Source organism: Microcaecilia unicolor, chromosome 4 (genome assembly GCF_901765095.1).
Source record: "Microcaecilia unicolor chromosome 4, aMicUni1.1, whole genome shotgun sequence".
In the NCBI taxonomy this organism is placed as follows: domain Eukaryota; kingdom Metazoa; phylum Chordata; class Amphibia; order Gymnophiona; family Siphonopidae; genus Microcaecilia; species Microcaecilia unicolor.
Genome location: NC_044034.1, coordinates 92,955,610 through 93,016,557, shown reverse-complemented (window position 1 = coordinate 93,016,557; position 60,948 = coordinate 92,955,610). Strand labels below are relative to the sequence as shown.

General features: G+C 41.3%; 1 protein-coding gene across 1 annotated transcript; it reads left to right on the top strand.

Moving 5' to 3' along the window:
- Positions 1–577: 577 nt before the first annotated feature.
- Positions 578–52,250, top strand: LOC115468631 (cytidine and dCMP deaminase domain-containing protein 1-like). Its single transcript, XM_030200474.1, has 9 exons — positions 578–766; positions 7,899–8,002; positions 17,333–17,510; positions 26,360–26,938; positions 28,246–28,295; positions 36,869–37,044; positions 38,473–38,662; positions 45,248–45,308; positions 51,598–52,250. Exons 1-9 carry the CDS (start codon positions 682–684, stop codon positions 51,672–51,674), a joined length of 1,500 nt encoding a protein of 499 aa, XP_030056334.1. The 5' UTR covers positions 578–681; the 3' UTR covers positions 51,675–52,250.
- The last annotated feature ends 8,698 nt before the right edge of the window (positions 52,251–60,948 follow it).

The window sequence follows — 60,948 nt, the reverse complement described above, 5'->3', positions numbered from 1 at the left end:
CCATAGGTTTCTATGGAACTTTGGAAGGCTAAGTGCTTTGAAAATATGCCTCCTTGTCTACTAAAATAACTGTATCTTGCTAATAACTGAACTCATCCAGATACACACCCTTCTGAACGAGAGTGGAATCCAATTTATGAATATAAAAGCTCTGCCAACAAACAATACAGTAAAAGAAGCCATGACCATTTTCCCATCGTTTCCTCCCTACACCGCAACATTTTCCCTGACCTTGACTCGTTTATATTGCACCGCAAATAAATTGCATAGCTGACCAATAACCAGTTCCTCCCATCTTCTTCCGTCCTTGGATTCTCTGCACCCAAGAAGGTTCTTAATCAAACCTCCTTGTCTGCAACTCTGCACACTGAGCCCGCAAATAGGTGGGAAAATGTGGGATACAAATGTAATAAATAAATAGCCACAGCCACGCACGTCGCACATATCCTTCCGCTCCCTGCTTCCCAAGCAGGTTTAACAACAGACTCCTTGCTCCTCCTTGCCCAGCAGCACGTACTCCCCATTCCCCTCCTCCCAGTCCCAGCCCCCCTCCTTTGTTGCGTCACAGCGCACGGCGCGACGATTGGTCCGGTGGCTACGCGGGTACACACGGTGCCCGGTTGGAAGCGGAAGGTGCGCTGTCGCGCTACAGGTGGACTGGGTCGGGGTGAGGGGGTATTAATGCATGCCGTGCGGGATGCAGCGCTCCACGCTCATCAAGCGGCGATCAGTAAGGAGGCCAGCACTCAGACTAACAGCATGCAGGGTAAGTGGCAAGGAGGCTGATAGATTGGCAGCTTGAGAGGAGACTGACAGATCGACAGCATGTAGAGTGAGTGACAGATGAAATGTTGAATGAATGCTAGCTGTCAGCGGGAGGCTTGAATAACAGCATTTAAAGTCTGCCAGAGGTTTTTATTTTACTTTTTATTTTTTTTTTTTAACAGGGGAGGGGTTGAGATGGTTTAATCCTCAGGTCAGTCAGGATTTAACAGGGTATTAAAGTCCTGTCACACCGCCATTAGGACCATGAACAACCAACCCTCTTATATATAAACAGGTCTTCTGTCAACCAGAAAGCCAAGATGGGACTATTTCAGCTCATGACTCAAACCCAGTGCTTGGAGCTTATTCATAAATAAACTGAGAAGCACTCATAAGAGATGTGGTTTTAATTTTGACTTCCTCTGTTGGGAATAATATTGATGTAAATATTGCCTTTAGAAAGTATCAATTTAAATCACTGAAATTTAAACAGTTAATGGGTTGTATAAGTACATAAATATTGCCATACTGGGACAGACCAAAGGTTCATCAAGCCCAGCATCCTGTTTCCAACAGTGGCCAATCCAGGTCATAAGTACCTGGCAAGATCCCAAAACTGTACATTTTTTGCTGCTTATTCTAGAAATAAGCTGTGGATTTTCCCCAAGTCCATTTTAATAATGGTCAATGGACTTTTCCTTTAGGAAGCAATCCAAACCTTTTTTAAGCCCCGCTAATGGTATTCATGTATCAAGCTGCCTGTAGCTGCTAGGATACCTTACCATATGTGTCAACGTTTTTCCTTTCCCTCCCTGTAGTTCCTGCTTGCTCATTGCCCTTTCTCTGACTTGCCAGCATGCTCCCTGAGCTGGCCAATAGCTACCCTGCCTGTGAAACTGCAGCTTGCTGGGAAAGGAAAGTCTGGAGTCAGCCGCAGGCTAACTGCAGCATGACCCTAGCTCCTAGGAATAAATATTTAGTTAACTAAGCACAAAGACTGTGCTTACCATTTAATCTTTTTTAAATAGTTAATATTTAACATCCGTGACTGGGACCTTGGTCTCGCTGATCGAATAAGAAGAATTATAGCATCATAACATCACTCTCTGAGAAATGAATGACAAGGAATAAAATGGTAAAACTGTACTGGACAATACTAAAATCAAGTTACTGTTTACAAATGATAAAATAAATAATGCTATCGGTATGAATTTGAGCTGTGGCTGAAGTTCTCAAGTCAGAAAATACAAATACTGAATCTAGTAGTCATTTGTTAAGGTGTGTATCATTGTTATAAAAATTCTAATTATTATTCATTAATACTGACTGAATTAAAACATGTTATAGATTTTAGTACTTCAGAAACAGCATCCAGTCACTTGTGAAATGCATGGCCTAGGAGTGCCTGAATGTTACATAAAACTCCAAACTGGAAAAGGAAGAATATGGACATAAGAATTGCCATACTGGGTCAGATGAAGCCCACTATCCTGTTTCCAAAGGTGGCCAATCCATGTTGCATGTATCTGGCAAGATCCCAAAAAGTGCATGGTTTCCATGTTACTTACCCCCAGGAATAAGCAGTAACTTTCCCCAGGACTGTACCTTAATAATGGCTTATGTACGTTTCCTTTAGGAATTTGGCCAAACCTTTTTTTTTTAAACCTAACTATAACTGCTTTTACCACATTATCTGGCAACAAGTTCCAGAGCCCAACTATGAGTTGAGTGAAAAAATATTTTCTAGTATTTGTTTTAAATGTTCCCAATTCATTGTAAGGAGGTTGGCTACAGAAGTGGAGGAACACCAACCCCGATGAATATCGCAGGAGCAGCGGGCCCTTAAGATTCTTTCTCCATATTCTTTGTACTTTTTGAAAGAGTAAAACGTTTATCACATTTACTTGTTTTACTCCTCTTAGGATTTTATAGACTTCTATCATCTTCCCTCGGCTATCTCCTCTTCAGTGTGAAGAGCCATAACTTCTTTTGCCTTATTATTTTTGTTTCTCTTCTTTGCACCTTTTCTTAATCTGTCATTTTTAGATAAGCAGTGACCAGAATTGCACATATGGAGTGAAATAGAGGCATTATGATATCCTTTCTTTCATTAAAAATGTAACTCACGCTTAAGTTCTATCATTGGGCAGAAAAACTCCACTGAGCAATAGAATATAATTTTATTCTTAAGTGCTAAATTGAATCACTTCTGTGATACACCCTGTTAACAACATCAAGGTATTTAAATTGCACTTATTTTAATGTTGTCATAGAGAGAACTCCTGTCTTACATAGTATTAGGTTACAATTTTCAACTCTAGTAGATACTGCAATTTTTTGTGTCACTAACCCCCTCCCATCCTCAAAAAACATCTTTAAAAATTTGTCGTGCCAGCCTCAGATGCCATACTCAGGTCCATCACAGCAGTATGCAGGTCCCTGGAGCAGTTTTAGTGGGTGCAGTGCACTTCAGACAGGCGGACCCAGCCCCATCCCCTTCCCACCTGTTACGTTTGTGGAGGAAACAGCGAGCCCTCCAAAACCCACCACAAACCCACTGTACCCACATGTAGGTGCCCCCCTTCACCCGTAAGGGCTATGGTAGTGGTGTACAGTTGTGGGTAGTGGGTTTTGGGGGCTCAGCACACAAGGTAAGGGAGCTATGTTCTTGGGAGCAATTTATGAAGTCCACTGCAGTGCCCCCTAGGGTTCCCGGTTAGTGTCCTGGCATGTCAGGGGGACCAGTGCACTAGAAATGCTGGCTCCTCCCATGACCAAATGGCTTGCATTTGGTCGTTTCTGACATGGACGTCTTTGGTTTCGAAAATCGCTGAAAATCAGAAATGTTCATTGTCTAGGGACATCCAAATCTAGGGACGGCAAAATTTAAGGATTTGGACGTCCCTGACGGTATTTTCGAAACGAAAGATGGACGTCCATATTGTTTCGAAAATACGGATTTCCCCGCCCCTAGATTTCGCCATTTTGCAAGGACGTCCAAACCGAAACTTGGACGTCCTTTTCGAAAATGCCCCATCTTTGTGTGTAAGTGCTTTGAAAGTGAGCCCCAAAGTAAAACCTAGATAGCCAAAAACAATACTTTTATATATGAATTTATATATAAAATGAGTATAAATGCATCAAGAAAAAAATAATTAGATTATAAGTTCACATACATTGCCTGTGTGAAAAAGCTGATTTATGCAATATTCACAGTACTCGGGTATCAGTACATCAAAAAATATATGAATGGTGAAAAATTAATGAAATATGGATTGAGCTAGGAACAAAAACTATTAATACCGACAGTGGGAGCTTAGTTTTCCTAAGTTCCTGCTTTATTATTATTATTATGTTTTTTTCAGAAACTGGTATTAGAATAGAAACAGAGAAAAATGTAGGCAGATAAAGACCATATGGCCTATCCAGTCTTCCCATTCATGCCGTCTACTCTCCCTATCACTCCTTTACAAATCCTATGTACTTGTCCCAAGCTCTCTTGAATTCAGATACTGTTTTTGTCTCCATCACTTCCACTGGGAAGCCGTTCCACAAATTCACCACCCTTTCCTTGAAGACATATTTCCTCAGGTTACTTCTGAGTTAATCCTCTTTCATCTTCTTCCTGTGCCCCTTCGTTCCAGAGCTTCCTTTCAATTGAAAGAGACTTGTCTCCTGTGGATTTATGCCGCATAGAAACGTTTAAATACCTGTCGTATCTTCCCTCTCCTGCCTTTCTTCCAAAGTATACATGTTGATATCTTTAATTCTCTCCCCCTATGCTTTGACGAAGACCACTGACATTTTAGTAGCTGCTCTCTGGACCTGCTCCATCCTGTTTATCCTTTTGAAGGTGCAATCTCCAGAATTCTAAATGAGGTCTCACCAGAGTCTTATACAGGGGCATCATCACCCAATTTATTATTTATTTTATTTGTATCCTGCCTTTATTCAAGGCGGGTAACAAAGAATAAAACATACATAATCAATAAAACTTAAAAGAAACATAAGCAACAATAAAAACAATAACTAATAGATTCCCATAATTAGCTAAAAGAGCAATTATTACAATACACTTCATTCTTTCAGAAAGGCTTTCAAAAAGAAATGTCTTCAAAAGATGTTTAAACTGCTGAACATTGTCATGAAATCTTAAATGTCCAGGCAAAGCATTCCATAGTGATGGATCCTCAATTGAAAAAGCCTGCATATTTGTCTCCACATAATGATATGTTGGAGAGTGCAAACAAAGTTGTTGAGATATCTCAGATCTTAACGCTCTTCCCAGTTTATACATTCTCAAAACATTGCAAACGTATACAGGAACAATTCTATGTATACGTTGATGATCAATACAAGAATCTTGAATAAAACTGTATATTACAGGAAGCCAATGTAATTTTGTTAACATTGAAGTAATATGTTCTGATTTTGAAACTCCAGTAATCAACTGTTCATCTGCATTTTGGATGATCTGTAGAACCTGGAACTGGGAAGATGACATACCCAACAACAAAGAATTGCAAAAATCAATTTTTGTTTGTTAGTTCCAGGCTGTGCACAATCATTCGAAAATCATAAGGTGTCACTATAACTTTCAATTTACTCAAAACCCGAAGTTGGAAAAAGATGTAGAAATTACATGGTCTACTTGTTTTGTATTGTCAAATTACTATCCAAAAAGAAACTCCAAGACTGCAAACAAATAGTTTCCCAATAACCTTTTCTCCCCAATAATCAAATGTCAACAAAGATGAGTCCAAAGTTCTTCCATTGCCCCTGGTACAAAATAAGTACCTGAATATATATGTAAACCGCTTTGAATGTAGTTGCAAAAACCTCAGAAAGGCTATATATCAAGTCCCATTTCCCTTTCCCACAAAAATTATTTCTGTCTTTGTCACATTCAAGGACATTTTGGGCCCTGTTAACTAAGCTGCCCTAGAGATGTGCTAGCAGTTTTAGTATGCACTAAATGCTAGAGACACCCATATGGGTGTCTCTGGCATTTAGCGCATGTGTAATTTTAAGCAAGCGCTAAAAACGCTAGTGCACCTTTAGTAAACAGGGCTCTTTATGTTGTACCATCCAATTCACAAATCTCATCTAAAATTTTTTTTTACCTCAATGTTAAATCACAACCATGCTGCTCAAAAAGAAAAAGAAAAATTGCACATCTGTATACATTTTGTAAGAAACTTGCAAGTTCTGGAACACTTTTCCAAGAGAGACCATAAATAAATTAAACAAAATTGCTGAAAAAGCAGACTCCTCTGGTACACCTCGTGTAATTGGAAAACTTGTAGAGACCAATCTACCTTGCAATTGGGAATGAAACCAAGACAACACCTGTCCACGAATTCCAAAGTCAGACAATGTGTTAAGCAAAAGCTGGTGATCAATAGTATCAAAAGCAGATGCAACATCAAGTGTAACAACACAAAAACATATATTCTAATCCATACCAATTCTTAACTTGTCCAACATTGACAAAAGCAAGAATTCTACACTATGATCAGACCTAAAGCCATGTTGAAAATCATCCAACAAATGTTTTTCTTCTATAGATTCCATTAATTGACATAACCTAGCTTTTTCAGTAACCTTTGCTAAAATGGCAAAACAGATGTTGGTCTGAAATTTTTCTGTACCTCTGCATCAAGTGATGACTTTTTTAGCCATGGCTTGCCTCTTTAAGAGAGTTTACCAAGAGTCCTTCCTGCAAAGATTTATTCACCAAGTTCTTAAAAAATGCCACAATCACGTCAAGCATCGATCTGACTGAGCCTTAGAAGGTGATAAACCTTTCACAAAACCCTCTAGCATTTTTTCATCCACCACATGCAAAGAATTCCAAATCTGATCAGCTTGCTTCTCTACTGGTGCCGCTAGCACAGGACCCTTTTTCCCGCAGTTTGATAAAAGGTCCCTTAAGTGACTTACCCAGAGTCCCAAGGAGCTGCAGTGTGAATTGAACCCAGTTCCCCAGGTTTTCATTCCACTGCACTAACCATTAGGCTACTCTTCCACTCTTCCCTTTTTAATAAAAATGAATTAATAGAGAGTACCATAGTAGAGTTTTATGGATATTAATTTGTCCTCTCCTTATCTAATCCCAGTTGTTGAACTGCACCTGATTAGCATACCAGATTCTAGCAGGCATTATTGTTGATTTCATGTGCTTTGACAGATCATTCTATATAATGATTTGCACCTCCGTCTGGCTGTCTGCGTTCATAACACAGTTCCGATTGGTCCGCCCTGGGGATGGCGTCACAGGGCGGACCAAAGGGAAGTGAGAGGGAAGGGAACCCAGCAGCAGGCACCAGAGGTGAGTAAACAAATGCCCCCCCCAAGTTCCATGACCCCCTACCTCCCTCCCTCCTTTCACTCCCGTCCGTCCGAGTTCCGGGCCCACTGCAGTCCGACGGCCCCACTCCCGTATGAGTACCACGCCCATTGTGAAGCGGCATCCGTGCGTGCTCGCTCCCCTTCACTCTTGCCGGCGCTGGAGGAGGTAAAAAGTTTTTAACAACATCCGGCACTAACGAAGGCGAGGGGCAGCAGCACACGTCCTGCTTGCAGTCGGAGGCCATAGAAAGAGAGAGAGGGTGCTGTGGGGTGGGTGTCCTGAGATGACAGGGGAGGGGGTTCTGAGACGAGAGAGGAGGGGAGCCCTGAAACCAGAGAGGAGGGAAGCCTGAGACCAGAGAGGAGGGGGGCCTGAGACTGGGGGGAGGGGGGTCCTGAGACCAGAGAGGAGGGGGGGTCATGAGACCAGAGAGGAGGGGGGGTCATGAGAGAGGGGGTCCTTGGAGGAGGGGGGAGGGGGTCCTGAAACCTGAGAGGAGTGGGGGGGTCCTGAGAGCAGAGGAGGGGGGAGGGGGGTTCTGAGAGGAGGAGGAGGGGGTAAGGGAGGGGGAGGAGGAGGAGGAGGAGGAGGAGGAGGAGGGGGCCCTAGAACCTTACTAGCGCCCGTTTCCTTTCTGTTGGAAACGGGCCTCAGTAAGCAATGTTGCCTTTAGTTCTGAACTAGATAAAGACTGATATTTTGTTTTAGTTTATATGTATTTTCCCACCTTTTTTTTCCTAGATATAAACTCTTTTTTTTTTTTAATATTTTGCTGATACAGGTCAGACTCCAAGACTTTCTAAAGTCAACCTTTTCACCTTACTGAGTCTCTGGATGGAACTTTTCCCACCAAATGAACACCAACCACAAGAAAAGAAATCCCAGGTGAACTAAAATGTGATTTCATGCTGTTCTAATTTGAAACTACCTTTGAACTTATATTGTTAAATATCTTTCTGACAAAAGAGTTCATTTTATATTATGTTTCATTATCAACCATGACCATAGAATTGTTAATTCCGTGATTCTGGGGCAGATGAAGATGAATTTGACCACAGCTGAAATTCTGCCCATTGTCCGAGTACCATTGGTCACACCTTGATCATGATAGGAAAAAAACATCACTGTGAGTGTTGCAGTAATTTTATAACTGTGCTAAATATAAATTGCGCCTGCTTACTTTTCCCTGTGCTGATACCAGCAAATGTCAGAATGAATATATGGGTATAATATCTGCATACATTTATATTTTCTCTTTGTTTTCTAAGGTTTATATGCTTACATGCATATTTTATTCAGTATGGGCCAGATTCTGTAAATGACGTTCCAAATTAGGTGCTGTAAAAAATCAGCACACCCATGTAGCGCATAAGTGCGGATCTCGTGCCTAACTACGGGCACCAGACACACCTGGTGTAAATGCTGGTGTTCAAGTTAGTCACACTGACCCAGTATTCTGTAATTACACACACAAATTTTCAGATTTGCCCCTAACATGCTGATGTTCCTCCCATGGTCACACCCTCTTTTGAGATGCACACTGTGGGAGTTAGGTGCATCACCTTACAGAATAGCAAACATCCAAATGCACATGCAAATCCTAATTGGAGTTAATTAATGTGAATAATAGCACCCAATTATTGCTTCTAATTGGCTCGTTAACCAGTGAGCATCTCAGGATGACATCCAATTTTGGTGTGTAAATTTGGGTGACCTTTGTGGAATCTGGGCCTCTTTTACTAAGGCACGCTAGCATTTCTAGCCCGACCTAATATTTAGGGTGCGTGAAACGTTAGCAACGTCCGTAGGAATATATGGATGTTGCTAATGTTTAGCGCGCCCTAAATATTAGCACTCGTTATAAACGCTAGTTCTCTTTAATAAAGGACCCCCTGTTCCCCACGATCTCCTTTTTTCAATCCAGGTCAACATATGTGCATACAGTTTACATATGCATAAGTTTACCCTCATTTAAGAAGGGGGATTTTTTTAAAAGCCTATTTATGCACATGAAGAGGGTAATTCTGGAGATCCAAGATGGCCGCGACTTACTAAGCACTAGCGGGTCTCGATCTCTCTACACAAAAAAAAATGCCTAAACGGAGAGGGAGATTAGCGGTTAGAGCTTCCCCGCTAACTCCCTCCTTACCTGGTCCTTTGGATCGTTACTTGAGACCCCAGGGAGTTACTCATGATGGCGGAACGCTGCCAGTCGGAAACGCCGGCGAATTGGAGATTTCGGCGCTCCCTGGCCTTGAAGTCACTCTGAGCCCCGCCGAGCGCACCCCTCCTCCACAACCGCTTGGCGCCAGTTCATTCCTCGAGGATTCGACAGGGTCCACCCCGGAAGAGGGCAGGGGCCCAGAAGAACGCCGAATGGAAGCTGTTTTTACATCTGGAGCTGGACTGGAGGGCAGTATGCCCATGGAAACGCCGCGGATTGAGGAGAGAAACTCTGAGGAACGGAGTGCCACATCTGAGCAAACTGTAAGATTTGAAATTCCTTTAGAACTCCTGGTCAAACCCCAGGAGGTTACATTAGAAGCTTTGTGGGATTTGGTTTCTAACCTAGGACAGTTATTCCTAAAACAGTCTAATGAGGTACTACCTAAATTAAAAACCTTGGAAAAAGATCTACAAAAGAAAGAAGAGCAGATAAAAGACTTGAATGATAAAGTTGTTAAAATGGATCAAAGGATTATGAAATTTGAAACAGTACAATCTACTATGATTAAAGACTTGACGAGCCTAAGGGTTAAAATGGAAATCTTTGACAATTATACTAAAAATTGTAACCTCAGATTCGTCAATTTTCCTAAACTTCAGAATGTTGCTCCTATGGAAATGTTGAAGCGCTATATGCGCGAAATACTATTAATTCCTGAACAAAATTTACCACCAATGACTATGGCTTATTATATCCCTGGGAAAGACCTAAATCAACCCGAAGCTCCATTAGATGTCTCACTTTTGTTAGAGACTTCGGATATTGATCTAGCGACTGCAGCCACATTAGTGGCAACGGTCGCATTGTTACCAGACAAGAGTTGGATTTTTCGTCTATTTTTTCGTAACAAAGATAAACCTTTTTTAGGTTTTAAAATATTATTATTTCCGGATGTCTCTAAGGAGACAAGAAGACGGAGGAAACAATTCTTGCTCTTTAAGCCGGAGATTCTGCACTTGGGGGGTACTTTTTTTTTAAGATACCCCTGCAAGTGCATAATAAGGGTTAGAGAAAAAAAATATGTATTTACAGAACCTGCTCATGTGTCGGCACTTATAGCCTCAGTAAAAGTGGAAAAGCGCTAAATATATAAAATAACTCTGCCTAGTTGAATTAGTATGTCTTCCGATATCTATTTTCCTTGTAATGTTTTTTCTCCTTTTGTTTTCCGAAATCTTGGATCTGAATTTATGGACTTGAGTATTGTTTTCTTTTGAAAACGTGAGGAATTCACCTTTTCCTTTATTATAATGATTGAGTATGTTATTGTTAAATGGATACTATCCTGAACAAGAATTTTGCTTGTAATATATTTAATAATATGAATAAATAAATAAAATAAAAAAAAGAGGGTAATTCTATAACAGGGCATCCACTGATATTAGAGCCTATTTTAAACCTTTTTATAAAAAAAACATCTGTAAAACTCATATCATATCGTATTTGTTGGAATTTATTAACTACCTTTTATGAAGAGATTCACCCAAGGCACTGTACTTCAGGTACAGTTTAATATAAGACTTACAATTTTGTTAACAGCATAACGATAGTAAAATGACCAAATATAAGCATAAATACAGTCAATGGGTTAAACTTGGAAATGGCGAATTGAAACCTAGTAATAGAACTAACATGAAACAGTATCAGAAATATACACATTTAACAACACTGTAAACAGGCCCGTGCCAAGGGTCTGTGCCGCCCCCCCGCAGACGAACAGTTGGCGCCCCCCCCCGCAGATGAACAGTTGGCGCGCGCCCCCTCCCCCCCCCCATGAAGATGATCGCGGCGCGCCCTGGGGGCCTTTAAATCTTTTACTTGCAGTCGCAGCAGCATCTGTGAAAGCGGAGCGCTGCCGACGTCTCCCTTCCCGCTGTTGGTTCCCTCAGTGTCCTGCCTTCTTCTGACATCAGAAGAAGGCGGGACACTGAGGGAACCAACAGCGCGAAGGGAAGGGAGACGTCGGCAGCGCTCCGCTTTTACAGACGCTGCTGCGACTGCAAGTAAAAGATTTAAAGGCCTCGGCGGCGCGGGGCGAGGGTAAGCACCGCGGCGGTGCCCTCCAGAGGTGGGCGCCCTCCTGCGGTGCTTACCCCGCTTACCGCATCGGCACGGCCCTGACTGTAAAACAATCATATAACCAAAATATGGTATATGTACGGTGCCTTGAAATGATAGGGGATGACTCTGAAGATGAGGGATAGATGGTATGAGAATTTGGAAAATGTATGGATTCACACTTGGTAGAATTCAGAAATAGATGATTAACATGAAGCCAAATAGACACAGCATGCAAACAATGGTTAATAGAGGAAGAATCCATTGAGGAAGAGTGAATAGAATCTGTACATAATGGACCAAATTCTATAAATGGTGCCTAAAAATTGGCACTGAAAAACCCTCACGCTTAGTGCTATTCTATAAACCTCACCTAAAGTTAGGCGCGGTTTATAGAATACACATAGAGCCATTTATACCAACTAAAACCTGGTTTAATTCCCGTGCCTAATTCAGACGCAGATCGGGCATAATTTGTAACTGTGCGTGTCATTTTCAGGAACGCCCACAACCTGCTCATGTCCCTCCTATAGCCATGCCCCGTTTTGTGATCCACGCATTAGAATGTAGACGCACCACTTTACAGAATACACTTAGAAAGTTGTGTGTGTAAATTCTAATTAGTGCCAATAATTGCTTGTTAGTGGCCAATTATTGGTGCCGATTAGCCTGTTAAGCGATTAAGTTGCACATGCAAATCAGCTACACTCGCTGATTTGCATGCGCAACTTTGGTCGTGGCTTATAGAATCTGGGGGAAACTGCATAGCAATATGGACTACCACCAAGAGGTTGATTTAGTAGTGGGAGAAGAGACATTAAAGAGGGGCAAGGAGAGAGCCTTGAGGAACACACATAGAGAAATGAAGGATGATGAATAAGAAGAACTATGATTAACTTGAAAGGATCTATCTGTAAGATAAGACTGAAATAGGAGAGACCTGTGTCTGAAATTGTCTGAAATTCCTAAATCTTGAAGGTGCTGAAGTAAATCATGATCAACCAAATCGAATGCTGCAGAGAGACAGAGCAAAACCAGGATGATCTAAGTTGGTCTAGGGAACTCCTAAATCTCATTATGAAGAGCTGTAAGTAATGATTCTGTACTATGCCCTTTTATAAAACCTTGTCGAGGATGAAGTACTAGTGATTTATCTAAGAATGGTATAAAGAGGTCATGAATAATTTTATTTCCAAAAGTTTGGAGAGAAAAGGGAGATTGGAAATAGGCCTAAAATTAGTGGAATCGGAGAGATCTAAGTTTTGATTTCTTGAGGAATGGTGTTGCTGTTGCATATTTCCAAAGGCCTATATCTTGTAAAAGAGGCAAAAATAACAGGAGAGAGGTAAATTTGCAAAAAAGTGGGGCTTGCCAAAGGTCTAAAGGAGAGGAAGAAGGGTTTAAAATGGAGAGAGATCTAGTGGCTGGAGTGAGAGAGAGAAAAGTATTCCAGCTGGAGGAAGGAAAATGGGGAGGAGGGGACGAAGGAGAGTAGGTAGAGTGGGATGACAAAGGGACAGGAGTGATGTGTAATACGACTGAGAGGAGGACAGAAGGGCAGCCTGGAGACTTTAAACCTTATCTTGAAAATAAAGAGCTGGGAGAAAATCTGAGGCTGATATTCAGAAGTTGAAGAAGCAGAAGGAAAGAGTATCAAGAACCTCAAAATGTTTGATGCTTGTTGGAAGAGGTGGTAATGATTCTAAAACAATAAGAATATTTAGTCTTCCTAGGTTTAACATGGTATTCGGTGCTGCGAAAAGAGCAGTGACTGGGCAAAGAGTGCCTTTTCCACCATATGAATTCTGCATGTCGACATGTTTAAAGAAGTGTAATTCTGTGAGATACCAAGGAGAACACTTACGGAAACTTTTAGTAGCATGTTGGAGAATGGAAGATAATTGTTGATCCAGCAAAACCCCTGGTGAATGTAAATGTATAGAGGAGAGTCCATGTTCTAACATATTGGGGTCAGGAGAGGCTAAGGGCCTTTTATGAAAGATGACAGGCTGGGGAGGAAGAGTGTATCTAATCATGTAATGATCAACCACATACTGGCTGAAAGTAAAAAGAATGAGGCCAGATAGAACCAGACATACAGAGTTCAGCAACCAGAAAGAAGCATTGATCTAAAGAGGCAGTATGTGGTGGTGGGGTGATTGAAGTCAGAAAAAACCCCTAGAGGTATCTGAGTAATTAACCCCCCCTGTTTACAAATCTGCGCTAGTGGTAGCCGGTGTGGTAATATCGACACAGCCCATTCAGTTCGTATGGACTGTGTCATCATTGCTGCATGGCAGCTGCTAGTGTGACTTTATAAACAGGGGGGTAAGTGACTTGGCAGCCCAGGGAGAGGCCTGCAAGTGGGAGAAATAAAGTATCACCACACACCCCTTCCCCCCACATCTACTGGGCCTACAGTAGTAGGGAAAAAAAAACCCCAGGGGCTGTCTCGCCTGGCCACAGCCAGGTTTCAGTGATGCACATGACCTGTAAGTGGAACAAAGAAATAAGAGCAGATAGAAGAGGGTTTTTGTGTCGTAGTTAGCAGATCATTCCTTAGAGAGTACCAGACTGGTGTAGATGTGAAGAGAACATGGTGTAGATTGAGAAGACAACATGGGCTACAAACGGACCTACTGGCAGGTATCAAAAGCAGTCTTTATCTCCAATGTACAGCAACAGCTGCTGAATCCCAAGAGAGAGAGAGTACATCCCTGAAGCAGAGGAAGGACGAACACAAAGGAATAAGAAGAAGAGTAAGTGAAGGGAAAGGACACCTCTAAAGGTGCTCCAAGGAGCAGGATCTGTTCTTATGTCATGCTTCTTTGGCACTTGTGGTGCAAACACATTGTAGCTGCAGGTTCTTTGTACTGGAGTGGAAGTGACATCACCTTGTCTGGCATCTTGTGTAGCAGCTACACCTTGTGTAGCAGCAGGAGTTATAGGAACTGAAACAAAGAGCTAAGCGGCAGCAGAAACCTATACAGGAGATGAGGTAAAAATCATAGAGATAGCAACAACGCACATAAAGAGAACAGTGCTAGCCAAGTGCATTGGAAGTAACATCACTGTGGCTGACGCATAGCAGTGAGTGCTAAAAGGAGATAAAAGGGAAGCAGGGACAGGGAGCTAAAAGGAAGCAGTAACTTTGCCTACTGCCTAGCAAAGTTATATAACTCTTGAGCTGTGTTGGGATTTGTTTTAATAGAAGATACAAATTGGGACGTTTTCAGCAATTTGGAACACACTTTCTCCCAGATTTTATAAAGGGTGCCCAAAAAGAGGCACAGATCCCAGATTGGCACCCAAAATAGTTAATGAGTTCCAATGATTTAATTATCGAGGCTAACGAGCACTATTTATGATTTGGATGCCGATCTGGCTGCACTCTATTCTGTAACAATAGGTGCCTAAATTGGATCGCTCGTGACTCAAAAGGGGGCATAGGCATGGGTGGGGATCCGTGTTACAATATAGTGGGGATCTGCACCCAACTTATGCACCAGGATTTACACAAGGTTTCAGCTGGCATAAGTGCTTGCATCCAAAGTTGAGCACTGAATCTGACATTCAACACTATTCTATGCTCTTTATTGAATAATGTCGACTGCTGAATTTATCGGCACCTAATTTTTGGCACCATTTATAGAATGTCCCCCTTTTGAGCCATGAATTACTCTATTGATTATTGAATTGAAGGCACTGGAAGGATATGGGGCACTACAAAAACTGTCTTTCACTAAACATACATTCAAAATCATGTGATTTCCTTTCAGAAATTCAGACTACACGAAAGTCTGACATGTTTTCATATATAGACTGATGGCCCTCACTCATGATATTGTTTATTAGCGTTTATATTGGTACTCTGTGTCCAAAATTTGAATATTAAGTTTAGTATGGCAAAGGGGCCTTATGTGTAGAAATGCAACATGCTGTGTATTTAAAAGAGAAGGAAATAGAGAAGCTAGTGCATAGTGAAGAATGGAAGGTTTGGTAATGGTGAGTGTTTGGAGATATTGATATATTTGGATGGTCTTACAGACAAGTGGGCTAATCCATTTTTCATACCTGAGATGGTTGGCCTAATTGTTCTTGTGGTCAATGGAGATAGACTGTTGAATTGCACTCAAATGTCTGCCAGTTTCATTGGCTTTTAGCTTAGTCCACTTATCCATAGGTAAATATTGATTTCTTGATGCACTAGATCCAAAAAGCTACAAATTTGCAAAATTGAGGGTTAACTTATTTTGTCCATAAGACCATTCATTGATGATAATTTATAGTGAGATCTTATATGAGAAGGGAATAAATGCTGGTGCAAAGCAGGCTATGCAATTGCTCCTTCAGCCACTGAATACTGGTGGCTTTATTTAACAGTATATTTCTTATTCTCTTTTATGCCTTTTCTAGTTCATTATGAATTCATTTGATTTCTTCTCCGTTTGGTTCAAATATTTATGCAGGCCTGGAATTCCCACTAGGGACAGTAGACAGTACCTAGGGTTTCCATGGTGAAAGGGGTATCTCCTCTTACATTCATCCCCATAGCATTTTCTGAATGCATTATCCCATTGGACCTTTAAAGGTGCAGGAGCTGTTGGTCTGGACTGTAAAATTAAATTTAAATCAATTCTTATATACCGCTAATATCCCCTTTCCAGGGTTCAGTGTAGTTTACATTCTAGGTGAGACACATTAGAGACTGTTGGATTAATTCATGAGACTAAAAACATTAAGGAAAGGATAATGGATGATACTAGGAAGAAGAAGTTATGAAGTAGTCTTTGGGAAGAGAAAGGTTTTTAGCATCTTTCTGAAGTGGAGGAGTGGCCTAGTGGTTAGGGTGGTGGACTTTGGTCCTGGGGAACTGAGTTCGATTCCCACTTCAGGCACAGGCAGCTCCTTGTGACTCTGGGCAAGTCACTTAACCCTCCATTTCCCCATGTAAGCCGCATTGAGCCTGCCATGAGTGGGAAAGCGCGGAGTACAAATGTAACAAAAAAAAAAAAAGTTGAGGTAGCAGTTTTCTGTTCTAATGGGAATTGGTAGAGTTCCATATTTTGACTCCAAGAACGGGGAATGATTTTGAATTGTCTTCTGGAACGGTGATTCTAGCATCAGTTGATTTTTCAGTCTGTTAGTCTGGACCAGACATAGCGAAGCGATCTTAGTCAGCAGTTCAGAGGTGAGGCCCTGTAGGATTTGAAAAACTAAACAAGCAGCTTTGAATCCGAGACTTTCTGCTACGGGAAGCCAGTTCAGTTTGTTTAGATGAGTTGAAACATTAGTATATCTATTCAATCTGTATATTAGTCTAGCAGCTGTGTTCTGTGTGATTTGCATATTTTTGTGCTATTGACACTTTAGTACCAAGCAATAGAACATTACAGTAATCCAAGTGAGGATGGAGTAACATTTGAACTAGTAGTGTAAAGGCTTTTTGGTCGAAGAATGATCTGACTAGATGTAGCTATTTTGAATGGTGTTTTCTTCCATAGCAGGTTAATATGGGAAGCGAAGGTGAGTAGAATCATCTCCCTTGCCTGTTCTCCCCCACACACTTTTTAAGGGCAAGTATGATGGAACGTCATCACACAGGAAAGTGTCACGGGGAAGGAAGAGGCAGCACCCTTATTACACATCCTCATAGGGGAACTGCTTCATCTCCCCCAATCCTTCTGCCCACCTTTTGCATCATCAGAAGGGGAGTTCATATTATTCTTCTCCATTCGCCACTCCTGCACCTTCTGGTGCTTAGAAGTTAAATTCAATCCTTCTTAGACTTCAAAATTCCAAGTATATTTGTGCCATTCTTAGACAGTTCAATACTTTAGCCAGTTAATATTCATAGTTAATTGATGTGAACAAATTATAGGTTTGTAAATGATGTGAACTCCTGTCTTGTATCTTTGTTTTGAATGCAGATATTAAAAACTGGCCTGGTTGTAGTAAAAAACATGAAAATTATTGGACTACATTGTTCCGGTGCAGAACTGCATGCAGGCCAGATTGCTGTTATTAAACATGGATCAAGACTTAAAGATTGTGACCTTTATTTCTCCAGAAAGCCTTGTTCAGCTTGCCTAAAAATGATTGTGAATGGTAAGTAAGGAACAAAAGGTTTGGCCAATTTATTTTTAAATTTGTTTATTATCATTTGCAAATAAATCATAAGCAACAATACTTGCTACAGAAAAAAACAAATAAGCATTTGTTAATTAAGGAAACAATGTAAGGAATATAATAATATTCTTTCTTATACCACCAAAAGTGAGGAGAGAGACCTACAATAATACAGGGAGTAAAAGGAATAACAATTATTGAGGAATAGCCTTAACACGCTTTCTCAAGGCAGAGTACAATAATATCCAACTAATTATTTAGAGATTTTCTTAAGGTCCAAAGAAAGCTCTTAATTGGACTGAAATGAAAAAGGTATACTTGAGTCCTAAATATTGTACTAAGCATTTGGTGGGGGGGAAGCTAGTAAAAAGTAGCTCCCAAATCCTGTGTCTCCACACGCATCACTAGTTCTTTCTTTCAATCCTGAGTTGTCTTAGTCAAATCAGGAAATAACCACAATTTTTAAAGTCATTCTAGAGTTACAAAAGTACAGCTTCATTACCAAGTTCAGATCTTGCTCAAAAACAAATGAGACTAACAAAGTAACTCTTTCGTGAACAACAGTGAATGACTTCCAGAACTTCAGATAAATCTCATAAAGCATTTTCTTCTTGATCCAGTACTTACTCAGCCAGTGCAGATCCCAAAAAATATTTGGTTGAATCAACCACATATTTTTTGAAGTATTCCATGTGATCTAGACCAACTGCCTAAAGGAAAATTAAGTACTCAAGGGTTTAATCTGCAATTATAAATTTCCAACTGTTCAAATTTACGTTGCATCACAGTTCTTTCATTCAGTATTGTAGAAACAGTAGTTTTCAGTTCTCAGTTTGGGTCTTTTGGGAAAAAAAACCATACCATCCTGCTTAACCTTCTCAACAGATTTTGATAACAAGTCCACCTTACCCGCCAAGCCAGAAATCTCATTAGATGCTTTACTGACCGTCAAGTCCAGCTTCTTCAGAATCTTCCAGATTACCTCCAGAGTCACCGCTGTGGGTTCAAGCGAACTAGCTGCAGACCCTGTTATCTCCACATCGACAGCTAACTCCTCGGCATCCCTGACCCCCATGCCTCAGGGTTCCGAAGAAGCACCAACTGCTTCCAGGTCACCTGTGGACAGGGCGCGAACAGCTGCCGGACACAGTGGAGCAGTGGATGCTGGAGGGGACAGAGAAACATCTTGCCTCGAGTATGGACGCTTCCTCACCCAAACACTTAGCAGGGCCTTCTTCTCTTGGCAGTTCCTGAGATTGTTTGGAGACAAAACGTTCAACGAGGTTCGAGCTGGCACAGGAAGAGCCTTCAGAATCCCCTTTCGCTTTGTATGAGGCATAGTCATAAAAAGAAAGCTTCAAAGAAGAACCAAGAAATGCTGAGCAGGTATGGAGCTCCAAACTGCCATTCTGCCATCTTGGCCACTCCCTCTTGCCAAATTTTAATTTTGAAAATTAGAGCAAAATGATTTGCTGAGCTTTTTATTTTTTCCTCCAGTGGGCTCTCCGTTGCATTATTTAAAACATCAGATTTGCTTATCTTCTCCTCTGTTACAAACTCAATTCTCCATGCTTTCCAACCTAGCTGCACTATGAAGGAACTTCTATAACAGGGCACCTGATAGGAGCGTATCCTATGAAGGACTGTAGGAACCTACTTTCCTTTATAGAATGTTAGCATAATCAAATCTGTTCGCACTTTGCATTTATACCAGCTTCCGAGCTGCTGTAAGTGGGAGCTCCTAAGTGCTGCAGATACTCACATTACTTACAGCAGTGGTTCCCAAACCCGGTCCTGGAGATGTCCCAGCCAGTCAGGCTTTCAGGATATCCACAGTAAATATTGGATAGTGGAGGGCAGACTTATACGGTCTGTGCCAGAGCCGGTGATGGGAGGCGGGACTGGTGGTTGGGAGACGGGAAATACTGCTGGGCAGACTTGTACGGTCTGTGCCCTGAAAAAGGCAGGTACAAATCAAGGTAAGGTATACACATATGAGTTTATCCTGTTGGGCAGACTGGATGGACCATGCAGGTCTTTTTCTGCCGTCATCTACTATGTTACTATATGTGAGAGAGATTTGCATGTGTGGAGGCAGTGCATGCAAATCTGTCTCATGAATATTCATTGTGTATATCCTGAAAACCTGACTGGCTGGGGTGCCTCGAGAACCAGGTTTTGGGAACCACCGACTTACAGTATTCTGTGTGTTATGTAAGTTTGAGCTCTGCCCATCTATACAAATACATGCTATGATACCGATTCTGTAAATTGGCATCCACATTTGGGCACCCAGATGCAGCATGATTTGCACCAATTATCTAATGGCATCTGGGTGCCCAGTTTCTGTTATAGAATACTAGTTCAAACCAGCATTGGTCTGCCAAAATGTACATTCACCACTTACAGCAGGTCTGTAGCTGGTATAAATGAGCACATGTAAACGCTGCAAGCTTATACTCACATCTTATAGTATTCTATAAAGTGTGTGCATCAGTGGGAGACGCACCCATGCCCCACCTTCACTTGTACACCCCTCTCGCAGATGCGCACGATGCCACTTAGGCGCGCCCTTATAGATTAGAGCTTCGGCCATGCGTGTATAAGAAACAATTAGGTGGGTTAACTGCTGGCACATAGTTATAAAACTCAAAATTCTCTTCCCATATTATGATATTCAACAAAAACAAATCAGCTATAATTTCTCAATAATGTTCTGTTCAGTTTTTAAATATGCTCATACGTTTTCAGACGGACCTTCACAGACCATCAGATCTTAAACTCAGTCACCAGGTAAGCAATCATCGCATTTTCTCATGCAGTGTACAATGTTAAAATAAAATTGTGAAATATTTAAGCTTTCTGAAGTGTTTGATATTGGGTCCCACTTCAGAAAGCTTAAGTATTTCAAAATTGTATTAACCTTGTACTGTTACAAGAAATGATTTATCTTGGGGGAAAGAGCTCTAGAGCACTTGCTAATGTTTATAATTTTATATATATATATATATATATATATATATATATATATATATATATATATATATATATATTCTCCACCAGTTGCTAATTAAAGCAACAATAATTACAATTGCAATGAATTAAATATCGCTGTTGAAATGCGGTGTCCTGCATTTCCAGATTTAAAGTTATGCACCCAGGACACAAAGAGACTATATTTTTAGCTTCAAAAAGATTTATTAAGTTACAATATGATTAATGCAATCATATAAATAAGGTTACAAACGAGATATAGTTCTTTTATTTTATTTATTTATTCATATTATTAAATATATTACAAGCAAAATTCTTGTTCAGGATAGTATCCATTTAACAATAACATACTCAATCATTATAATAAAGGAAAAGGTGAATTCCTCACGTTTTCAAAAGAAAACAATACTCAAGTCCATAAATTCAGATCCAAGATTTCGGAAAACAAAAGGAGAAAAAACATTACAAGGAAAATAGATATCGGAAGACATACTAATTCAACTAGGCAGAGTTATTTTATATATTTAGCGCTTTTCCACTTTTACTGAGGCTATAAGTGCCGACACATGAGCAGGTTCTGTAAATACATATTTTTTTTCTCTAACCCTTATTATGCACTTGCAGGGGTATCTTAAAAAAAAAGTACCCCCCAAGTGCAGAATCTCCGGCTTAAAGAGCAAGAATTGTTTCCTCCGTCTTCTTGTCTCCTTAGAGACATCCGGAAATAATAATATTTTAAAACCTAAAAAAGGTTTATCTTTGTTACGAAAAAATAGACGAAAAATCCAACTCTTGTCTGGTAACAATGCGACCGTTGCCACTAATGTGGCTGCAGTCGCTAGATCAATATCCGAAGTCTCTAACAAAAGTGAGACATCTAATGGAGCTTCGGGTTGATTTAGGTCTTTCCCAGGGATATAATAAGCCATAGTCATTGGTGGTAAATTTTGTTCAGGAATTAATAGTATTTCGCGCATATAGCGCTTCAACATTTCCATAGGAGCAACATTCTGAAGTTTAGGAAAATTGACGAATCTGAGGTTACAATTTTTAGTATAATTGTCAAAGATTTCCATTTTAACCCTTAGGCTCGTCAAGTCTTTAATCATAGTAGATTGTACTGTTTCAAATTTCATAATCCTTTGATCCATTTTAACAACTTTATCATTCAAGTCTTTTAGAGAGATATAGTTCTTTTAAGAGATCTTTACAGATAATCTGTACTTAAGTAAGGTAGCCAGTTTAAAAGTTAAGGTTACAGTTTAACTTACAGGAGAGTCTTTGTCACAAGCATGCTGTGATGAGCCATGTGGTCAGGAGCAGGGAGCAGGGCTTCTGCAGTGAATGGATCTGAGTTGCTTGCAGCTGAAGAGAGAATCTGCTTCTTGGGGAAACAGCTTTTGCTTTTATATCTTGCAAGCTGCAGGAGGATATGATCACAGAGTTCCAGCACCTGCTTCCTGGTTTGCACTGGATAGCTTGCAAGGCATTATGGTTATTGTAGTCTGTTCACATGGTCACATTATAAGTCTTTCCTTTCTGCAGATGTCCTGGCGCCCATTTGTCTGATAGCTGATGGGAGGGGGCAGGTATACCTCTGATGACAGGCAAATGTTTTGTTTATGGGTTTCCTCTGAGTTCCCAGGGAAAAGGGGAAAGAAGGTATTGAAATGCAGTTTCAATACATCTTTTAAAAGCTGCATTTTTAAATTGGTATATCTGATTCAGCATAATCTGCTCAATAATTCTGACACCATGTTACAGTACATTATTCTAAACATTTACACATATAATTGGCAAGTAATCGTTAGCACTTATGTTACAGAATTACCTCCTATATGCCCTGGAATAATCTTGATCTGGTGCACCATGCCTCTCTTATCATATTCAAGTCCCACCTAAAAACCTACTGTACCTTTCTGATGATACTAAATCGTAAACTTTGGCTTTTCTAAATTTATAGTAAGTAAAAACATGAAGGGATATTACAAAATGAGTCATTATAAAACCTTCAATGTAGATTCCAAGAAAAATTTCTGTAGAGCAGGTTTATCCAAGTTCAGTCCTCGAGGGCTGCAAGCAGAGCAGGTTTTCAAGATATCCCTAATAAGTATCTGTGAGAGAGATCTGCATATAACGGATGCAGTGGCAATGCAAATCTTGCTCATTCATATTCATTAGGGATGTTTGCAGCCCTGAAGGACTGAACCTGGATGAGCCTGCTATAAAGAATCATGCTAATTTAGAGGCATTTTATTTAAGGAAAAAAAAAACAAGCCAAAACCTATAATTAATACCCTTTGAAAAATTGTTTATTACTCACCATATCTTCTTAAAAGGTTTTAAAAGTGTGATCTGACAATGGCTGCTGTTTTGCGTTCTTCATTGGTTCATCAAACCAACAAAACTCTGATTGCCAAATATTTAGTGGGTATACCCTATGATTATTTTATTACACATACAAGGGTTACAATTGATTATATAATTAGTCATGCTGTATCATCTACTCATATACTGCACTAATTAATTATTGATCACAAATAACATTATCATAATATCCACTGTAACATTTATTACATCTCAAAATTCCCATACATCCGCATACAGTCTCGCATGTTGCTCAAAAACTGTGCTTCACCACAATAACCCAATAACACAATTTCATCTACCCCAACTGTCCAACATGATCCCCAAAGTTGTATAAAACAGATCCTTCCATAACGCGGTAATCACTCCGCTTCCGCTGCAACACAAATGTCCTGATAATCCACAGTTCAATTGATGGCACCCTTATAGACGAAAGTCTCATTCTTTCACAACTGAAGACACCTCAGCGATTGAGCCACAACAACAAACCCCGTTACAAGGTCATTGTACCAGCGACAGGCAAGCAATCATCCCGCTGTAATTATTTTAGGGATCTTAGACCACCTGATCTGGCTTATAAGCATAAGTGAGAGCAGAAGCTAGGGGTAACATATGAGCCATCTGACTGATATTCTATGGAACAATCCTTGGCTATCATTGCTATTGCCTCCAATGTTAAGGAAAATTAATGTTAAGATACTTTATAGATGGTATCTAACTGCAGATCGAATAAGTCACTGGTATCCTCATGCGAATCCCTCATGTTGGCAGGAGTATGGGGGTCTCTGATACCATGGGCTCATCTGGTGGATGTGCCCGAAAGCTAAGGCTTTCTGGAAAAGTATTCATTTTCAGATCCTTTGGATTACTGGGCTGAAGATATGGTGGGGTGCTGGTATATTTTTTTTTGTTTAACAGAACTATTCCAGTCCTGTGTAATGCTCAGATTAGTTTGGTTCGCCACTTGCTCTATGCAGCTAAACTGACATTGGCTGCTGCCTGGAAGGACCAGGGGATTCCATCTGTACTTACATGGAGGCTTACGGGTACCGATTATGAAGATTAACCGCTGAAAGATGCAAAACTGTTGGAACGTGGAAGCGCATTTGGTGTATGTTATGTAATTTGAGTTTCACTAGTGACAGAAATCTCCTCTTTCTGGCTTTTATTATGTTTGAGGTTTTCTGCTTAGCATTTTTTCCCTTCCTATTTCAATTACTTTGGATCTTTCTCTGTCTTTCAATTTTTCTTTCCTCCCCCCCCGTTTATTTTGTTTGCTTGAAATACAGTTGGGTATAAAAGAGAAGTTTGATAGGGTGATATGTTTTTCTTTTTATTGCATTGTTTTTGTTGATAATTATCATTGTGTTTTGTACAGCTTTTGCAAATCTCAATACACAAAAAATGTTAAATATACAAAAAAAGAAACTCTGTCTATTAGGTCAGAAAATGATCCATTGAGCCCAACATCTCATCTCTAACAGGGACCAGTCCAAGTATCCAGCAGATCCTAATAGGAAGATCAATTCACTGTTGTTCACTCACAGCTTCTGGCAGTAGGAGGTGACTTTCCCTAAGTCTGCCTGGCTAATAATTCTTAACAGATCTGTTCTCCAGAAACTCATCCAAACTTTTTTTAAACACAGCTATTCTACTGGCTTTGACCACATCCTCCAGCAATAGATTCCACAATTAATAGTGTGTTAACTAAAAAATACAGGCTTATGTTCTTCTCAGTATGACTTCTTCAACCACGCTCTAAATATAGCAGTCGAATGGATTATAACCAATCTCCACGTGCTTGCCCAAAACTGTTGAAGTTTCAAGTTCTTTTTTTTTCTTTTTTTAAATGTACTATAAACCAAAGTAAGATAACACAAAATAACCTTTACATGTACAACTTCAATATCCATGATCACTAACGTTGAGAAGTTTCAAGTTAGAAGCCATGATATATTCATGCAGGTGATATATTAGTCGTCATTGTCATCAATTGCCAAGTCATTAGTTCGTCTAAAGGGTTTACAGTTCCTAAAAGCAGGGAAAAAGAACCAATACAAAGATGATGGCAAGAATTTAAATCATAATTAAAAAAAACCCAAATAGAATAGAATATTGCTAAACTAAAAAGTATATTTTTGTTGGAGAAGTCTAAAGTCCCACTTTTCCTTTGTAGAAATATGTAGAGGAAAAGAAATTATGCATAGCTTGCTTAATAGGGGCTGTTTGTTCATTTTATCTTAACTAATCGCAGCACCTCCACATCAGAACCCTAAACTGGCTGTCTAGATGAAGGAAAGTTTTCAGCTGTGTTTAAGGCACCCAGGGGCTCCTTTTACCAGGCTGCGGCAAAAGGGGGCCTGTTGTGGTGATGGTGCATGCATTTGACGTACGCTGAGGCCCCCTTTTACCACAGCGGGTAAAAGGTGGGTATTTCCTTTTTCAGGAAATGGCTGTGCGGCAAGTGAAGCACTTGCCTCACAGCCATTTCGGGAGGGAGCCCTTACCACCACCTATTGAGGTGGGAGTAAGGGCTTCTGCGCTAACCCAGCGGTAATGGGCAGTGCGCGGCACAGCCTGATTATTGCCAGGTATACACCAACGCTACAAAAATAAAAATATTTTTGTAGCTGTGGATATGACGGCGCGCTGACAGTGGGAACTACTGCTGGGCTGCTGCAGTAGCTCGGTGGTACTTCCTTTTTAGCGAGTGGTAAGCCCGCTTTGGGCTTACCGCTGCTTTGTAAAAGGGACCCCTAGATTTTCTGCTGCAAATTTTCCTTTTGTAGGATGTTCAGCCTTGGCTGAAAATGAGTGCCCCCTCTTGCCCAAATCTCAATATAGTGAAGATTGTCAGTTGGCTTTCCAACCCCCAGAGTAGATCCTGGGCCCTTCCATTCCTCCAGAATCATAAGTGGAGATTCTAGAGCATTGTCTGTCCTCTATGGCTAGAGGGATGTGATTCCCTCCTGCCAGCACCACTGACCTGTGCTGAATGATGTTGACAGCAGGTGGCATGGTTAGGCTCAGGTTGGCAATGATGCACATTCGTGAAGAGAGAAGATCCTCCGAAATCGTAAGTGGACATTCTGGAGGAGCAGGGGGGCCCCTGGGTTATTTTTGGTGGTGTTACAGGAGGTGGCCAAGGATCTTTATTATATTGGGTGGTGAAACAAAGGAGAGATTGTGGGCTGATCAGTAGCTCAGTTCATGGAGATACCGTCTACATTTAGACTAGCTGTCTCCATGCTTAGTTTTGGCCATATACCTAGCACTGAATTGTAGCATTAAACATCTAAATGATCTTCTCTGCCCTTAATCCATCTAACTGCCACTCGTTCTTTAGGTGCCTGATAAATTTAGGAATTCAGAAGGGGGGCATTTTCACTTAGGAAGTTCTAAACACCTAGGGGTTTTTAAAATTTCAGCCTCTTAGCTTTTGACAATGTGTGCGTTCTGTTTTGCAGCTGGTGTCAACAGAATCTCCTACTGGCCTGCTGATCCTGAAATAAGCTTGCAGAAGAAAGCAGCTGGTTACTGTAGCAATGAAGATGCAACGCTTGATGCCAAAGCTGTAGAAAGATTGAAATCAAATAGTCGAGCTCATGTATGTGTACTGCTTCAACCCTTGGTGTGTTACATGATACAGTTTGTTGAGGAAACGTCCTTAAAGTGTGACTTTATTCAGAAAATTGCGAACATGCAACCTGAGTGTAGCACAGACTTCTTTTCTAAATGTAGGCAAGAAACTATCAAGGAATGTGAAGCACTGTTTTTAATTTCAAATGAAAACTTGCATAAAGAAATACTGAGGACTATAGGTTTGGAAAATCTTTGTGAAAATCCGTATTTCAGCAATCTGAGGCAGAACATGAAAGAACTGATTCTTCTTCTGGGCACAGTGGCATCCAGTGTACCCAGAGACCAAAATTTTGGGTTTTACTGCAGCAATTCACAACAGACTGATGAAATGCCCCATCAAGGCTTGCCCCAGGACATTGCAAGGCACTGCATGGTACAAGCCAGATTACTGACTTATAGAACTGGTGAGTTGTTGCATTATATTTTTTATTTATTTATTTGTTGCATTTGTATCCCACATTTTCCCACCTATTTGCAGGCTCAATGTGGCTTGCATAGTACCGTTGTGGCATTCGTTATTCCTTGGCCATTTTCAAATCCAGGCTAAAAGTCCACCTCTTTAACGCTGCTTTTGACTCCTAACCACTACTCTGTACCCTTTTATCCCTTCCTCTTTAATTCCCTTACCTCTTAGTTGTTCTGTCTGTTTGTCTGTCCTACTTAGATTGTGAGCTCTTTGAGCAGGGACTGTCTTTTTATGTATGATATGCAGCGCTGCGTATGCCTTGTAGCGCTATAGAAGTGATTAGTAGTAGTAGTAGTCAATAAAAGACTCATTGGGGGATCGTAGAGAGGAAGAGTTATGTAGTGTCCATTACGAGCTTTGGTTTCATTGTGTTGCAGGATTCAGGCATTTAAGTTGGGTCGATAGGGTATGCCTTTTTGAACAGGTTGGTTTTTAGTGATTTCCGGAAGTTTAGGTGGTCGAACGTTGTTTTCATGGCTTTTGGTAATGCGTTCCACAGTTGGGTGCTTATGTAGGAGAAGCTGGATGCATAAGTTGAGTGAGTTATCTCTCGCCAGAGTGCCGGGATCTCCCGCTGAACAGCTCCATTTCTGGGGACAGCAGGAAATGCCTTCATTAAATGTTATCATCTGCTTCTACTGGTCTTGCGCCAGCAGGAAATGATGTTTTACAAGGTGTCTCCTGTCGCAGGAAAGGGAGGCTGGGCAGGGGCAGAGCTGTGGGTGGTTCTGGGCGGAGCTATGGGCAGGTTGGGTGGAGCTTGGGGGAGCTATGGGTGGGTTGGGGTGGAGCTATGGGCAGGCTCTAAATCTCCTGCTCTGGAGGCTGACCCCCTTTGGCATCTCTGGAGAGACCATGATAAAATTAGGAATTTAGTTAGAAAGAAAAGCTAAAAGGAGCAGTTGCCAGGATCAAAAGCTTACATGTGGTGTGAATATTATTTTAAAAATAATTTTGGAAGCCCAGATAAAAATATATTCCATTTATTAAATAAAGATTGAAGAATGCCAAACAACAACCAGCATGGCTTAATGGTGAGGTGGAAGAGGCAGTAAAAGTGAGAAGGAAATCTTTCAGAAAATGGAAAGCAGACTCTAATGAAGAAAATATGGATGAGCACAAGTACTGACAAGTTAATAAGGCAGGGCAAGAGATGTTTTTGAAAAGAAGCTTGCTGTTGAGGCTCACATTTACTTACTTAAAATATAATATTCATTTGTATTGATCATTTTTTCTTTGTTCCAGAGGATCACAAAATAGGAGTTGGAGCAGTAATTTGGGCAGAAGGGAGATCTGTAAGTATAAAAATAAGATTTTCATGTTCCTATATTGGTCATATGTACAAAATGTGTGTAGGTTTTTATATTGATTTTGATTCACATTTACCAAAGGAAAAAAATTTAGAACATATTAAGGGGCCTATTTACTGAATAGTATTAGATGTAATTAGATTGTAAGCTCTGTTGAGCAGGGACTATTTCTTTATGTTCAAGTGTACAGCGCTGCGTACGTCTAGTAGCGCTTTAGAAATGATAAGTAGTAGTTCAGTGTTTAACGTGTCTAACAGTAACACGCCATTAACAGCACATTAAACTGCTGCACTGAACTAATATGGAAATTTCAATCAGGCAGTGTGGCATAGACAGTGATTGCAGTTTGCATTTAATGAAGATGTTATTACTGTGTGTTAACTTTTATATTACTTGCTACATTACCAATTAACATCTCTTCCAGAGGTATAGATAACTGTATTCAACATTAGCAGCTACGCTGTTAACATACAGTTGCAACTGTTGCCCTACATGAACAGCATGGCTGCGTTTTCCAGAGTGCTGGGAACAGTTTTCATGGAGGTGTGGCAACTTCCAAGGGATAACTTTTGTATATTACGCATGTTAGGTGCAAAACCTTTATGGTTTAAATTATAGGCCTCTCTTTCCTTCTGCCAGCTAGCTCAGCCATTGGAGAAACAGTCACAGGTCCCTCTGGAAACCAGCCAGCCAGTAAGGGAGCAATTCTATAAAACAGGCTGTAACATTTATGCATGTACTATGCATGTAAATGTTTAGATTATACATACCATATATGTGCACACACGTGCATATATGCTATTCCATCTGTATGCTATTCTGTACGTGTGTGAGTATAGTCTGTAGTGTTCATTTCACAGGTTGCATACATGTTGGCAGAGTCCAGGTGGAGTATGGTTGGAGCACACGCTTATGCACATATCTTATGGAATACCATAAGATATGTGCCTCTCTCCAGCACTTAGGTGCGATCATTTGTACTAGCTCTGTGGCTGGTATAAGTGATTGTACCCTAATCACAAATACATACTTCCTTAGCATCCAACTATACGAGTCTGCACAAGGAGGTGGTATTCCCTTCCTACCAGCAGATGTAGGTAGAGAAATTGGTTCCTTCCAGTGACATCCACTGGTACTTATTGTCCTGCAATGGCAGAAGGATGTAAGTCTATTCTTGCTGATTTGTGGAAAAAAAAAGAAACGTGTTTTGCTTGATATCTCTGCAATGAACTTAACACTTTTGCCTCTATATTGGTGATCCTAAAGGGGCCATGCAGAAGTCCAACTTAGGACTTGAATCTGATACTCATTGTGCTTATAGGAACCTCCTTTGAGCTCTTGAGGCCAGCATCACTTGCTTCAGCCAGGAGTGGGTTGAAGCTTCAGGCTCTCTCCTATCAGGATCCATATCTCACCTTCTCAGAGGACTTGGTGTCCATTCACTCAGTCCCCTCTTTTCTCCCGAAGGCCATCTCTCCCTTCCATGTGAATCAGGAGGTTTGTCTGCCATTTCTTCTGGGCGGTTACACAAGCCAGAAGACTCCATACGTTGGGTGTCTGCAGAGTCCTGATTAGGTATTTGCAGGAGACAAATCCCTTTTGTCTCTGATCATTTGTTTGTCCTTTTCCTTGACCCACGAAAGGGCCAAGTGGCATCAAAAGCTTCCATTGTACACTGAAGGTGGCCATTGAGGCTGCCTATATTTACAGAAACATGCAGGTTCCTTCAGACCTGGGAGCACAAACACCACTTTCCCTATTCCCCGATTGTTTTTGTACCTTGTTGAATGCTGCACAGCTGTGCAGCTTGTATGTATTTGATTTAGCTGGAAAAGGTACCCATCAATAGTACATGTGCTGCAAAAACACCAATAAACACCGATTTTATTTTTTCATACCCTTTAAGGATCCCCTAATTAGCAGCAAAATAAAACACCTAAATTAACATTTATGCACTTTAAAAACAAGGCCCTAATATTTTTCTAGCAAGTACATTTTGTGTTTATCTTAAACTGATATTTTCGTGTTTGAATCTTTATTAGTTTTAACAAAACCCAATCTTGCACAGTACTAACTGCTATACAGACAACATCAGAAGCACGCAGCCAATTAACAATAACAGTGACATTCCATTCACCCACTCCCTCCCCACTAAACCTCCCTCTTCTCAAAAACCAGAACCCTCATCCACACTCTTATCACCTCCCGCTTAGACTACTGCAACTTGCTTCTCACAGGTCTCCCACTGAGCCATCTCTCTCCTCTTCAATCTGTTCAAAATTCTGCTGCACGACTAATATTCCGCCAGTGTGGTTATGCTCATATTAGCCCTCTCCTCAAGTCACTTCATTGGCTCCCTATCCGTTTCCGCATTCAGTTCAAACTCCTCTTATTGACCTATAAGTGCATTCACTCTGCAGCTCCTCAGTACCTCTCCACTCTCATCTCTCCCTACATTCCTCCCCGGGAACTCCGTTCACTGGGCAAATTTCTCTTATCTGCACCCTTCTCCTCCACCGCTAACTCCAGACTCCGTTCCTTCTATCTTGCTGCACCGTATGCCTAGATTAAACTTCCTGAGCCGGTACGCCAAGCCTCATCTCTGGCCATCTTCAAATCTAAGCTAAAAGCCCACCTCCTCGATGCTGCTTTTAACTCCTAAACCTAACCCTTCAACTGTCCCCTATCCCTGATATGTCCTGTCTGTCCTAACCCTTATCCCTTACTTGTCCTGTCTGTCTGTCATAATCAGATTGTAAGCTGTATCGAGCAGGGACTGTCTCTCCATGTTCAAGTGTGAAGCGCTGTGTACGTCCGGTAGCGCTATAGAAATGATAAGTAGTAGTAGTAGTAACAGTAAAAGTAAAAGTCCCACCCTTCCGCCCCGGGGTGCTCCAACCTTAATTACATTTGCAAATTGTACAGCAGTGCACAGGCTCTTTTTATTCTCACTTTCCAGACTTGCCTGGTGCATGTGCATATGTAGTATTCTTAACAGCAGCCACATTACAATCACTGGGCTCTGCTGGCTGTCTGCTAATCAAACAGTGGGTGCCAGCAGGTACAAGGTCACGATGAGGGGCATAATTGAACGAAAACGCCTATCTCCATGGGCGTTTATCTCCAAGAACGGGTCCGTGAAGGGGCGGACCGAACCGTATTTTGGGAAAAAATAGACGCCCATGTTTTATTCAACAATGTGTGAGCTGGGTGTTTTTGTTTTTCAGCGATAATGGAAAATGAAAGCGCCCAGCTCAAAAACGAATAAATCCAAGGCATTTGTTCGTGGGAGGGGCCAGGATTCGTAGTGCACTGGTCCCCCTCACATGCCAGGACACCAACCGGGCACCCTAGGGGGCACTTTTACAAAAACAAAAAAAAAAGGTAAAAGAGCTCCCAGGTGCATAGCACCCTTCCCTTGTGTGTTGAGCCCCCCAAATCCCCCTCAAAACCCACTGCCCACAAGTCTACACCATTACTATAGCCCTAAGAGGTGAAGGGGGGCACCTACATGTGGATACAGTGGGTTTGGGGGGGTTGGACGACTAATAAGCATTAAGCAGCACAATTGTAACAGGTAGGGGGGATGGGCCTGGGTCCACCTGCCTAAAGTCCACTGCACCCCCTAACAACTCCTCCAGTGACCTGCCTACTGCTGTCAGGGAGCTGGGTATGACATTTGAGGGTGAAAATAAAAAGTTGAGAAACTTCATTTTTTGTGGTGGGAGGGGGTTAGTGACCACTGGGGGAGTCAGGGGAGGTCATCCCCGATTCCCTCCAGTGGTCATCTGGTCATTTAGGGCACTTTTTGGGGCCTTATTCGTGAAAAAACAGGGTCCAGGAAAAGTGTCCTAAATTCTAGCTAAAAACGCATACTTTTTTCCCATTATCGGTGAAATGCGCCCATCTCTGTTCGGCAGATAACCACGCCCCAGTTCCGCCTTCGCCACACCTCTGACACGCCCCCATCAACTTTGTCCGCATCCGCGACGGATTGCAGTTGAAAATGTCCAAAACTCGGCTTTCGATTATACCGCTTTATTCGTTTTTGTGAGATAAACGTCCATCTCCCGATTTAGGTCGGAACTTGGGCGTTTTTCTCATTCGATTATAAGCAGGGATGTCTCTTAACGCTTCTCCCTTCATGAATCTGAGTGGGAATAATGGTACTTGGCATGCCATATAGTACAGACTGTTTTGTTCATTTCTAGTAACTGTGAAACTCCTAGTTTTGTTCAAGCTTTTACGGCAGCTTTCCAGATGTTAACCTCAAAGGCTTAAGCTTCAATGGCCATTGGCATATTTAAAGGGACAGCAGAGAAGGGAAAATGAAACCACAGCTTTTATAATACTGGATTTATCTATAATACTGCTCAATAATCAAGAAAGTAACCCAATTTATGGCAGCAAAACTTATCTAATTTTTAAAAAATTTAACTAGACTCTTATTGGTTCTTATTTTGGTCATACTGCTTTATTTTCACTCTTTTGTGCTGGCATATTTTGTTTTGTAAATGTGTTTTTTACTTGAATAGAAACCTAATAAACATTTATCTTTAAAAAACTGCTTTATATATTTTAACACTTTTTTAAATTGAAAGTTGTGTACTTTTTATTATGACTCTGCTGTGTTTTGTAAAGAAAACATCTTCCTACTTGTATGGTCCCATAGCTATTTATCAAACATTGTGCCTTGTTTACTAAGCCGTGCTGTAGGTGCACTAACATTTTAAGCGCACGTTAATTGCTAATATTGGACTAACTTAATACATTTTTTGATTAGCTTTTCGAATACTGAAAGGATGCTTTAAAACAATACAGGAACATAAGACCTTTGAAGTCAAAATGATTAAATATTTTGACACCCACCAGACAGGACTTAACAAAGATCTGGGTTTTCTAGCCCATTATAAACCATGACATTTAACTGCTTTGTCATTCTCTGATCACCATGCAGATCTCCCTGTCCCTCGTCCTCTCAGCCCTCTCTGTTTCTCACCTAGCCCACCCCTCCCTCATACCTACAGACTGTCACTGAAATACTTTGATGTTTCACTTATATATGCTGTTACTTATCAAAATTTGCTTATTTCTGATCTGACGAAGAAGGGCTACCTTTGAAAGGTAATCAAAAAATGTATTAAGTTAGTCCAATAAAAAAGGTATCTTATTTTCTTTTCTATGTTTTATTTTATTCTATTTCTATTGATTACACATCCTCTGGCAAAGAGCTCCAGAGCTTAACTATTCGTTGAGTGAAAAAATATTTCCTCCTATTAGTTTTAAAAGTATTTCTGTGTAATTTCTTTCTAGTCTTTGTACTTTTGGAATGAATAAAGCATCGATTTACTTCTACTCATTCTACACCACTCAGGATTTTGTAGACCTCAATCATATTTCCCCTCATCTGTCTCTTTTCGAAGCTGGAGAGCTCTAACTTCTTTAGCCTTTCCTCATACGAGAGGAGTTCTGTCCCCTTTATCATTTTGGTCGCTCTTCTTTGAACCTTTTCTAATTCCGCTATATCTTTTTTTTTAAATACGGTGACCAGAACTGAACGCAGTACTCGAAGTGCGGTTGCACCATGGAGCGATACAGTGGCATTATAGTATTTTTGATCTTATTCACCATCCCTTTCCTAATAATTCCTAGTATCCTGTTTGCTTTTTTGGCCACCGCCGTACACTGAGCAGAAGATTTCAGCGTATTATCTACTACAACACCTAGATCTTTTTCTTGGTTGCTGACCCTCAAGGTAGATCCTAGCATCAGATGACTATGATTCGGATTATTCTTTCCAATATGCATCACCTTACTAAGAGTGCTGGCACTATGCAGATTGTGGCAGAAAACACTTTTTAAAAGAAGAGAAGAGGTACCGGATTGCGGGTGGTGGGGGAGGACACCAATGTGCAAGATCGGGCCCCTCAAGTGTGTAAGTTGGAGAAGGGGCTTGATTGCGTGTGACTTGGTATACCATCTGCCTATGTACTTGTCCCAAGTTCAAGAAAGCTTAGGACAAGTACATAGGATCTCTAAGGAAGTGATGTGGAGAATAGATGGTATGGATGGGTTAGACTGGATGGGCCATATGTTCTATATATGCCTACATTTTTCTATGTTTCTAAGTTAATTTTCAGAGGGAAGCCCAGTGCAGATTTTCCCTTTGAAAATGCAGCAGCCACAGGAATGGGGCACCCTTTTATAGTCATTTGCACCTATTTTGAGACAGAACCCTATACACCCACTGAAATTACACATATGGCTGTCAAACTGAAATTGTCACTTGTACTCTCTCTCCTCTGACCAGTGCCACTGTTAGTCATGCTGTGGCCCAGGGACAAAATTTGAGGGGGGCTCCCAGAACCCTCTTGCAGGCTGTGCCTTCAACGTCAGGCAGGCTTGGGGCCCCCTGTGGCATGGGGCCCATGGCAGTTGCCCTGTTTGCATCCCCTTTAATGCCAACCCTGCTCCCAATCTATCCCTTTTTCGATCATGTGTGAAAATACCTGCATTGTGACCACCATAGGTACTTTTACCGTCATTTGCGGGCGGGGGGGGGGGAGCAAGTTAATTTCCAGTGGGTCCTTTTCCATGGGTAAACAGTTTATTTGATTGTCTCCTTAGGGTAAGACCATCAAAATGGATTACATTCATTCATATTAAATTAGGGAAAAAAAAGGTTACAATCTGATAGAAGTTGCAGAAAATATAAAACACGACGAAACAGCAGTGGCCAATCAGGCTCTGAAAATTCAGTAGAGGAGCCTGCATGCTATGCCAGCCTATTGAGAGCTGGCCTCCCTCTGTGTGTTAATGCATTGGTGGCCTGGGGTCTGGTAAGGATCTGCACAGCAGCACTCTAGTTCACTTACATTCATTAGTGGTAAGAGTAGCTAAGTAGAATGAGCTTTTAATCTATTATTATTATTATTTATTACATTTGTACCCCGCGCTTTCCCACACTTGGCAGGCTCAATGCGGCTTACATAGTAACAATCTAAATAATTACAAAGTCGTAAGAAGAATATACAGTTTGCGTTAAACGCAAAACTAATGGAGCTGACGGAAAGTAAGTTAAACATAGGAGGAATTGGGTGCAGAAGGAAATGAGCATTGGGAGGTAGGCGTAGAAAGATGAAAAGGAATGGATAATGGGGAACATGGTCAGAATATAACTATTGTCAATAAGAATCGTCTGGGCAAGTTTTGGTTAGGTTGGATCGTTAGGGTAGGCTACCTTGAAGAGATGGGTCTTCAGTACTTTTCTGAAGGGCAGAAGGCCGTTAATGGTACGGATAGATCTTGGTAAAGCATTCCAAAGCTGGCTGCCTAAAAAAGAAAAATTGGATGCGTGGAAGGATTTGTACTTAATACCTTTGCAGTTGGGGAGGTGTAGATTGAGGTAAGTACGGGAAGACGTCAAACTGTTCCTGGATGGGAGGTCAATAAGGTAATTCATGTAGGTGGGGGCTTCTCCGTGTAATATCCTGTAGATCATTGTGTGGAATCTATTACAGACTTCCTCAAGAATGTAATACCGATATGAAAAAGTAGGGACTCTTAATAACTTCGCTCATGTTCAAATGACTTTTATAAAACACTTTTTTGGCAGAACTGCAGCTTTAAAGAAACTTGCATTGTTTTGTAATGATTAGAAATGTTGATTTTTCAATACAGCCATTTGGAGTAATCATCTAGGATTGTGATACAAAGTTAATTGATTATAGAAGACTTTTAAGGGAGCTTGCCAACTGGACCCTGGTGTTACTTTACTCAGCAGAGAACACAAGGCCTCAGTCTACTACCAAGACCTTTTGCCATTTCATTCCAGTCTGGCAACTGAGGATGAGTTGATCATGGGTTGCTTTCTTATTATGGTTGGAAACTAGACACACAGGAAGGAATGGTCAAAAGTCTGTGTCCCAAAAATGACATAGACCAGGATCACATTTTTGTATTTTATATCGCATTCATATCGTATGCTATCAGTGTGAACTCAGTGGAGGAGGGAAAGATATCTTAAGATTGAAATTGGTGAGCAAAATGTTATTAACAATATTGTTGGATTAATCATATATTTATAATTAATGTGACTATCCTGCAGCCACATTAAAACCACTCTTAAGACTGTTGACTTGCATGGTATTATGCTCCAAAATTGCATCATCTATAACTGCCTGTATGTGGTTGGCATGGTAGCGAATTTCTGACTGCCCTGTTTGTGATTCCAGTGTTTAACCTGCACGGAGTAGCGGGTACAACTTTGGCCGCCCTGGATGGACCGTGCAGGTCTGCTGCCATTTATTATGTTACTATGATGGTTTTTTGGGACTGGAGAAAGAAATATAGGTATGGAAAGAATGTCTAAGGAAAATAAATTATCAAGGAATATATTTTACAGGCATTCCAACACATTTCTGACACAAGATTTTCTGTGCTCTCCCTCAAATATCAAAATACCCAGTCCAACTGAGTCTTGATTTAGCTGAACTAGTTCAGATGGCTATACAGATCTGACTTACCATTAACTATTCTTCTTGAATCATGTTTTTCAGAGTCCAGCTAACTGTGATGGGACGGGAGCTATGTACTTCATAGGATGTGGTTATAATGCCTTTCCTGTAGGTTCGGAGTATGCTGATTTTCCACACATGGATGACAAACAAAATGACAGAGAGATCCGAAAATTCAGATACATTATACATGCTGAGCAGAATGCCTTGACATTCAGGTGAGGGAGTGGTTATTTTCTGTTGTGTCACTTGTGTGTGTGTGTGTGTGTGTGTGTGTGTGTGTGTGTGTGTGCCTATTTGTTTTTTATTGGGAGGAAGGTGAAAAGATTTAGAGAAGGGAAGCAAGGGTGTTTCTTTCAGATATTTAGTGACTCCTTTTCTAATCTTCTAGGACAGATTTCAGAATCTTTTATCACTAGGCTCCTTTACCCCAATGCCAGAAAACCAAAGCAAATAAAGGACAGCAAGGAACCAACCTAAGCACTAATATTGTCAGCTACACTGCTGGCTCTTCCTTATCCCAAATACATGGTCATAGTCAATGAACAAGTCTATAGTGGAAATAGGAAGGCTACATATGACAGTGGGTAACTGAGTTGAGCTGAGACCTGTGCTGCCTACCGTTGTTAAGCCGGGCAGTGTGCTAGACTGGTTTTGTAAGCGCCATTTCATCCATTCTGTGTGCCCCAATGTAGGATTTATGAATTCTATACCTCAAATCATGTGAATGCAACTGTTGTGGACCCACTCTCAGCACTGTTCAAGGCTGTCAGCTGAGTGGACCAGTTCAGTACATGCTTGCCAGCAACCAGAAGTTGATGAAGAGTCGCTGCCACCCCTCCCTTATGAAATAAAAATGACAACCCCACTGCCTGGAAAAGATGCCATATAAAGGTGTTCCTGCGTACGTCAGCCCCTTGATGTCGTTTGCTACTGCCACAGGGCTAGAGGAGTTGTAGAATTGCCTTAGCACCCCCTCAACACTTTGTTATACCCTGCATGGGGCCTGCAAGCATTTTTCAAAAGGGAAGATCTTAATATAGTTTCCTACTGAAAATGCAAGGTTGACCATGCCATGCCACAGGTATATTACTAAGTACAGACTTTGCAATTGCTTTGAAACAGGAACAAAGACTGTGTCTTAAACCACACCCTGCTCCTGTGCATTGATCTACCCTTTTCAGCACACGAGTACTTTTATCCACAAATGTCAAGGGCAATGTTCAGCTACCCAGGTAAAATCACCTTATTTGTTGTATGGTACTTGTCTCAAATATGCAGGGGAACAATAGCTAGGAAGCACTTGAGGAGGTTGATATTTTTTGTTAATCTTGACTCCACCCAGTCAACTGACCCACTTAATCAGGAATTGGGACAACATAACCTGGAATTGTGCCTAACTTTTATTATTACTTTATATAATATTTTAAAGTAAATTGCTGTAATGCTTCTGCTAAGAAGCAGTTACTTTATATGTATACTTTTTATACTTCATTATTAGGGTAACACTGTGCATTCTTTTCTTTCTGCATTTTATAGTATAGATGAACAATCGTACAAATTATGTTATGCATATCTATTCTACATTTAGTAAGATGATGTGAAAGATATTCAAAGAAATTAATAACTTTGATTCATTATTTTAGGTGCCAGGAGATAAACCCAGAAGAGAGAAGTATGATTTTTGTGACAAAATGCCCTTGCGATGAATGTGTGCCATTAATAAAGGGCGCTGGCATAAAACAGATCTATGCCGGAGATATGGACATTGGAAAAATAAAGGCAGACATTTCTTACATGAAGTTTGCTGAGCTTAGGAATGTCAGCAAATATACAGTAAGTACCATACCCTATGTGTTACACAAGTAGATTTTCACTTTTGAGGTACAATCATTGCAGAAGAAATGCACAATACCTGAAGCTTGTGTCTAGTCAAGTTTTACCTTATGTGCCCTACCAGCCATGACATTCTAAATCACTGTTATCAGTTCTGTCCTGTAGATGCACCTAACCAGACTGTTTTATAGGGTATAATTGTTTTCTGTGGAGAACCAATGCATGCAAATCTCATGCGTATTCATTGTGGATATTCTAAACACCAGATCAGTTAGGTGTGCCTCTAGGATTGAACTGGGAAACACTGACACAGTAGATCATATGCATATTAGAATTTGTTCTATAAGGAGTGGAGGAGTGGCCTAGTGGTTAGGGTGGTGGACTTTGGTCCTGAGGAACTGAGTTCAATTCCCGGCACAGGCAGCTCCTTGTGACTCTGGGCAAGTCACTTAACCCTCCATTGCCCCATGTAAGCTGCATTGAGCCTACCATGAGTGGGAAAGCGCGGGGTACAAATGTAAAAAAAAACCAAACTTATTTTAAAAGTATTATAAACAGCTCTGCTGCCAAGGGCAAGAGGCGGTATAGCGAAGAACTCCATTAAAACAGGAGAGTTAGGGAGGGAATGGGGTGAGGGGATTGAGAGGGTAGGGATGGGAGGAGGGGGAATGTGGAGAGATACTGGGGAGTTATAAAAACAAAAACCCCTTTCAAGCTTTTGGTTTCTGAATGGGTATTGATGGGGGAATGAAGGGGGGGATATAGGAGAGATTAAGATAATGCACTACAGATGGTATAATATGGAATTAAATTATTTGTTACTCAGCCCCGTTTAACCCGTGGGCATGCTTTTATGTTTATTCCAATCTTGGTATACTGCAATTCAAAAATTATCAAACCAGTATACTATAGAGTAAATAAGTAAAAAAAAAAAAAAAGAAAGAAAAATAGTACAGTACTGGTGAGCCCACTGAGCTACTCATCAAACGCCTGCTCAAAGAAACTTGCAGAAACTCATAGTAATAACTTTTTCAGGTACATCAGAGGCAGAAAACCTTTGAGGGAATCTGTGGGACTGTTAGATCTTCAAGGAGCAAAAGGGGCACTCAGTGAGGACAAGACCTTAGTGGAGAGACTGAATGAATTATTTGCTTCGGTCTTTACTAAAGAAAATGTAAAGATCCTACCTGTACCAGAAATGGTTTTCAAGAGTGATGATGTGGAGGAACTGACCCTGGAAGATGTATTGAGCCAAATTGACAAATTTAAAGAGTAGTAAATCACCAGGACCAGTTGGTATGCATCCCAGGGTACTGAAAAAAACTCAAACATGAAATTGCTGATCTGCTGTTAATCTGTAACCTGTCATTAAAATCATCCGAAGATTAGAGGGTGGCCAATTTTTTAAAAGGGTTTCAGAGGTGATTTGGGAAATTACAGAACAGTAAGCCTGACTTCAGTGCTGGGCAAAATAGTAAAAACTATTATAAATAATAAAATTACCGAGCACATAGACAGACAAACGTTGTTTAATGGGACAGAGTCAGCATGGATTCAGCCAAGGGAAGTTATGCCTCACCAGTTTGATTCATTTATTTGAAGATGTGGATAAACATATGGAAAAAAGTAAGCCGGTTGATGTAGTATCTAGATTTTCAGAAAGCCTTTAACAAAGTCCCTTGTGAGAGATTCCTGAAAAAATTAAAAAGCTATGGGATAGGAGGCAATATTCTATTGTGGATTAGGAGCTGATTAATGGATAGAAAACAGAGGGTAGGTTTTCCTGGCCATTTTTCTCAGTGGAGGATGGTGAATAGTGGAGTGTCACAGGGATCTGTATTGGGCCCAGTGCTATTTAACGTATATAAGTATGACCATACTGGGACAGACCAAAGGTCCATCAAGCCCAGCATCCTGTTTCCAACTGTGGCCAATCCAGGTCACAAATACCTGGCAAGATCTCAAAAAAGTACAAAACATTTTATACTGCTTATCCCAGAAATAGTGGATTTTCCCCAAGTCCATTTAATAAGTGTCTATGGACTTTTCCTTTAGGAAGCCGTCCAAACCTTTTTTAAATTCCGCTAAGCTAACCTCCTTTACCACATTCTCTGGTAATGAATTCCAGAGTTTAATTACATGAGTGAAGAAAAGCTTTCTCCTTTCCTGAAGTTACTATTGAGGAAACTACACTTCTCCTTTCTTCCTCAAAATGTACCACCTGTTCCTCTGATCCCATTCCCACCCACCTTCTTAATGCCATCTCTCCTACTCTTATTCCTTTTATCTGTCACATTCTCAACCTCTCACTTTCCACTGCGACTGTCCCTGCTGCCTTTAAACATGCTGTGGTCACACCTCTCCTTAAGAAGCCTTCACTTGACCCTACTTGTCCCTCTAATTACCGACCCATCTCCCTCCTTCCTTTTCTCTCCAAATTACTTGAGCGTGCTGTTCACCGCCGCTGCCTTGATTTTCTCTCCTCACATGCTATTCTTGACCCATTACAATCTGGTTTTCGCCCTCTCCACTCAACCGAAACTGCGCTTACTAAAGTCTCCAATGACCTATTACTGGCTAAATCCAGAGGTCAATATTCCATCCTCATTCTTCTTGATCTTTCCGCTGCTTTTGACACTGTCGATCACAGCATACTTCTCGATACCCTGTCCTCACTTGGATTCCAGGGCTCTGTCCTTTCCTGGTTCTCTTCCTACCTCTCCCTCCGCACCTTTAGTGTTCACTCTGGTGGATCCTCTTCTACTTCTATCCCTCTGCCTGTCGGCGTACCTCAGGGTTCTGTTCTTGGTCCCCTCCTCTTTTCTATCTACAGTTCTTCCCTTGGTTCATTAATCTCATCCCATGGCTTTTCCTACCATCTCTATGCTGATGACTCCCAAATCTACCTTTCTACCCCTGATATCTCACCTTGCATCCAAACCAAAGTTTCAGCGTGCTTGTCTGACATTGCTGTCTGGATGTCTCAATGCCACCTGAAATTAAATATGACCAAAACCGAGCTTCTCATTTTCCCCCCCAAACCCACCTCCCCGCTCCCCCCGTTTTCTGTTTCTGTTGATGGCTCTCTCATTCTCCCTGTCTCCTCAGCTCGAAACCTTGGGGTCATCTTTGACTCTTCTCTCTCCTTCTCTGCTCATATCCAGCAGACCGCCAAAACCTGTCGTTTCTTTCTTTACAACATCCGTAAAATCCGCCCCTTTCTTTCCGAGCACTCTACCAAAACCCTCATCCACACCCTTGTCACCTCTCGTTTAGACTACTGCAATCTGCTTCTTGCTGGCCTCCCACTTAGTCACCTCTCCCCTCTCCAGTCGGTTCAAAACTCTGCTGCCCGTCTCATCTTCCGCCAGGGTCGCTTTACTCATACTACCCCTCTCCTCAAGACCCTTCACTGGCTCCCTATCCGTTTTCGCATCCTGTTCAAACTTCTTCTACTAACCTATAAATGTATTCACTCTGCTGCTCCCCAGTATCTCTCCACACTCGTCCTTCCCTACACTCCTTCCCGTGCACTCCGCTCCATGGATAAATCCTTCTTATCTGTTCCCTTCTCCACTACTGCCAACTCCAGACTTCGCGCCTTCTGTCTCGCTGCACCCTACGCCTGGAATAAACTTCCTGAGCCCCTACGTCTTGCCCCATCCTTGGCCACCTTTAAATCTAGACTGAAAGCCCACCTCTTTAACATTGCTTTTGACTCGTAACCACTTGTAACCACTCGCCTCCACCTACCCTCCTCTCTTCCTTCCCGTTCACATTAATTGATTTGATTTGCTTACTTTATTTATTTTTTGTCTATTAGATTGTAAGCTCTTTGAGCAGGGACTGTCTTTCTTCTATGTTTGTGCAGCGCTGCGTATGCCTTGTAGCGCTATAGAAATGCTAAATAGTAGTAGTAGTAGTAGTAGCTTCATCACATGCCCCCTAGTCCTAGTATTTTTGGAAAGTGTAAACGGACGCTTCACATCTACCCGTTCAACTCCACTTATTATTTTGTACACCTCTATCATATCTCCCCTCAGCCACCTTTTCTCCAAGCTGAAGAGCCTTAGCCGCTTTAGCCTTTCTTCATAGGGAAGTCGTCCCATCCCTCATCATTTTCGTTGCCCTTTTCTGCACCTTTTCTAATTCCACTATATCTTGAGATGCGGCGACCAGAATTGAACACAATATTTGAGGTGCGGTCGCACCATGGAGCGATACAAAGGCATAATGTTCTCAGTTTTGTTTTCCATTCCTTTCTTAATAGTACCTAACATTCTATTTGTTTTCTTAGCCGCAGCAGCACACTGAGCAGAAGGTTTCAATGTATCATCAACAACAACACCTAGATCCCTTTCTTGGTCTATGACTCCTAATGTGGAACCTTACATGACGTAGCTATAATTTGGGTTCCTCTTTCCCACATGCATCACTTTGCACTTGCTCACATTAAACGTCATCTGCCATTTAGACACCCAGTCTCATAAGGTCCTCTTGTAATTTTTCACAATTCTCCCGCGATTTAACGACTGAATAACTTTGTGTCATCAGCAAATTTAATTACCTCACTAGTTACTCCCATCTCTAGGTCATTTATAAATATGTTAAAAAGCAGCGGTCCCAGCACAGACCCCTGGGGAACCCCACTAACTACCCTTCTCCATTGAGAATACTGACCATTTAACCCTACTCTCTGTTTTCTATCTTTTAACCAGTTCTTAATCCACAATAGAACACTACCTCCTATCCCATGACTCTCCAGTTTCCTCTGGAGTGTTTCATGAGGTACTTTGTCAAACGCCTTCTGAAAATCCAGATACACAATATCAACCGACTCACTTCTATCCACGTTTGTTCACCCCTTCAAAGAAATGTAGTAGATTGGTGAGGCACGATTTCCCTTCACTAAATCCATGTTGACTAAATCCACGTATTTGTAAAGGATCTGGAAATCGGAACGACAAATGAGGTGATTTAAATTTACAGATGACACAAAACTATTCAAAGTTGTTAAAACAAATATAGAGTGTGAAATTACAGGAAGACCTTAGGAAATTGGAAGATTTGAGCATCCAAATGGCAGATGAAATTTAATATGGATAAATGCAAAGTGAAAACAAATGAAGCAGATCAGTCAGTAGTGCAAATCAATCTTTATTAAAGGGTAAAAACCCAATAAAATGCCAGACAGTCCACGTTTTGCCCAAAAAGGGCTGCGTCAGGGGCTCTAAAATAATAAATTTACATATATAAAAGCATAAATAACAATAAAAATAGCATATATAAAAGCAAAAGAACCAGATCAGTATGACATATAGAGATAAACATACATGAATATAATAGATATTGTGAATACATGTATCTAAGAATATAATAAATAATAATAGAAAATATTATATAGACTAAGTCAATAAGTAAAAAAGATAATAATATACATATGAAGTAGTAGAGTATAAATAGGACACATACCTAAAATATGATCTTCATCAACAAGATGATTAATGGTGTACACCCTAGTTATCACCATATGTAACTATAAGACAAAAAAATAAAGTAAATAAAAAGAAGCTACTGACCAACAACATATAAAAATATGAAAACAAGCAACTCATTTAATGGCCAAACGACTATGGCACCATACCAGATAAAAACCAGCACAGTTGCTTTGTCAAAGGTAGAATCTATGTAGCAAAAAAACAAACAAAATGGTTAAATTAACTTTGGATAACTACGAACACAATCGGACACCAGACGGTGACAACCCAAGTGCAATTTCTAACTTTAGCCAAGAAAGATAAGTAAAGCAATGTAAAGCCAAAACCTACAGCTCTTCAGGAGATGACAGCATGTAACCACACACTTCGGTATCACTGGAAAAAATCTGACAAAGAAGCCAGCGTTTCTTATATCCCTGCAGAGTTTAAAGGTCAAACTATTGCCACCAATATTACCTGGACAAATTTCTTTGAAGATTGTCTCATATTGCCTCTACTTAGTCTACATCATTTCAAAAGCATCAAAGAAATGGGAAGTATTTTATGTGGTATTTTTTCACCATTTGTAAAACAATCTGACACATCTTTCTAGAGTTATACTTTTTGACTCTCTCTTTGGGATGGTCCATCCTTGGCAGCTCAGCAAACTGCAGTTCTGGAGAACTGCAAACCATTTTGTTTTTCAGGATATCCCTAATATATTTGCACTAGTGCCTCCATTTTGTGCCAATAGTTTCATGCATATTCATTAGAGGTATCTTGATATCCAGAATGGTTTGTTGCTCTCCAGAATTGCAGTTTGACACCTCTTTGTAACTGGATTCACAGCAGTTATGAGTTAATTGTAAATTTCTGCTTCCTTTTGTAGGTTCCACTATTGATTTCCATAGTGCTAGTGAGTAACCCCTATTTAATATCCTGGGAACAGATTCCCTGTACAGGTTGTACATTTTTCCTCACAGGCATAAAATATGAATAGACCTCTTTATAAACCAGTTCCTTTGTGTGTGTTTTAGAAGATGTTTGTGTTGTAAGAGAAACAAGTACTATCCAGAAAAAAAAATTACACTTTTCCTTCTTTCTGCAGTGGCAGTTAACTCCAGTAGGTACTGGTATGACAGACCACAGAGAATGTAGCACAGCAAAAAGTGAGTAGTATTAAGCACAGTGGTGGATTGTTACTGGAGATTTAAAGCATCAATGCCTTTTTGTTTTTCCTGAATTTTGTGGCACCTCGCTGAGCTACCAAAACATTTTGGGGCTGCTCGTCCAGTGAAAGCTGCTATTAACTGTACTGTACCTGAGTGTGAAAAATATCTACCTATGTCTTTTTAGCTAATTGCCACAGGCATACAATTATAATATAGTAGATGATGGCAGAAAAAGACCAGTTGACTTATTTAGGCTGCTTGATTATGTATGTCCCAGCTGATGCCGTGGGACATGACTGCTCATAACATCCCTTCTTAGCTGGAACAGGTTTGTTTTTTCCACTATCAGATGAGCACACGAGATTTACCATCTAATTCACACCCAGGATGCTGCCTTTCCCATGTCTGTCCTAAAGATGACTGTCAAATTGCTTGTAATGTGTAATTGAATAGCTTCATGCAGTGATGTAGAGTTCAGCTGAGAAAAAGCAGCTTTACAGGCTTTCCCTATCAGACTTCCCAACTCTCCCAGTTTAGCAGGGAGGCGTCCTCTTGGTGGGAAAAACCTCAGGGATATTCTTGACCAAATATCACCCCTCTTAGTCTCCAGTGCAAATCAGTGAGAGACTGAAACATTTGCCTGTTTTCTCTGAACAAATCAGCCCATTCTAGGAGCTATCAAATGTGTAGATCAATGTGTTCATCCAACTGAAGATGGGCCTTTATGTACTAGGTAAAGATGTGTGCAGAGTTTGAATGAGTTGCTTTTAGTTTTACTTTGGTGGCTATCAAGGTTCATTGACACAAACTCTAAAGATATATTAGACTTTTCTGTTCCTTAGACTGTTGCTTCCTCTTTTTTTATTTACTACTTTTTGCTGTACTTGTGCTTGTCTGGGTTGTTGACTTGGCACATCTGAAGGGGCATGTGGCACATATGGTTGGGCCCCTTCTACTCAGATGCCTGAATGCTCTCTTCACATGCATTGTGCTCCCCACCCTTGCGCTCTGGTATTTTTTTTCTCCCCTTTTCCTTCTCCCCGGAGTGATATACAGACCACCCTCACAGTTGGAGGAAATGGACAGGGACTTAATTGAAGACATCCGCAAGATAGCTAGGAAAGGGGAAGTACTACTGATAGGTGACTTCAATATGCCGGATGTTGATTGGGGTGTCCCGGCTGCGGGGTCATCTAGAAGCAAAGAGATCTTAGATTCCCTACAGGAAGAATTGTTCCAGTAGTGGGTAACAGAACCGACGCGGGATGGAGCTGATCTGGACCTGGTGCTTACGAATGGAGAGTACGTTTCTGACGTCAAGGTGGCAGACCATTTGGCATCTAGTGATCATCATATGGTATGGTTCAATATTAAAACAGAAGAGAGGACTCATTCGAGATTGAAGGTCCTGGATTTCAAAGGAACTAACTTTGCCGAGATGGGGGAATTTCTCAAGGAACAGTTAGCGGGATGGGAACAGCTGAAGGATGTAGAACAGCAATGGACAAGACTGAAAGGAGCTATATTAAAGGCAACTAACCTTTATGTTAGAAAATTACATAAAAGTAAGAGGAAAAGAAGGCCTCTCAGGTACTCGAATGTAGTAGCTGAAAAGATAAGGGTAAGGAGGCTAGCCTTTACACGTTATAAGACGACTCAGAAAGATGAAAACAGGAGAGAATACCTAAATAAGCGAAGGGAAGCTGGAAAAGCTATCAGGAAAGCGAAGCGGCAAATGGAGGAAAAGATAGCTAATATAGTAAAATTGGGGGATAAGACCTTTTTCAGATATGTAAGTGACAAGAGGAAGTGCCATAATTGTATTGTGAGGCTCAAAGCTGAGGGAAAGAAATATGTGGAAGATAAGGATAAAGCTGAACTGCTTAACAATTATTTTAGCTCTGTGTTCACGAATGAAAGACCTGGGGTAGGACTGCTGAAAACAAAGGCTAAAGGGGATGGATATATGGTAGGCCAAGACCCATTTACGGAGGACTGTGTTCGTGAGGAGCTTGCCAAACTAAAAGTAGACAGAGCAATGGGGCCTAATGGGATACACCCAAGGGTGCTTAAGGAACTCTGAGAAGTTCTGTCGGCTCCGCTGATGGACCTCTTCAATGCTTCCTTAGAAAACTGGTGTGGTCCCGGTGGACTGGAGAAGGGCGGATGTGGTTCCTTTGCACAAGAATGGAAGTAAGGAGGAGGTTGGGAATTACAGACCTGTCAGTCTGACCTCGGTGGTGAGTAAGCTAATGGAAATGCTTCTAAAGAGGAGGATTGTGAGATTTCTTGAACTACATGGAATGCGGGACCCAAGGCAGCATGGCTGCATAAGTGGCAGGTCGTCGTGACAGACAAATCTGTCTTCTTTGACTGGGTGACCAAACAGTTTGATGTGGTATACTTGGATTTCAGCAAAAAACTTTGACACGGTTCCGCACAGGTGACTGATAAATTGAGTGCCCTCGGTATGTGACCTAGAGTAACTGATTGGGTTAAAAATTGGTTGAATGGTAGGAGACAGAGGGTAGTGGTAAATGGAGCTTGCTCTGAAGAAAAGGATGTCATCAGTGGAGTACCGCAGGGATCGGTCCTAGGGCCGGCTCTTTTTAACGTCTTTGTGAGCGATATTGCTGAAGGGCTGTCTGGTAAGGTTTGTCGCTTTGCGGATGATACTAAGCTCTGCAACAGAGTGGACACCCTGGAGGGTGTGAATGACATGAGGAAGGACCTAACAAAGCTAGAGAAATAGACTGATATTTGGCAACTAAGGTTTAATCCCAAAAAATGCAGGGTCATGCACTTGGGTCGCAAAAATCCGAGGGAATGGTACAGTATAGGGGGTGAAGTGCTTCAGTGTACGAAGGAAGAGCGGGACTTGGGGGTGATTGTGTCTGTTGACCTTAAAGCTTCCAAACAGGTAGGAAAAGCGACGGTAAAAGCCAGAAGGATGTTTGGGTGCATAAAGAGAGGCATGACCAGCAGGAAAAAGGAGATGATAGTGCCATTGTATAAGTCTCTAGTGAGGCCCCATTTGGAGTACTGCGTGCAGTGCTGGAGACCGCACCTATGGAAAGATGTAAACAGGATGGAGTCGGTCCAGAGGGCGGCTACGAAATTAGTAAGCGGTCTTGAATGCAAAAATTATAGGGACAGGCTTATGAACCTCAACATGTATACGCTGGAAGAGAAGAGGGTGAGAGGAGACATGATAGAAACGTTTAAATATCTCAAGGGTATTTATGTACAGGAAGAGAGCCTTTTTCAAATGAAGGAGAGCTCTGGAATGAGGGGGCATATGACAAAGTTAAGAGGGAATAGGCTTAGGAGTAACCTAAGGAAGTATTATTTCACAGAAAGGGTGGTGAAGGTGGTGGAGTCTAGGACTGTTCCAGAATTTAAAAAGGCATGGGATAAGCATGTGGGATCGTTTAGGAACAGGAAGAATTAGGGGTTACAGAGGATAAGCAGACTGGACGGGTCATATGGCCTTTATCTGCCGTCATGTTTCTGTGTGACCTGGTATTTCTCACTTCATGCCCCTCACCTGGCCAGCAGCGTTGAGGACATGCTGCTTTTGGTTGGTTCAGGCCCTTTCCCTCTGCTGTGTCCTGCCTCCTCTGACGGAGCTTCCTGTTTCTTGCAGGTGTGATAGGCAATAGTTGGAATAAACAATAGTTCTTTCAAGTCTACCTGGCTACTAATTTTTATGAACTTTTTCTCCTATAGCTTATCCAAATCTCTTTTGAAAAAGCTGCTGTGTTAGTTGCCTTGATGACATTCTCTGGCAATAGATTCCACAGTTTAAGTATGTGCCACATTAAAAAAAAAAATCTTTTCTACAATTAGATTCCCTAGCTAAAGTGTGTGCTACATTGAAAAAAATCGTAGAAAAGATTTTTTTTTTAATCTGCTGGTCATTAGTACTCAGAATTGGGCACCCTGCCTTTGATAAGCAATATATTCATAAATGGGGAAAAAAAAAGAAAAATGCTAGGAAAATAGCAAGAAGAAATACACCTATTTTCAGGAATATAAAGCAAGTTTATTTTAAATCAGAATCCCCCTGGTATCCATAGGGTAGCACTACCTCTACCATCTCCTCTTTCTCTTAGTTGTTCTTACATGTTGCTCAGTTTAGTCACTGTCTGGATTTGTCCTGAATCCAGACTTGCCAAGTCTCCCGCATTCTCCCACCGAGACACATTGCCACTACCGCTTCTCCCAAAGAGCAGCAGCGTCACCAAAACAGCAGAAAGCAAGCACAGAGCCACAACCTTCAGACATGCGCTGTTAGCTCTTCCCCTGCTGACATCAGCTTTCCGGTCTGGGGCAGTGCTGACAGCATGTGCCTGGAGGCTGCAGCCCCACACTTGCTCTTTGTTGTTTTGCTGGGGCTGCTGCTGCTGCTCATCGGGAGAAGAAGCAGTGACCAGGAAACAGAAGATACTGGGTGAAAGGGGAAGTAGGGGAGCATGGAGAGAGGGGAGGAAACATGATAGAGTGGGGACACTGGATAGAAGATGGATAGAGAGAGAGAGATGATGATGGGGACAGAAAGTGGGGAACACGCTGGATGGAAAAGTGCTAGAGAGAGAGAGAGGATGATGGGGAGAAAGGGGGCGACCATGGCTGGAACGATGGAGGGAGAGAAAGAGGTTAAGACGGTGGGAGGATGGGGATAGAAAGAGGGGAGATGCTGGATGGGAGGATGCAGAAGGAAGACACTGGAAGGATGGGGAGAGAAAGGGAAGATGCTGGATGGAAGGGTAGGGAGAGAAAGAGGGGAGACACTGGATGGAAGGGTAGGGAGAGAAAGAGGGGAGACGTTGGATAGAAGGATGGGAAGAGAAAAAAGGAAGCCACGATGGACGGGAGAGAAAGAGGGGAAGTGCAGGACAGAAAGGGGGAGAGGATAAACGTAATAAAAGACTGGAGAATAAGAGAAAGGGGCATAGGGGAGAACAAGGGTGAGGGAAAGATGAAAAACCATAGGTAGATCAAGTAAAAAGAGGGAAATTAAAGAGTGGATGGTGAGAATTAATTAAATCTGGACAGAGGCAGAAAAGTAAATTGAAGAAAACTGAAAGAAACAGGAGGGAGGAAAATGACAAGGACAGGAAACCTTGGCAAGAAAATTAAGAGAAGACAAAGGAAAGTAGAAACACGAGAATGGGATCAATACAATTGGGAAAAAGTAAATGACCAGGCAACAAAGGTAGAGAAAATAATTTTTTTATTAATTTAGGATAAAGTAATGTAGTAGCTGTGTTTATAAGGTTAATAAATACAAATAAAACACAAAATAGGAAATAGGATAATAACTTTATTTTGGACTAATTTAAAACATTTTTGACTAGCCTTCAGAGAGCAACACTTCTTTCCTCAAGTCAGGAGAGGGTACCATAACAGCAGTATACTGTCTTGACCTGACCTGAGGCAGGAGGTTTTGGCCTCTGCAAGCTAATGTAAAAAGGTATTAGGCTAGTCCAATAAAAAAAGGATCATCTTATTTTGCATTTTCAAGTTCCTTCACTGAGCATATGCAGGAGGTCAGGCATCGGTGGCTGAAGCACACTGCTGAATGCTGCACTGCTCAAACAGCATGGAAGGGGGCTCGTGTAGTGGACTTCTTCAGCTAGTGGGACTTGAGCATCTCCACCAGCAATTCAACCAGTGCCACAATTTTGGAGTCGACTTAAGCTCAAAGTGTGTGTGGGGGGGCTGAGGCCCCCTTGCAGTTATGCCCCTAGGGGAGTAGAGGCTGGATAGGGGGTATATAGAATGAACTGAAACATTCCCTCTTACCCATCGCTGCTGTCACTGGTGTAAAGAAAATATTTTCTGCAATGGCTGTGGGATTGAGGTATGCTAGGGGGTGGAGCCATGATGTAGAGTAGGTGGGGCCAAGGCAGAGTGGGGCAGGGTTGGGGCTTGTACTAAAATCCCCTCTCAAAAATCAGAACCCCTTGGCAGCTCGGTCAATCACACACTTACCATTCTTTTCTGAGAGAATATATTTTGTGCTCTTCCCTTCAAACCCCCATGCCTGTCATCCTCTCTTAATCGTATGATCAGGATCCTGAAATTAGTCCCTGTGAAACGCTGGGGATCTGTTGCATTCCTACCTTAGTATTTTTCATTGCTTTTGCTCATTTTTTTCTTTTATTGGCTAAATACTATAAGGTTTCAGATGCTATGTGGCTCAGTTGTATGCTCTGATCTGATTCAAAGTATATTCATTTGCACATTATCATTATATTATTAACTTCCAATGTTTTTGTAGGTGGTATGCTGAAAACCAAGGCACTGGATGGTGATCAGCCTCAGAAAAAGAAGAAGTTGTGCCTTGGCAAGAGCTGAAATGGAGTGTGAAACAAAGTTCTTTTAAGCACTTTTATATGCTCCCCTTTTACCTTTTAGAGCAAGAGGTGGGCAAACTTTATTTTTTTTGCACAGGACTACATTGTGACTCTCTCTCTTCTGTACCAGGGACTGGGAATCTTCCTCCCCCACCTCCCCAGGGCTCTGCCCTGGAAGTGAGGTTTTTCCCCACATTCACAGTACTACACAGACTGTTTACTCCAAATAGAAAAAAAGACAATTTACATGCCCCAGCTTGATAATGAAAAAAAGAAAATATGGTTTTTCAATGTTTGTAGCTTGGGAGGATAGTATTCTTTTATAACACCAGAATCCTCCCCTCAATGTCTTCCACCATCCTGCTGCACTTTCCCCCAGCCAGAACTGAGCACCCCACCGCCATCTGCTATGTTTCAGCCAGTAGATCCCAATCCTGGCACCAGTCATGTTGCTTGACACCAGTACTACCGTGGATGTCCTCCTAGACCAGTTAGGCCTGGTATAGATTCAATTCCCACTACTGCTCCTTGTGACTCTGGGCAAATCACTTAACCCTCCATTGATCCAGGCACAAAATAAGTACCTGTATATAATATGTAAACCACTTTGTTTGTAACCACAGACAGGCGCTATATCAAATTCCATCCCCTTTCCCTATGTTCATGCAGGCTGGGCTCCTGAGCTGAGCTGGAAACCCACTCTGTGCAGCATGCCTTCCAGGCCCTCCCATCCCACCCACTGAATCACAGCCAAGCAAGGGAAGCCAATGGATAGGGTGCAGTTTTGGCACCCCTGCCTCCCTTGTGCCCTGTGCAGGTGTACATACCTTGCTAAGCTTGACCTTACACTACATGTGCACACAGATGCTGCAGTAATCGATGAGCAGTAGGTTTGTGCTGGTGATAATTATCTATTTTTCACCACCTCTCAGATAGCCACACTCCTAATGAATATCCTTAAAATGGTACCCAATGTTCTGCTACTCTGTGCCAGAACTCACCCATCCTTGCCATAATTGATTCCTGGTGCACAGAACACAGCTGCTCTCACCAGCACTGATATTCCCATCTCCCCCCGGACATACACTTGTAACGTAACATAGCAGCATAGTAGATGATGGCAAATAAAGACCTGTATGGCTCATCTAGTCTGGCCAACAAGATAACTCATAGCATAAGGTATGATGTGATACTATATGTGTATACTTGATTTTGATTTGTCCTTGCCATTTTGAGAGCATAAGACCATAGAATACCCCAGCTACAGCAGGTACACCCCCCCCCCCACCCCAAAACTTCAGGAAAGATAACTTCAAATGAGTCTAAAGAGGGGAGGTCACAGCACCCAAAGATGCCGCCAAGGATGGCAATGGTGAAAGTCTTGAGTTGGCCTGGGTCTATGGGAATAAGATTCCACACACATATGAAGGGGAAACATCAACCCCTTGCGCCATGGTTATTCTGGTGATATCCTCATTGAAGGCTCAAATTATTCATGACATTGAGCCTTTTGATGGTGGTGTCAGTAAGGCAGTCCTGAAGTTAGAACAGCAAGAAGCTGAAGGCCGTAGAACTCAATCCCTAGATTCTGTTTTTCCTGTAGTTTGCCTACCCCTGCCTTACACAAATAAAGAGGGATTTTATTTTTTGATGTATGTAAAATGAACATTTAAAAAATTAGCATATTTGTATTGATATGAGTGAGTGTTTTATAGAGCCTTCAATCATTCTTTACTTGGAGCATATTCCCTTTTGGATCAGTTTAAACCAAAGGTGCTGTAAGATTATCTGAAGCTGTATGCTATTCTTAATTCTTGCTAACTGTAAAAAAAAAATGAATTACATATTTGAAAGGATGCAGAGAAGAGGGGCAGATCTTGCAAAACATGGCCTCAAGATGTTAAAGCAGTACATTATACAATTGCAGCAGTACCTCATTTTCCTGTCAAAATATAAAATGGATGCTGAGGACTCGGATAAAGGTGAAGAGCTACCAACAGCTAAAGCTGCAGCGACTCTCTCTTTTCAGAAACAACAAATGCAAAATTTTATAACTAAGCACTTAACTGAGAGTGTGTCTTTATGATGAGGGTTAACAGTAAATTGGAGTGACTGAGCGCCTATTCAACCCTGGTTGAGGACTGAGATTCTTTACTGTCACAGTATATGCAAAACTAACATAGTTGGAGGCATTGCCATCTCCCCACCCTCATTCTTCCTGAGAGTGATTCTTCATTTAGTACAAGAAACAAGAAGGTTGAAAGTAATAGTAATCATAAGGCAACGTCATAGGAAAGAAAACCTTGACAAATTTATATCTTCAGCAAGATTACATTTAGCAAAACACTAATAAAAAAAGGCACAAATATGTATGAATTGTTTTGCATTGAGGGGTCCTTTTACAAAGGTGTGCTAGTGGTTTTAGGGCACGCTAATCATTAGCATGCACTAGATGCTAGCAATGCCCATAGAAATATATGGGCGACTCTAATGTTTAGTGCATGCTAAAAATACTAGCGCACCTTTGTACAAGGACTCCTGAGTAAATAAGCTATCCTGAGAAGAACTCTTACACTACCATATCAGAACAAAGCAGCATTACTACTCAAAATAAGTATGAGCCATATAAAGGCAGTTCTGTGTTCATCATCAGACATTACGAATGTGCCATTTGATAGCATGCATTTGTTTTATTAGTGTGTTTTTAAACATGTCAAGCTCCATTTTATATAGATCATAGATATCAGAATTGAGATGTTTGGGTCAGGACATGTACAGTTTGATAGTATTTTAGAAAAGATCTGCTTAGGTGGAGCCTTTTCTGGAAAAGTGGAGGTTAGTAGGGCTGTAGCTGGATCTTCCTTCAAACGCTCATATACTGATTAGGTCACAAAATGTGTTTGTTGCAAAAACAGCTAGGACCCATAACTTATCTGCGTTTTGATCATTTCAATACTATATCTTCTATTTTTATTAACAAATTGTGGCAAATACTATTTTTGAGGAAGTTGTCCTAACAATATATGATTTATTTGACAACTACAAAAGTGAAAAAAAGAGTAATTCAGAATTAAGCAGGTTGCGTAGGGTTAGCCCCAGGCACAGGAACGTAGCATTTTAGGGCTACAGATTGCATATGTTCCTGAGACCTGGAACCTTATGTAGTGATACGCTTATATTTGAGATCTATTGTCACAGCCCCACCCCCCAAAAAATAAAAGATATTCACACTGTACAGGATTAGAAGCCATCATGGGTATTATATTGACACCCTCCAGTTGATTAGCAAGCATGTCAAAGACTTATTTGAACATATACATTGTTCACTTCTGGGAGTGCCTAAGGGGTCTTTTCCTAATGATTTGAATATGGCAGCAGAACCCATAGGAATAAAATGGGTTCTGAGGAAGATATGTGGTAACCTTAGTAAAATAACCCTTTAGACTCAAATGTATTTACTTGTTCTCAAGACTGTTTTAAGTCTGACTGGAAAACAGCATTACCCATGGCAGCTCCCTTTACAAACTATGGAGAGGTTTTAATACTTGTACATCTATACTTCCATTTGTTCTCAGTCATAGAGCAGTGTTTCACTGTTTTGTTTTTTTGTCTGTATATAAAACAAGTCTGTTGGCTTTTTACATTTCCCAGAATAAAAAAAATGTCCATCCTTCCACTAGACATACAGCAGAGGCTGCAGTGTTCTGCAGGCAGAGACACGTTTTGAGACTCCTAGCTAATCAGGTTGGCAGACTTTTGAGTTTGCTGTGAAGAAAGGTTAGAAGGTCCCTTCAGCCTTCTAAGGGCACATGTACCAGGACATACCATGTGCTGTGTGGGGAAGGTGGTTGCATGAGAGGGAAAAGGGGGGCGATAAAGGTAGAGTTTTTTGTTGTTGTTTTGTTTTAAAGAGAAAAGCATCCTTAAATTCAATTCTTGGGTGCATTTATAATGCTGTAATTATATCCTATAGTTGGTTCTGCATGCATGCTACTAACCTTTGAAACAACCAGAAACATTCATATTTTCCCCAGCTGCCCTGCATCTCTATATCTTCTTACAATCCTTGACACACACACACACTCACTCACTCTCACTCTCTCTCTCTCTATCTATATATATCTATATATATATATATATATATATATATATGGCATGAAGTTGCACGTAAGTTTTCCAGACCTCCAGCACCTGCTATACCACAAACTCTTACTACATCCATAGGTTTTGACTGAAGGTGCCTATAACAAATTAGTCTCAAAGTAAGAAGGTATAAGGATTTTCATTTGCATAATATCCTATTGTCTCACTGGAAGAAGTGCTAACATTCATTACAGCATTATAGTGAGTATGTCCTTGATATTTTCAACCATGTGGCAGTGCAGTTTTGGTGTTCTGGCAGTAGAGGGAGCACAGTGACACTTTAGTAGTGAAAAACATGCAGTGAATATGTAACATCAAGGTTGGGTTTTGCTTTTTCTAAGAGAGAGAAGTGATGTGGTAACTATGTTTGTCCACTTATAAAGTTATTAAAATAGAAATAAAATTAAAATAGTTCATTTTTATTGGACTAACAATACATTTTTTATTAGCTTTCAACGGCACTATCTTCAGATCAGAAATGAGCAGTGGCATTTCTAGACAGATAAAATTTGGGGTGGCAACAGGGGGGCCGTGCCAAAAAGACATTTCCACACATCATGCTCCTAACATTGACATTCACACTTCAGGCAGCCCTTAACACATACTTAAAATTTTTAAATAATTCAAACAACAATTTCTTTTTTGGAATAAAATTTGGCTGCAGCTTTATTTTCAAATATTAATTCATTTACTTAACATCAACTTAGTAACATATAATTTTCCACCAGGTTAACTTCAGAATGTGGTTAATAATGTTAAGCCCTTCGGTAACGAACTGGCTCACTTTCTCCCCACTTCACAGTGTGATTAATAATAATGTTAAGCCATTCGGTAACGAACTGGCTCACTTTCTTACCCCCTTACCCCCCTCCCCCCAGGTGACTTACGGTACCGTCAAGCCACCTCTTACTCATGGCGGTTCCGCCCACGAGTTCATTTCCATTTCATATATTTCATACAATTCCTTTAACCGCTTCTGGTGCCTCTTAAACCCCTCATCCAGGCCACAAGCGGTGACAGACTCCATCTTGTCACCGCTCCCCCATAACCAAAGCTGCCGCCAAATCCTTCTTTAAGCAGTCCTCCAACAAATCTTGGAGTGCACTCAAAAAGATATCGGTTCCAATATCGGACAGATGAACTCCATCCTGCCTATACAAACCTGCACAATCTGACGAGATCAAATCATGTGCTAACACCAAACCCCCCATTCTCCCCATAAATTTTGACACTTCCCAATTCACCCTGCGCCTCAACCGCTCAATACCTTTTGGATTAACTGCCCCCCTCCACACTCTTCTGGGAATAATCTGTGACCATACAATCACTGCTCCTGGAAAATAACTCATCACCTCCAATAATTCTGCTTTCATTAAACGAATTAACTGAACTCCTTTTACAGCACATAAATCATTTCCCCCCAAATGAATACAAATTAGAACTGGAGAAGAAAATCGCCGAGCTTGCAGTAATGCTGGCAACAACTGCTTCCAAGTCATTCCTCGTATGGCCAACCAGCGGATTCGAATACCAAATTCCACCAATCCCAGGTTGGATCCCCACTTTGATTCCAGAGCATGCTTGTGTGCCCAAAAGACATATGAATGTCCGCAGATCCATACACATATGTCCAGAGGCAATACATCTGTAAAAGAAACTAGAACAATTAGCATAAACCTAACCACTTCTCATCCCGAACATACCCTTTATATCTATTAGACCTCCATCTTCCCACCCGCTGAATTAAAGCCACTGAACCCCCTTCTTGGGCTACATTGGAAGCAGCACCAATTCGAAAGGAATGTGTCCCATACTCCTTTGGCTCCAAACCCATATATCTCAAACCTTTCTTAAGCACTGCTGCAAATTGATACCTCGTTAACGGCATACCATTGCTATGCACCAACCAAACCTCACCCCCCACCGGTCTTACACCATTGAACTCCACTGCACATTGCACTGGACAAAATTCCAAAGTCTTAGCCGCTCGCAGACTAATCCAAATGCCTTTTCCATCTTGGTCCGTTTTAGACTTCCTTAAATATATACGCAACACCCCCTTTTCCACCACCACATCCCTTCTTCTCAAACCTTCATCATCCATAGCTCGCGTTGATGAAGCTACCAACTCCCCAACCCTGCAAGCTGAAAAGAAGGCTACCACAAAAGCCACCTGAAATAACAATATTTCATATTTTGAAAAACAAATATTGGTTAATACCTTGCACAATTGCACTACCTGTGCATAAAATAGCGGCCTCCTCACCCTCTCCATTCGTGATTTCCCATGTTCTCTGGAAAAACCACACAATAATTTACGAATCAAATATTTCCCTGCTGGATCTCCCCAACCCAGCAATTTAGACACAAATGCTATTGCAGCCATCGTCTGAGATACCATCCCAAACGACCATTTATTATCCACTACAAAAGCAATAAGTCGGACCACTCTCTCTTCACAAATTGGGAAGACCAAATCCCAACCTCTGTCAGCCAGAAATGATAGGAATCGCCTCCATCCAACTCCATAAGCCTTCCAAGTATTAGGAGCTAATGCTCTCATCAACAGCGCCTCACAACCTCCTGAAAATTGTGCCACAAATCTTCGGACATCCGTGTAGGCTCCCAATCTGCTGACGGAGCCAAAGCTCTGAAACGATGTAACTGTAAACGAGATAACGCATCAGCAATCTCATTACAAACACCAGGCACATGTCTCGCTGTTAGCCATAAATTTAATTGCAAACATTTTAACACAATCAATCTCAACAGCTCCACTAACAGCGGACAACACGAATACTGCTTATTGATTGCCCATACTACTGACATGTTATCAGAATACAAGGCAATCCTCCTGTTACACAACCTCCGTTCCCATAGCCACAAAGCCACCCAAATTGGAAATAATTCCAACAAAGCTATATTCTTGCACAAACCCATCTCTCTCCACCATTGAGGCCACTCTTCCGCACACCATGCCCCTCCAAAATAAATCCCAAATCCAATTTCTCCCGACGCATCCGTGAATAATTGTAAATCCACACTTGAAACCAATACATCTTGCCAAACACAAGTTCCATTAAACACCGACAAAAATTCTCTCCAGATTTGCAAATCCGCTCGCACTGCCTGTGTCACACGCACTCTAAAATGCGCCTTCCGCAAACCAACTGTTAACAATGCTAAACGTCTCGAAAAAACTCGTCCCATAGGAATCACTCTCGTTGCAAAATTAAAATGCCCCAACAACGACTGAATCTCCTTCAACGTCACCTTTTTCTTGATGCATACCCTATCAATCTCCTGACGCAAAACCACAATCTTTTCTTTAGGCAGACGAGACTCCATTCTCACTGAATCCAACTCTATCCCCAAAAACACCAATTTGGTAACTGGGCCCTCACTTTTTTCTTTAGCCAAAGGCACACCCAACTCCTTTGCCACCGTTCTAAATGCTGACATCAAGGAAGCACACTGCAATGAATTTTCTGGACCCCCAAACAAAAAATCATCCAAATAATGAACAATAGAATCCCAACCACTAACCTGTTCCACTACCCAATGTAAAAATGTAGCAAATGCTTCAAAATAATTACAAGAAATAGAACAACCCATAGGCATACATTTATCAAAATAAAATTTACCTTCAAACTTAAATCCAAGCAACCTAAAAGCTGTAGGGTGCACTGGCAATAAACGGAAAGCTGCTTCAATGTCCGCTTTTCCCATCAATGCACCTTTTCCCAAATTCCTCAACAAATCCACCGCTTGTTCAAAACTAGCATATTGCACTGTACACAAATCCGGATCAATAAAACTATTTACACCAGAACCTTCAGGATAGGACAAATTATGAATCAACCTGTATGTACCCGGCTCTTTTTTCGGTATCATACCCAATGGAGACACTACCAAATTTTTAAGCGGCGGGTCAGCAAACGGTCCTGCTATCCGCCCAAGACTCAACTCCTTCATCAACTTTTTCCGAACCACCTCCGCATGCTGAATCACAGATACTGAATTCTTGCACTTATGATCCAACACTGGTCCCTCAAACGGGATCGGGAAACCTTCTGAAAAACCTACCCTCAGCAAATATGCATCACCACCACACGGATACAGACCCAACCAATTTTGTAACGCCGCTACATTAATAGGAGAAGGGGCCTTGCCAGCCCACACCTGGGCCGCCCATAGCTCCTCCCCTCCCCGACCTTCCCCGACCTCCCAATCCCCCTCTTGGACATTTAAACACAGGGTGGAATCCCTGACAGACACTGCAACAGTGTCTGAATCTGCAGGCAGGCCTATTACATCGTCCCGCATTAAATTGGAAACAAGCATTACCGGGGCTACTCCCTTTTCCCCCCAATCCGCTTGTCCCCACACTTCCTCCTCCTGCCATTCCAAAACTCCCTGTTCGACCAACGCCCATTCCCCCGGTATTTCCAACTGAGCCACTACCATACCCGGGAAATCCAGCAGAGGCTCCCGAACGAAAGGGAGGATTAACCGAAGGAGTAAAATTAGCAATCCACAAATCCACATCTCTCACACCCCAATTCTCAGATTTGTCCTTCGCCAAACTCCGCCTAAACTGCTCATCATAATTTACCCAAGCCCAACCTCCATACATTTTATAAGCTCTCAAAATTAAATCACAGTAATTCTATAAACCCGGATAAAGAGCAGGTTTCTGACTTCCCAACACACTCGCAAAAACATGAAAACTTAACCAATTCATGATTGTCTTTGGTACCCTCCCTCTTTTCTTCTTTCCTTCTTCCTTACCCCCATCCTTCCCCCCATTAACATCCCTATCACGCACTAACAAGGCAAATAAATCTATATATTTTCCTTTTAAATTCTCTGCTTCCATTTTAACGTTATATAACAATCCAGAGGGGCAATATTACATAATGTATGACCCATCCTCGAACCCATAAATATACCTGCCATTTGATTCTCCCGCATCCCACTTACAACATTCCCCCTTTCCACCTCTACTTCATCCGAAGAAGATGAAGAAGACCCTGATGAATCCCAGGAGTCTGAGGATTCCCATACCTGCATAGGATCACCTGTTCCACCCCTCCTCTGCCTTTTTCACTATCCAACCGTCTTACCACATG

Coding starts and splice junctions, on each gene's coding strand:
- LOC115468631 (XM_030200474.1), top strand. CDS start 682: ATGCATGCCGTGCGGGATGCAGCGCTCCACGCTCATCAAGCGGCGATC. Junction 767..7,898: donor TCAGACTAACAGCATGCAGG/GTAAGTGGCAAG, acceptor TTGCTGATACAG/GTCAGACTCCAAGACTTTCT. Junction 28,296..36,868: donor TTTGGGCAGAAGGGAGATCT/GTAAGTATAAAA, acceptor CATGTTTTTCAG/AGTCCAGCTAACTGTGATGG.